The sequence below is a fragment of the Talpa europaea genome (assembly GCF_964194135.1).
Source record: "Talpa europaea genome assembly, chromosome: 4".
Classification (NCBI taxonomy): domain Eukaryota; kingdom Metazoa; phylum Chordata; class Mammalia; order Eulipotyphla; family Talpidae; genus Talpa; species Talpa europaea.
This window is the reverse complement of record NC_140070.1, coordinates 119,261,469-119,333,557: the sequence shown is the minus strand read 5'-3', so window position 1 is coordinate 119,333,557 and position 72,089 is coordinate 119,261,469. Positions and strand designations below refer to the sequence as shown.

The following is a 72,089-nucleotide window of genomic DNA, read 5'->3' as shown; positions in this document are numbered from 1 at the left end:
ATTTAGCTTCAACATTATCAGTCCAGCTTGTTTGATTACCCCATTATCTGTAATGTTGTTGTGTTTCCAGAAGTATTTTGGGTCTATAATTTTGTTCTAATGGGACTTTAAGATAAGCATGTGGTTCTAATATGAGTCGTTCACATGTTTATTGTTAAAACCATTACATGAAATTCACTCCTGGAGTGAGATGCAGAGGTTATGAGGTAGAGGCTAATAGGGATGCTTTATTACATCTTAGTTCTAATTCCACTGGAAAACGGTCAAAAGATATGAGTCAATGTATATTTCTTAGGAACTTTTGGTTCAGGGGTCATTAAAAAATAGAAATTCTCAATTCTTTTCCACCACAAGGCTAGACTTTTAATACATTCTGCTCAGTCCCACTTCAGTTCCACTGGGAGTGATGCAACTTGTACTAGTTGCTTCTAAAACAAAATGTGAGAAGGACGGAGTCCTCCCAACTCGACATAATGCTTCCAAGTCATTTGCCCTCTGTGTGTTTTGTTTTGACAAACATGAGAGCACAAAATGATGCTCTATGGATGGTGGTGCACACCTACATGTCTTAAAATCCAGGACAATGTAAGACAAGAGAGAGGCTTCCCTGGAAAATACTAGGAACACTGATCTGTACTCAACAGCATCAGATACAGTTTTGGTCTAATTAACCTCAGTATTTCTATCACTTATTTAAGAAAAATCCGATTCCACTGACTCTTATTTTAAACTATTTCACTAAGGGCAGCATTAAGGTAATTTAGGTAAAAACAAAATTTAAACAAAACAAGGAAGAGAAATGTTAATTACTTTAGGGAAATGTGTAAACTCCCTCTTCATTGAATGCTCAATGGTTATTTGGTCTAATTGCTCTTTAGTGAGTATTTATTGTGCACATTTGCAAGCTGCTAGTTAGAATTGCTGATTCCAATATAAGAGGAAATCTACAAAACTATCAATAAGTTCACCAGATAGAGAGAATCTGAAATTCTTTATGTTTGTAACTCCTTTGGCAACTTCTACACAAAATTATCAATGAATCTAATGACCCAATTCTGCCAAACTCCAACCTGATACTCTGATATGACACACAATTTAACCTGCAAGTTTCACACAGATTGACCCAATTTGCAAAGTTGAAAGAGGTAGCTAAATTGTTCCTAACACTATAACAAGTCCTGGAAAACAGATAATCTTGTCAAGCTGTTATGTCTAGTTATCTCAAAAAAAAACTTAAGGAAAAAAGCTTTTTTTATGTTATAAGTGTTGAAGTGTTTGTAAAGGAGAAAGGTGCTTGGATTTAAACTGTCAATTTTTTTTTCTTGAGAAAGAACATTCTAGTACTGGCAGAAAAAAGAAATGTCTACCCAAGTTTTGCCTTCCTTCCATCTTTGAGTTTACTTACAAAAGTTAACAGTTCTCAGAGAGCCCCTCTTTATCCTTTCTTCCTATCCAGATCCTATTTGTTCTTCCAAGTATAGTTGAAGTCCTCTCCCTTCCACATCTGCCTGAGTCAGCTTCCAAATTCATCAGCCCATACTGATTCTCTTTCTCCAAGGCATCATTGCTTTTGCCACTCATTATATCTCTTATTTCTCTGTTGTTCTGCTTTTATTGAACAAGTCCTTTTCTCCATAACCATCTCCAGGATGGTGAGATGAGGGTTTTATATGTTCTCTAACTAAAAAATGTATTATGAGGAGTTACTCCATAGGGTACTTGGAGACCCCCAAAACAGACTGAGGGAGTCAGGATAAGGCTGCCCAGTGACACCGCAAAGCAATATTTTTTTCATCCCTAGGCCTCTGTTTAACCCCATGATACAGTAAAGGCCCTCCTTCTCTTTCTTCCTTCTGTCTATATTTACCTTTCCTTTTGAAAGAATATCTACCTTATCATTCAGTCCTTTTGGTGCTTCATCTCTGATAAGACTTCCTTTCTATCTTATAAGAGAAGAAAGAACCAAGCTATTAACATGTCTGCAGCAGACCTAATGGGTACACTGATATATTTTTATTTTTCTCATATACTTCTGTATTATGCATGCTGTAGTGCTACTGCATATGGATTGGTTCCAGGTCACTGGCTGGCAAACCTGTGCTACAATTCTGGTGTGGTATTTCACTTGCAGACTTCACTGTCTGTTGAGCAAGTAAGTTATCTGTGTCAGAAGATAAATAAATAATAATACAGCAGACCCAGGGATTTTTGTGTTCTGCAAGCAAGAGGTAGCATTATACTCACTTTATGAGAATATGACTGAAGATAGAGAAAACTTCCATTTCTAAAAAGTACAGGAATAAACTTCTAGGGTTTTTTTTTTTCCTAAATTAGAAAAGGGACTTTCTCATTCAACGGAATTTTACACCCCCATGGTAACAGCAGTATTATTTACAAGAGCCAAAAGGTAGATGCAAACAAATGTCACTGATGGATGAACAAATAAACAAAACATGGGACATATATACACTGAAGTGCTTCAGCCTTAAAAAGAAATAAATTGTGACACATGCTACAACCTACCAATCTTGAAGATGGTTTGCTGAGTGAAATAAATTACTCACAAAAAGACAGCGTATGGTTCCACTTATATGAGGTACTAAGCAAAGTCACAGAAATAGAAAGTAGAATGATGACTGCCAGGAACTACAGAAAGGGAAGAAAGGTGTGTTAGTATTGTATTTGTGGGCACATGTTGGGGAAGATGACAAAGTTCTGGAGAGGATGTAGTGATGTTTGTACAATAATGTGAATATATCTAATGCCACAGAACTTTTCGGTTAGAAATGGTTAAGATGGTAAATTTTACTCCTTAGTTTTACCATAATAAAAAGAAGGTAGATTTTCTCAATCAGAATAATATTTCTCTCTCCCTCAAGAGTAACAAAAAGATGGAAGAGACACTAAAAATGGGATCCTTCCCATCTCTTCACTTGCCTAGCTCCAGCCTAGTTGTTCCACTCATGAGTTATTCCAATAAGACTAATCTCTGATAGTTTTCTAAAATTTTGAAAAGAATACAACACTAGCTGTCTAACATATTTTAAAACCATTTTAAAACTTTTCTTTAAATACTATAATCTTCGCTTGCCAGGTAGATTAAAGGTAAATATTTCTCACACCTTTTGACACCTAAAATTTCATGCAAAGGGACATTAAAAACTTTTACTTTACAGTAGAAAAAAGGAATTAGAAAAAGAATACATCTTCTTAAATTCACTAAGTCAGAGTTGATTCACTATATGATCTTACAATATTCTACAAGAAATTTATTAACATTCTTCTCTTATGTTTTTGTGGACTTGGGAAACAAAAGCAAAAAATAACAAATATTATATCAAATTAAAAAGTGATGCATAATGAAAGAAACTATCTTCGAAACAAAAAGATAGCCTACTTAATGGGAGAAAATATTTGCACATCTGACAAGAGGCTAATATACAAAATATACAAAGAACTCATCCAACTCAACAAGAAGTAATCAAAACTGGCGAAAACTCTAAATAGACACTTCTCTTAAGAAGACATACAGATAGTCAACAGACACATGAAAAAATGCTCACCATCAGTAATTATCACAGAAATGCACATCAAAACTACAATAAGATATCATCTCACACTTGTGAGAATGGCAATACCAGAAACAACAAGTGCTGGCAAGAATGTGGAGAAAAATGAACCCTCATATAAACTGTTGATGGGAATGTAAACTGGTCCAATTGCTGTTTTCCAGTTGGAAAACAATATGGAGGTTTTTCAAAACACTGAAAATAGATCTACCATATGATCCAGTAATTTCACTTCTGGGTATCTACCCAAAGAATGCAAAAACACTTGTTCAAAGGGATATATGCACTTCTATTTCACTACAGCACTATTTGCAATCTCCAAGTTATGAAAACCACCTAAAAGCCCAACAGAGATGAATGGATTAGGAATATATGGTATATATACAAATGGAATCATACTACAAAAAGATGATATCTTACTATTTGCTGCTACATGGATGGAACTGAAGAGCATTATGTTAAATGAAAAAAGTCAGAAGGAGAAAGACAAATATTGGTTGGCTTCACTCATATATGGAATATAGAGAAACAAAACAAAGGGTCAGACAAAAACCAAACAAAAAACAAATCCTAGAAACTGTAGAATTGAAGCTACCAGAAGGAAGAAAGGAAGGTGGAGAACAAATCAGGGAGGGATCCCAATGCTTTAGGGTAGAGGAGTATGGGTACTTTGGTGGTGGGTATAGTGTGGTAACATAGATATGAACAGGTGTGAACCTACAACTCTGAATCATATGCAATCCTGTAAGTTAAAGTTACATCAATTTAAAAAAAAAAAATTCTTACCCTAAACCTTCTGGATCATCATCTTTGGGAAAGAGGTACTTAAAACCTACAATTTAAATCAATTCTTTCTTTGTTATATTAATATACTATGAAGCCTGAGAACTAAAAACAGACAACAAACTAAAACAGAAATATCTGTATCAGGAATATCTTTTTACAAAAGTAGGAAAAGATAATCAGATGGGAATCCTACTGGAGATGTGAAACTGGGTACACCAAAATTAAAATTATACCATGTCTTTGCCAAGCCCACCCCTATACTCACTGATCCTTTAAGCGAGAGACAGCATTGAGAGACATTGAAATGATGTCACATATTTAAGAAACAAAACAACAAAGCAGCAAAAGTGTTTGTGGGGAAGTGTACCAAAGGGAACAATCTGTCTTTGTGAACTGTTTTGCAGAACTTGAAGGAAAAGCGCACTGTGTCATGTGGCAGTGGCCAAAACAAAATAGGGCATAACTCCTGGGCATTTTCATCTTGGCCAGCCTGTCCAAATTCAGACACAGCTTAATATTATATAATGTTTATATTTCATTTGAATTGCCTAAGTAACTTCTACCCAAGACAATCCAAAGATCTTTATGCTTTGCTACCTTTCAGTTTTCTCTCTCACATCTTGGAGAACTATGGAGTATCTTCCTATGGTATATTAAATAGAAGGTGTTAAAGAAATTAAAAGAATGCATAAAGTGTTTTTTGTCTCTCTAGGAATGAATTTTCTATTTATGGAAAAGGAAGGAACAAGGGTTTAAAATTCAAAGCAACAAAATATTAAATAGTCACAAATACCGTCAATTACACAAAAGCCTTAGTGTTCGTACAGCCTTTTTCACAGTCCCTATGTAACCTCTACAAAGAATTTCAAAAAACTGTGACTGCTATATACTTCATAGTCAATGTGGCTTGAGTGATAAGGCTCACTTCTTTGCTCCTGAACTCTTCTAAATGTCTTTCTATGCTTCCATTCTGTCTTTTCTGCCCATGTGTCTATATTTAACTCTTCTAAATAAAGAATTCTGGACCTCCCTGGTGGAGCAGCGGTTGAGCACTGGGCTGCGAAGCTGCCCACAGCCTCTGCAGCACCAGTTCAATCCCTGGCTGCCGGGCGAGGGTCCCACATGGTGTGACAGACCTCTCCTGCCGCGCCCGCTGCTCCCCTCAGCAGTGTATTTCATCAGTCTGCCTGTTCTGCTCTCTGCTCTGGCTCTGGTGAATTCTCTCATCCTCCCACACTTCTGACTGTACCCAGTGCTTGTATAAATAAATAAATAAATCTTAAAAAAAATTAAAAAATTAAAAAAATAAAGAATTCTGCTTCTGACTACAATTAATAAGAAAAGTTCCTTTTGAATCCTAGTTTCATTCATGAGATAAAATTACATATATTAGCAGTGAAAAAGTATTGTGAATAAATCACATTGGAGCAATTATTTAGGAAAATGGCCACCATCATGCCTCACTCATCCCTTGATGTTTCAATGATTATGTCATTATAAGAGATGAAACAGATAAAGATAACGGGGGAAGACAAGCAGAGCATGTGTCTGGACATTTACATATGATGACAAAAAGAAGTCAATGAAAGGAAAAGGGAACAGTAGTCAGAGAAACTGGATAAGAAATAGTGGCACAGAATTATAGAGGAAAGAGTAGTTTATCAAGTGGGGGTTTTAGTTGCATGAATCATAAGAAAAAATATGAAAATAGGGCCTCCCCCATGGCACAGTGGGTTGAGCACCACGCTGTGAAGCTGCCCGCAGCCTCTGCAGTGCGGGTTCGATTCCTGGCCAGCCAGGGAGAAACCCACATGGCACAGCAGACCTCTCCTGCCTCCTCACCCGCTGCTTCCCTCAGCAGCGTCTTCAGTCCCTCTGCCTGTTCTGCTCCCCACTCTGTCTCTGGTGAATTCTTTCACCCTCCCACACCTCTGGTCTGTACCCCAGTTCTTGTATAAATAAATAAATCTTTAAAAAATAATAATAATAAAAATATGAAAATAGAGAGCAAAATAGATTTAGAAATTCCGAGATAACTAATATACTTCAATAGTCAGATCTTAGGGTAGTGGGATAGAGTATAAGTTGGCGCTATCAGCATTGGCTAAGAGAAATAGAATGTATACCACATATGTAATTTAAAATCTTCTAGCAATCACATTAAAAAAGTAAAAAAGAAATTAATTTTAATAATATAGCTTGTCAGAGTTTATATTTGAAATTAATATAGAAATTACTGAGAATTTTACATTCCTTTTATGTTCTGTCTTATCTTCAAAATTTAGCATATATCTTCCACTTGCAACATATCTCAGTTTGGTTGCTATATAGCAAGTGCTTAAGTCACACATGAATAGTGCTTTCCTTATTGGAAAACTCATAGTCAAAGAATGTAAACATGTCCCATGCAACATGGTGAAGACAGAAATGGGTCATAGAAGCCAGTAACCAGTGCTGGGTAAGCTAAATGGATTACCTGAACCTAAGCTGAGAAATGGATGACATTGGAAGATAAAGACCTTGGAAATGACAGTAGGGAGTAGGGAGCAGACCTCTGCCAGAAGTTCAATGCACCAAGAGGAGAATAAGAAAGGAGAATGAGGTGATAACGGTTTTCTTGACTGCTAGTGGAGATAGAGCAGTCTGACTTAAGAGTTGCAGGCTTCCTGAGCTGATTATTGTAAATAATAGGCTGGTTTTCTGTACGGGTTGCTACAGATTTTGGGTCAGAGTTCTAGTCAAAAATATGGCCTGGCCATTTTATGTTTGTATTTTTAATATGTCATTCCATTCTCTCTTGGCCTGTAAAGTTTCTCCTGAGTTTTATGATAGTACAATAGGAGTACTTAGAAAACGATGTTGTTTCCCCCAGATGTATTTAATAGTCTTCTGTTATCACTGACAAACTTTTTTCCCTAGCTGCCTTTAATATTTTCTATATTAATGACTTTTGACAGTTTCACTTTTACATATTTTCTTAAATGTATTAGATCTCTCTGAAGCCTGGAACACATTTTTTAAATTATTTTGCTGTTGAAAGACTGAGGAAGTGTGCTACACATGTAAAAGGAATCATATAACAACTTTATGGCTTAGATTCCTTTTTCTTAGGTCATGGACAATTTCAAATATTTTTTTCCATTATTACCTTCAATAGACATTATGGCTCCAAAAATATGACAACCATATCCTTACTATTAGTTTAAACTGCTGTCTTATGTAAAAACTATAAGTGAAAACCCAGGAAATCCAGGAAAGTTGAGATAGGAAAGTTGATTGATTTGGTATTCTCAAATGACAAATAATATTTTTGCTTCATTTGACTATTGAATATACTCCACAGTCTCAGGCTAATACTGAATACCTACCTACTTGTTAATTTATTTCATATGCTTGGTATAGTTAGTATTTTTAATATTATTTCACTAAAAAAATCTCTTCAGTGCATCACTACACAATTGAAGAAAGACTAATATGGTAAAAAGCTTAATGATAAATTATGCTTAGGTAATACTATAATTTCAAATATACAGAGCAATTGCATGATGCCTAGTTCATTTCTTCAGAATTTGCTTGCTTCCCACTCTGTCTCTGGTGAATCCTCTCACCCTCCCATGCCTCTAGCCTGTACACCAGCTATTGTATAAATAAAAAATAAATCTTTAATATATATATAAATTTGAAATCAGCATATTTGGAATTGTGTCAAGCTTAAGTACATTAAGATACATGGAAAGTTTGTTATCTTGCATAGTTTTTAATATAAACCTACAGCTTGTTAATATTGCTAATTTGCTTAGGAAATCCTTTTCACATAAATGATACAAGAGAAAATTTTTAGCAACTAATCACAAGATGTAAAGTCATTGGGTGTAAATGAATGCTTTACTTGCATAAAGACTGTTGCCACTTAATATGGCATATTTCTGAATTATTACTTTATTCATTTATTCACTGAAATTCAAGTATCCCTTTTTCCAACAGCTGAAGAAGTGAAAATGAAAATATGTGGGGGAAACGTTAGGCTTACATAGAGTTCAATGGATAATAAAAAGGTTTCCACAATAGTTGAATTAAAAGGTGGTTTCTGGGAGTGACAAACTGGAAAAGAACCCAAAATCTTAAAATAAGAACCAGATTATACAGATGCCAACAGCTCTCACCTCCCTTCACCAAAGACTTCCTATAATCCCATGCATTGCAAAAAATCTGGTCTTATCTTAATATTTAATGGAGCATTCACTAACAAGCAATAAATTATTCAAATGGGAGATATTATTATGTCTTTTTAAACTACTGCATTTTCCATTTATTTTGAAGACTAAGATGAATGGAGTATATATCACCTATATCCCGGCAGAAAAAAAAAAAAGTGGCTCAATCAAACTGGATAACTGAAGAGAATTTAACAAAGTACAAAAGTATGGAAAGGGTATGGGAAATTGATGAGGCATAATACAATTCGGGCTAGTAATGGTAGGAAGGTATTACTTCCTTATAGCTAATGATAGAAAAGGAGAGAATGGCTACTCAAACCTGGAGAGAAAAGACTACTTGACAGTACCTATCATTTTTGCAAGTGGGATTAGCCAACGAATTAAGATGTGAGAGTCCCTAGGAAACAATTGTCTTGTCTTCACTCTCCAGGTAGATTTTCATTGGCTGAACACAAGTCAGAATGCAAAAGAACTCTTTGATGTAGTCTAATAGATCAGTCCTCTGGGATCCAGAAAAGGTGGAAAATAGAGAATAATCTAGAGGGGAAATGGAAAATATCCTTTTGCTTAGGGTAACAGAAAATATAATTGTTTGCTTATCTAAGCAAACAAGGGAACTTATTGACTTACATATCTAAAAACTACAGGGGAAGCTCTGTCTTTAGATCCAATTTCATCCTAAATCTCAAATGATGTCATTGGGACTCAGTTCCTTTCCACCTACCAGCTCTGTTTTCTTCCATATAAATTTTCTTCAAAGTTTCCACATTGTGGCAAGTTATCAGATAGCAGTTTCAGGATGAAGTCCAGGAAAACATTGTGAAAGAATTAAATAAAATAAAAAATGTAAAAAATATGTAAGATCCACTGAGTTACATATCTATCCTTAAACTCAGTTGTGTAGGACACCCAAAGCCAAAGGACAAAAAGTGGGGGGAAAGTAGGTACTGTTACTGAAATAAATAAAAATGAATGCTAGATGACCAAAAGACAACCAATGACTACTATTCAGTAATCCAATTCACATCTCAGCTCTCAAGTATCATGAGTTCAAGAATATACAAATCTACCAGTTTTAGCTGATCAAGTAGCATAAAAATATGGTTACCAACTTACTCATTTCTTCTAATTTCTACATTTTATGCCAATGAATCCATGTACATATACATTCATTCGTATGTACATACTGAGATACACATAAATATATGCTGATATTTATAAATGTGTATATAAAACTTCCCATCACCCAGTAATTTGATTTGTTGTGTTATTAAATGTCTGTATTAGCCTTCTAGATCTACATGCACTGGGCACAACATAGCATTCTCTTTAGGTTGCTAATTCCTGAAAAAGAGTAGTCATTTACGGTTTAGTTGTTAGTTCAACTTTCTTCCCAAACTATTGTCATAAGGGAATGAATTAATTAGTCAATTTCATGTTAATAATAAAATTGCAGTTTAGAGTATTTGGTATTTTTCTCTGAGAGGGAATTATCACTTTTCCCAACAGAAATAGCTTTGAAGCCCAAAATATCACACACACTGACACAGAAATTTGAAGTTGGTAAGGCCCAGATTACTTTAGGAGCAAAGAATCATAACAGTTCAAGTGACCTCAAACTAGATAGCATTTTAAAATCAAATCTGGAAGAAATGAAAATCTATGTCCCAGAAAAATTACAGTAGGATGAGGTAATATAAGCAGAGTTGCTGTATTTTAACCAGGGATACCAAATTAACTTGCAATCCATAATGAATTGTATCATGTTGAATGGCAAGGGACTCCTAAGGCTGTGCCATGATATCTATTCCTCTTAAATCATCCTGTTTCAGGAAGAAAACCTTCAACTAGATAGACATAGAATTCAGTTCTTTCAGATAACATTGACAGAGTGGATGGAGTTTTTTATTGCAGCTGTGTATTTGCTGATAATATAAAGTGAAGGCTACAAGTACTTAATCACATCTTTCCTAAAATGATACAGAAGATCATCTATTTTTAGCTGTCAACTATGCCTTTTTACCTTTCCTCTCAATGATGTACCTACGCATTAGTTTTAAATTGCTTATTTATACAAAGAACATTAGATTCTCACAGGTTTACAGACTGGCTTCATGTTTATTCCCCTACAGAAATGAGCATCTCTCTAAAATTATCCAGTAATGAATCTAAAGCTAGATGTTTAGAAAAGCAATTGGGGAGCAGGAAATCATTTTTCTTTAGCCTGTTTAGCAAGAAACAATCTGAAATGTACCAAAATGAAAACTCACTACTATTTATGATTGCTTTTCCTTTGTCCTTTTCCTGCTCCTGATGGTTACTGAGCTGGGGGGTAAAGGGGGAAGAGTAAGAGGGGGTTTTAAAAATGCCACTCTGACATCCAGGTAGGAAAGTTGTCCACTTTGGCCTCCCTTTTGAGTGTTGGTATTCTTAAAGATCATGTTTCCCAAGGTGTTGATAATCAGCTGATATTGGGCAGCATTCTTTTCTGATCACTCCATCTCCCCCAGGGGTCTTCTCACCCAGGCTGAGAGACCAATAAACCTCTGCAATTCTGCTCCATCTTTCCTTCTTTCTTTTAAATCCCTTCTTTCTTGTGGATACACGGAAACGTTTACTGTTTTTTCATATATCTTTTGAACCACAGAAGGTCCTTAGGGTTGTGAGCAGACACTTGCTTTACCATACCATCCCTCCGGCATTCTCTGCTTAATTCCATCCAGCTGCTATAGTGTGGTGACCTCAGCAAGCCTACCAGAGTCCCAGAGACCAAGCGTGATTCATAAAATAAACACATCAGAGGAAGAAGGGTAAATTTAACACCACTGTCTTCTTTCCCAATAATGGTCCTATAATTCCACCAGGGGGAAATGTACATTTAAAAATGCCTCTATTGGGCCTCCCCGGTGGCGCAGCGGTTGAGCGCTGGGTTGCGAAGCTGCCCGCAGCCTCTGCGGCGCCGGTTCGATCCCCGGCTGCTCCCCGGCCACCGGAGGAGGGTCCCGCACGGCGCGCAGACCTCTCCTGCCGCCCGCTGCTCCCCTCAGCAGTGTCCTTCGGTCCTTCTGCCTGCTCTGCTCCCCGCTCTGGCTCTGGTGAATTCTCTCACCCTCCCGCGCTTCTGACTGTGCCCGGTGCTTGTGTAAATAAATAAAAAAAAATAAAATAAAAAATAAAAATGCCTCTATCTTCACTCCCACTCTATTTACATGTATTTATTTTTTTTATTTATATATGTATTTTTTATATCATTGTTCATTTTTGTAGAATGTTTGATTTCTCCTCCCAGGTGTAATCCCCATAGAATTCCCACCACCAAATCAGAGGTGAACCCTCACCATAGACTCTTGTGCACTTCCCTCCCCTGTTCTTATCCCTCTTCCTCCCCTGTTGAAAGTCTCTGATTTATCTTCTGCCTGCTAGTTTTGTTTTTGTTTTGATGTTTATATGTATTTATAATAGCTGTTTTAATAGCCCTTGTTGGCTAATTCTCATGCAATCAGTTGAAGGCATGAATAGAAGAATACATTGCCCTCCCTTTTGAAAGGAGGAATTCTGCCAGCAGATGGCCTTCATATTGGATCTCCAGCCTGATGGCCTTCAGACTTGAATTGTAACATCAGCTCTTCCTGGGTTTTCAGTCTGCCAACCCACCCTGCAGATTTTGAACTTGCCATAATCACATAAGCCAATTCCTTAAAATAAATCCCTCTAAATACATACATACAGAAACATCCTATTGGTTCTGTTTCTTTGGAGAAACCTAACACAACAAGTATGTAGACAGTTGTCCTACATGCACAGAATACTGCAGAAAGACAGTATATCCCTCATCACACCTCAGAGACTATCCTTAGTCAGAAATACAATGAAATAAATAACAAATATTGTGGGCTATGCAACAAAAAAATGTAAATCAGGAAGAAAAAAATAAAAGGAGAGAGAAAATTATATATATTTCAACTATCATATCATTTAAACTCCTATTTGAGGTCAAAGGAAAAAAAACTCTTTTAAAGTTGTTTTTTTAAAGATTTATTTATTTATGCATACAAGAGCTGGGGTACAGGCCAGAGCATGGGGGGTGAGAAGATTCACCAGAGACAGAGTGGGGAACAGAACAGGCAGATTGACCGAAGTACACTGCTGAGGGGAGCAGCGGGGGAGCCAAGAGAGGTCTGCTTCACCATGTGGGTTGCTCCCTGGCTGGTCGGGAATCGAACTCGTGCTGCTGTGGCTGGGATAGCTTCAGAGGTCTCGCCTTAACCCTTGTGCCACCAGGGAGGCCCTGTTTTGTGTTTTTTGTTTTTTTGGTTTTTTAAATCAACTTACCTGTTTCTGGAGTATGCAGTTACCAAGCTCCCTGCACCTGCCCAGAAAGTATTTTTACTCCAGGTTGAACCAATAATATTAATTATTTTTAATACCATTAAAAAATCTATTGCTATAATTTAGCAATAGATTCTATCTATTGCTTCTATCTATTGCTATAATTTACAAATGGCACTCTTTGTTTGCCATAATTACTTCCCAAGTTAAAAGCTGGACCCACTGCCCAGATTCTATTTCCAGGTCTCATTTTATGCAACCAGATTAATTAAGCCTTGCAAAGTCACATGTGTGACTCAACCAGCCTTTAGTCTGAGTAAGGGTGATATCTCCATGTAAATATTTGTACACTGCCATTCATTCATCCAAACATACTTATTTAGTATCTAATATGTGCCAATCACTGAGCAAGTTATTGAGTACAGAGTCATGAACACTACACATAAGACCCTGTCTTCCTGGATCTTATATTGTAGTGGAGAACACAAATAATGAATAAGGAAATATATCATGATAACTATTACAATTGGTATAAATGGTGTGCTGTGAGGGTAAAGAGGTAACCTTTAAACCGAAACCTAAATATTAAATGAAAATGAAAAGTGAAAGCTCATTTCAGAAAACAGGGAGTACAAAAGCTATGAACTGCAGAACAGTTGGACTATTTAGAAAATATCTGGAAATCTATGTGGTTTGATGGAGAGGATTTAAAATGAGTTAGGACACATAGAGACCCATTCATGAAGGATTTTAGAGTAAAATTTATTAGAACAAAAAAATGGAACCCTACTGAACTTGGAAATAAGATAGTGTTCTAAGAAAGTGAAACCAGGAAAGAGCAAAGCATAATGAACAAGAATCATTGTGGAAGTGGCTGTAAGAAAGAGGCTGGGGGGTGGGGGGTAAACTAAAAAATTGTGTATTGAGAAAGCGATATAGAGAAAAATGATCAGAATATGATTATAATTTAAGCTGAAATATAATCAATGATATTGAACCCTGACTGAAGAGGTAATATGTTAACAAGTTTGAGATATTCTCCAGTCATCATTTAGTATGTGCATGGGGGTGGGATAAGAATGTGTGAATGCTTATATAAATATAATATTCAGATATATATTCAGGTATATATTTCCATCTAACTCTTATATAAGAAAGAGAGGAGTAGGGAAGGAAGGAAGAAAGAGAAGATGAAATGGTGCCTAAGTGAACAGAGTATCTGACCACTTTTAACAGAATACTCATATAGGGGAAATGAATGTATAAAATTACATAGCTTGAAGGAATTAGGCATTAACATCACTGACCAGACTACTTTTGCTTTGATGTCAGGCTTGCAAACTTCTGACTTAAGTTAGTTTCTCATGGAAAATATACCGATACTCAATGAGTTTGTTGTAGTCACATGGTTTTTGTATTTCATCATTAAGACATCATCAGTATGGTTTCTAAATCAGTGTCTAGTTAGTTTGGTCAATGTGTATCAGTCTGCAAAGCCTGTCCAGAATTTATGTACTTGAAAAAAATGAAGACCTCAAGTGTAATGACTACATTTGAGAACTGATACGCTAAGCCTCCCTGAGAGTAACCAGCTCATCTCTCTTTGTGATCTAAGTTACTGGTTTCCTTTTTAACCACGACCAAATTTGAACTAGAGAATCACACTCACTAAAGATACCATTCACAGTAGGAACTCACATTTAGCAGCAATGCAATAAGATAAGACCATTATATTCATTTCTTAGAAAAAGCAGCACAATGACTTAAAGAGAGACATAGAGTTTTAGCACCTAGACTGTTTTTACTATAGAAGAAAAAAATGTTCAGTGTAAGATCTCAAAGTTCATTGTGTCCAAACGTTGGTTTTAAAGGTGACAAGAACAGCTTGAGAGATTAGATGATTTTCAAAAAAATACACAGCTGGACTCCTGAACTAAACTCTTTCCACTTTTGGCTCCCTACCTCATGGTAATAGTTGTTCACATTCTTAATCTTCTTGTAGCCATTGAAACTTTATATTCTCATTCTATGGAATGATGGGTAAATTTAAAAGTGAAATTATATTTCCGAAGAAATAAGTGCTATTTAGCTTTCTATAAAATGTCTTCCCTCTACTATGAGCAATAGGTATTTAATTAACTTCTGCCTCTGCAGCAGCCAAAGTCATCTTTTCATAATGAAAGTAATAATGTGCCTTTCTGCTTAAAACTCTGAAGTACCTCCCATTCAACTACAAGTAAAAGCCAAGTTCTTCCAATAGTCTATAAATCCTGCACTCTATGCTCACTTTATTCTACCCACATTGTCTAATTTGGTGTTCTCCAATACTCCAAGTATCTTTCTTCCTGAGAACCTCTATGCTAGCTGCCTAGAACTCTTTTGTGCTCAATAAGTAGAATGATTAACTCCTTCACTTCCATTATCTTCGCTCAAATGTGATTTTATTAATAATACCTATCCTGACAATTCTATTTAAAACCACTACACTCATGCCTCTGTACTTCCAGTGTCTTTTACATTAATTTACTACTTTTACTATAGGATTTATCACCTTCTAATGAATATGCTATATCAATTACCTAAGTATTACTTCTTGACTGTCTTCTTCCACCAGAATGTAAGCTCTGTGAAGGCAAGAAGGAATCTAGGTGTACCTTTTCACTATTATCTCCTAACAACTGAAACAGTGCCTGACCACCAGCAAATGTTTGCTGAATGAATAAATTCATTCAATCAATTAATTACATCTGGCAATTTAACCAATTTAACCAATTTAACCTTTGTCTACCAATAATTGCTGTATCTGAAGGATAGCATCTAAGCATCAGTTAAATCTTTACCAAAATATGCTAGATCTTCCAATAGATTCCATTAAGGAGACCAATGTACCAAATCAATAATGCATTTTTAGTCTCTAAAATTCTCCTTTGATGGTAAAGGTAACAAGAAAAGTTACTGCTTAATAATTGAAATATTATCAGTTACTCTGTTTCAAAGAAATGGCCAAACTGCATTAAAAACAATCCAATCCTGAATGTATTTACAAAGAATACTAATTGTTTAGCCTCAATTAAAATGCCAGGTTTCTTGGTTAGAATCCTTAACGTTCCCTGGCATAGTATTCTGAGAAGTTGTGACAAAATGAGAATCTAGAAATGTGTATTTTTATAAACAGTCATGACAAAGTACCTGAAGCATACTGCCTTCTTCCATGTCAGTATCACATGTATCTTACAATTGTTTCCCCCCCTCCAACAATCATGATGAATTTGTTTTGACATATCATCATTCTATTACCAACTCTTTTTTTGTAAACAAAGACACAGGTGGGAAAAGGATGGCTGAGAGTAACACTGCAGAGAGCCACTGAGGATGGTCAAGATTGTACATCTCAGGGCCTCCCCTGGTGGCACAGCGGTTGAGTGTTGGGCTGCGAGGCTGCCTGCAGCCTCTGCAGCGCCGGTTCATTCCCCAGCCGCTGGCGAGGGTACCACAAAAAAAAAAAAAAAAAAAACTGGACATCTCAGGAGTTTCACGCACATAGCATATGGACCACAGTGTAAAAGAACCAACACCATTAGCCCTGCCTCCCATGGAGAGTTGTGTAACGATCACTCCCAGATGTGCTGAAAACTAACTGACTTAAATTGGAAATGAAATTAATGCTCTTTCCTCTTAGAAAAAGCAATTCAAAAATTACTAAGCAATGAGAGGCAAAGTGATTTACACTTAAATATCCTCAAAACATTTACCAGTGACTAAAAAATAAGTTGTTAAAGACACAACTATCTTAAAGTGACTCTACAGAACAGGTCACAATTCCCCAACTCTGAGTCCTTGTCTAGTTGGCAGTGGGTCATCTGGGAAAGTGTAGAAAATTAGATACCCTACAATGATCAAATAGCACCCTCAAGTGGAAGTACATTAGACTGACAGTGTTTTTCTTGAAAAGATCTGCTGGTCTGTGATATGAAAAATAAAGAGGAGATAGAATTCCTTCAAACAAAGATATTGAATGAATTAAGATATACTGTATCTTATCAGAAGGGCTTGTAGTTTGAACTATTTCTTTAACAATGAGGATGTATTTTTGGCTGATGTAGCCATATTTTCTAATTAGTATTTCATAGCCTTACTTAACTGTGCGTAACTGAATAAAACCTTGAATAGAACAAAGCTAACTACCTTATATGCTAATTAGTAGTATTCCGCAGTCTAAGTCTCTTACACCATGTGTTATGAAAAAAACCAGTGGTCCCATTATAGGAAAAAAGTTCAAGGCTACCTTCATATGTTAATATACTAATACCTTTAAAATAAAATAACCTCCATACATATATATGTACAGACTAATTATGAAGTATGTTTTCAGCTGACCCCCTAAACTGCATGGCAGTAAGATAACATGAGTTCTAAAGTAGTTTTTGAATAAATTATTAACCTTGGGCCTCCCCAGTGGTGCAGCGGTTGAGCACTGGGTTGCGCAGCTGCCCGCAGCCTCTAAAGCGCTGGTTCGATCCCCGGCTGCTCCCTGGCCACCGGAGGAGGGTCCCGCATGGCGCGCAGACCTCTCCTGCCGCCCACTGCTCCCCTCAGCAGTGTACTTCGGTCCTTCTGCCTGCTCTGCTCCCTGCTCTGGCTCTGGTGAATTCTCTCACCCTCCCGTGCTTCTGACTGTTCCCAGTGCTTGTATAAATAAATAAATAAATATAATAATAAAAAAAAAAAACTTTAAAAAAAAATTATTAACCTCACCATATGTAAGAGTGTCTTCATTTTTAAAATGGCAGAGTAGAAAATTCAGAGGCCACTGTAAGTGGTTTCTTAGCTTAACAATCAAGAGTCTTTTGGTTCCAAATCATGAATTTACTCAAGCTGACTTACATAACAGAAGGAATTTTTAGAGGGGAAAAAAAAAGAGAATAAGATACTGAAAATTAAAGATGGGAATATTAACTATCCCTCAAATCATATTTGTGGAACCAAGCATAAGTATTCTTAGCCATTGCTTTGTCATTTTGTGTGTAACTGCCATTTTAGAATTTCAGGTCTTGCAGGTCTTGCAGTCCCTGGGAAAGACTGCATTCCAGAGATAGTTTCAGTAATTGGAGCTGCAGGCTGGAGCTGCATCTTGGCCTGGCCAGTCAGCTTAGAATGATAGCCGGGCAAAGTTGGAGAACGCATCCTTGTAGCCAATGAGTAACTGCCAGCATAATTTAACCTTATTAAAAGACCCCTGCTTCCTTTGTTCCAGGCTCTCAGCATCTGCCACTGCCTTGGTAGGTGCCATGAGCCCGGACTCGAGTCTGAAATTAACTCCCTTTTGTATTTGCATCCGCCATCTTTGGATTCTTGGAGGCTATGCTCGCCGAGTCTGCTGATCTTGGGCACAACAATATTCAGTTCTATCTACCATTTCATGATGCATATATCCTATCCGTAATCCCAGATAAGGACCAAGGCTTTGTTGAAATTGTTTAGAGTCAAGAAACAGAAAGAACCTGTCCATAATTATTTCTCATAGCCATAGATTATTTTTGTTAGTCCTTCCCAAATGATAGTTTTCCAAGATCTGCTAGACTTTATCTTTTGCATGCAATACCACACTAGCAGATGTATGTTACTTTGAAATACTTGGGGAATCCAAGAAAAGCTACTTAGAAATATGCTGCTTTTGCTCTTTCTTTATGTGACTATCTTGCTTTAGTTAAGTTTTTGCAAAATAAATCAGGCATTGGGATATGTGTGTGTTCATGTAGAGAAGACAGTGTCTCTTCCCTTAAATGCACAGCCAACCTGAAATGACACACTTCCATAACTAAAATGTCCATAACATAATTACCCTCTCTATTTTGGTTTTTTATCTTCCTTAATTATACTGCTCTCTCCTCCTAGAATGCACATATTCGCCTCTTCCTTCCCTCTCTTCCCATAGAAGCTTCCAAAACCTCATCCCACAGGACAAAAAGGGATCAAGCAGAGACTCAGTAGGTATCCATAATAGTACTTACTGCTCTGCTGTGTCATATATGTTTCTTCTTGTTGTGTGCCAATCAAGAATCAGATGATTTTTAAATATTTATATCTTCAGGTCCAAGTATGTTTTTCTTAAGGATGTCCATATGCGTTTATTTAGAAATAGAATTTCACATCACATAAAAATAGGCTTAAGACACTAAAGAACTATCTGTCCTGAATGTCCTGCCTTCTTTTCCCTCCCACATATTCACTTATTATACTGATTAATCTGGAAATGTTATTTGGAAACAGTTTTTTAAAAATTCTTTAAAGGTCAAACTAGTAAACCAGAAAATGAAAGCAATAATTGAAAAATAAATTTTCTTTTTGTGTCCATTTTGAGAAGCCCCATTTATAGGATGGTTTTGCCAAGGTGAGAAGTAAAACTAGTCTACTTACTTGCTCTTCTGACTCCCTCCAGTCCTACACCAAAGATCCAATGCTCTGTCCCTTCAAAGTCAAAGGGTATTTATCCCAGCAGAAAATTTTTCCAAAAACACCTGTAATTGTAAAAATTGTAAAATTGCCTTCCTTTTCAGGGGAACACTCTCTTTCCTAATATAGCTATCATTCTCTAGCTACATAGCTTAACACAAATCAGTCAATAGCACCAACTAAATTTTTCTGTTGTGAAATTTAATGGCTTTTAAATTCAAATTCTTCTGTTCCATTTTCTCAAGTCTCAGTAAACTGCTTACTTATTTCCCCAGATTTTTCACAAAATAGTGTGTCGGCCTATACTATATTCTGAGCTGGGTGTTCTATCCAGGTGATGAAGAGCAAATTGGTCTCTCCAGAAGATCAACAGTTGGAAAGACGGCAGAACAAATGTTACCTTTCCTCCCCCACCCCATGAGGACTACACTAAACTACACATATTTTAGCAGTACAGATTTTGATATATTGAAATAAAACAAAAACACATTATTTCAAACTTAGAGTTAAGTTAGGCCTTTTATATAACACTATTCTCTCAGCAATTCTGCCCATGAACCTAGGTCACGATCCTATCTCTAACCCTTTATCAACTGGATGACATTAAGCAATTTGCTGAGATTCTTTGGCCTCTTTCTCAAACTCTAAAATGAGAGTAAGAGGTACCGGAGTTAGGTTTTCAACACAATACCGTGGAAAAGAGGCCCAAGTCACAATTACCTTTAAATATCACTTTTACCCAAAAGTATAGTGTATTGTCTTTAGAGTACACAACACTATCCAGTAAATCTTATGGGCACTAACTTTTGATGAAACACTAAGACAAATTAAAAAAAAAAAAAAAAACTATGTATATGTGTTTCTAGGCACTAAAGTTATTCTGGTATTGCTAATTCTACAATCACTAACAGTGAATGGGGTATGGTTGGAGAACACAAGATGAATAATTGTTAATGTCCTTCTGCTCTTCAGCTTTCCAGGGAATCTCCCGGAACTTGTATAATGTGGTTCTGCCTGAGACTTAGGTTGATAATATTTCTCCAGCAAGGCCTTTGAGGGAAGAGACTCTAACATTTCGGGGTGCTCACGCTGGCAGTGGCAATTAAAAGTGTTTGACTAAACATGAGGACCAATTATTATTTACCTTAGAAAAGGGCTCGGGCTATTTCAATGCAATAAATGACATCACGAAAGTTTAACTAGCAAACGCCTCGCACGCTCTACCACCTCGGCGCCCCGTTATCTTTTAGTTCCGGAAGCACTTGGCCCACTCCTCTCGGCTCCCGTAGTCTCTCTCCTTATCGCGAGATCCGGCCGCGGGGGGGCGGCGCCGGAACACTTCCGGGAGGCGAGTATGTAAGAGCGAGCGTCTGGGGCTGTGCTTCCGGCTGCTCCCTCGGCCCCACAGATCTGGGGCTGGAGTCTGAGCTGGGGAAGAGGCGCTAGCACCCCGCTGGCCTTTGGGCCCAGAAATCGCTGACCATGGATCGGGATCTTCTCCGGCAGTCATTGAATTACCACGGGCCGTCCTTGCTCTCCCTGCTCCGGAGCGAACAGCAGGACAATCCGCACTTCCGGAGCCTCTTGGGGTCGGCCGGGTCGGCTGAGCCAGCCCGGGGCCCGCCGCTCCAGCAGCAGTTTCAGGGCAGGTAATGGCATGGGGGACCCGGCTGCCAGACGTGGGGGTTCCGGTGGGGGGACTCAGCTCAGGGCTCCGCTACCGCGGCGGGGCCTCGGCAGGGAGCGCGTGAGGTCTGCGGCGCTGCTGCACAGGGCAGGGTGCGGGAGGATTCGGCGTCGGGGTGTGGGGCGATGCAGGCGAAACTTATTCTGTCTTACTGCCTTGCAGAGGTACGGGTTGCTTAGCTCAAATCCATAGGCTTTAGTGTTGGGGACCGCGGGTGTCACTTTTTTAAGTCCTCCCGACCTCCTCCTAAGGGCTACCTAAGGATGGAATCTCTAGTTAAAACTTGCTCAAGGTGATGCCCGGGGGCTTGGAATGGACTCGAGTGAGCCAGTAACGCTGTGAGCTGAAGGCTTTGCAGATAAACCAGTTGTCATACATTTTGTTTCTTTTTAAGGAAAGAGAAGAGAGTTGACAACACTGAAATACAAAAATTCATTTCCAAAAAAGCTGATCTGCTTTTTGCACTTTCCTGGAAATCAGATGCACCTGCAACTTACGAAGTGAGTGAAGACAGTGAAGGTTAGTCTCGATATGTTTCTATTGTGGTTTGGCTTAACAACACTTAAGTTGAAGCAAAACTATTGTTTAGTAATTTTGGTAATTTTTTTTTTTTTCAGATCATTATGCTATCATGCCACCTTTAGAGCAGTTCATGGAGATACCGAGTATGGATAGGAGGGAGCTGTTTTTCCGAGATATTGAGCGTGGTGATATAGTGATTGGAAGAATTAGTTCCATTCGAGAATTTGGATTTTTCATGGTGTTGATTTGTTTAGGTAGTGGCATCATGAGAGATATATCACACTTAGAAATCACAGTAAGTTACTCACTTTTCAGTTATTTGCTTCCATTTCTAAGGGTCATCCCAATACGAAAAATTGTGTCCTTGTATCATTTGTGCTTATTGTGCACTATGCTGAGATAGTTTTGAAATAAATTTTAATTGGAATAAAATTAAGTATTTTTCCTTCTTTAACAAAGTAGTGGTGGAAGAGTTACTTGCACAATGTGCTCCTATTGATGCATTACTTACTGGGTTTGGTTAGCAGGGATGGGGTCCTTTTTCAAATGCTCAGATAGCTGAATATGGTGAGATTAATTGGTACTCTGGGGTTACTTCATATAACTGAGCATGTTCTTAATTACAGTATTTGGCATTAATACTTGAATGTGGCTAATTTAGAAATAAATTTCTGTTCTTTTTTTATATATACACACACACACATATATACACACACACAATAACTAAACTTACCTGATCTGTACAGTATAAGAAACTTTACTCAGGGTGAATAATCCTAAATTTGAAATAATGTCACTTTAAAAAGGTTAGATATTTGTTGTCTCTCATGGCAGATGAAAAGGGAATAAAAGCCAGAGGTATTGTGGACTGGATAACACAAATTTTGGAAAATTCATATTTCATTTTAATTGGACTTCTCATTTTCTGAACGGATTTTACTTTCATTTTTCAAAGTATAAACTATAATCCACACTTATATTAGGTTACTAAAACTTAATTGCAAGTTTCATGAGATTTTAGTTTTTCAACTGAACCAGAATACTTGTTTTATTGTTTCAGGGCACAGAAATTAATTGAAGTCCTTAATTAATCTTAGACTTTAGTATGCTAGTTGTTTTTTTAATGTTCCTGTCACCTATTAGCTGTTGATACTAAACTATAATAAAAGACGGTTCTCACAAAAGACTGGAGTATGTAGTGTTGTAAATGCTTCTCGTTGCAGGCTCTCTGTCCAATAAGAGATGTGCCTTCTCACAGTAACCATGGGGATCCTTTATCATATTACCAAACTGGTGACATCATTCGAGGTGATCGGTTTCATCATACTTACAAAAAAATAACAGTTGCCAGATTTTTGTTTTTTATAAATTTTGAAAATGTAGTCTAATGAGAAAGGTTTATGTTTTTGTTAGTTTGCATTTTCTTGTTAATCAGTCTAGTTTTCTTATTTTTTTAAGCTGGAATCAAGGATATTGACAGATACCATGAAAAGCTTGCAGTATCTCTATATAGTTCCTCTCTTCCACCACACCTGTCTGCTATTAAATTAGGTGTAATTAGTTCTGAAGAACTTCCACTGTACTACAGGTAATTTATCCACATTATTTCAGCAATAATTAATTGTAAGTTTCTTAACTAAAATTAACAATTTTTATCCAACTTCTGGCACCAAAGTAGAATTTGAGTTTCTCTTCAAAATATTTTAATTACCCCAACTGTCTTCAATTTGGTAAAATGAACCAAATCATATATTGCCATAACTTCATGTACAAAAACAGTATGAGTATTTAAACCCCATGTGATAATATTAGTTCTTTAATAGAAGTGGAATATTCTGATTGATTGTCATTTTTATATTTTTGTTGTGTTTTTGTTTTTTAAGGAGGAGTGTTGAACTAAGTAGCAATTCTTTGGAATCCTATGAAAATATCATGCAGAGTTCTTTGGGATTTGTTAATCCAGGAGTAGTTGAATTCCTTCTGGGAAAACTAGGAATAGATGACTCTAACCCTCCATCTTTAATGAGAGGCCTACAAAGGTATAGTAAATCACTATTACTCTTATTAGGTGATGAGGTGAATGGTGCTGAGCAAAAGCTGCATAACTGAGGTACATATTTCACCATGCTACCCTGGCGACAGCAATATGCCAAAGACTGAATGAAGCAGAGGAGCCCATGTCCTTCTGAAATAGACTCTCTTGTTAGTGTTAGATGTACACCATGTGACCAATTAGAGAAAGATGCAGAAAATTTAAGAATTTTGTGTATGTGTAAAAGACAAAATGATGCTTAACAATAGTCAGTTTTGCTATGCAAGTGTCATACAAGTTTCTTGCTTGAGATTCACTTTTTCAACGTTGAGTTTTAACTGTGAAGCAAAGTGAAGTATAGTTACAAAAACCGTAGGTATAGTTATAAAACCTGTATTTATAGTTACGGTTTGACTTTTTTTTCTTTAACAGCAAAAACTTCTCTGAGGATGATTTTGCTTCTGCATTAAGAAAGAAACAGAGTGCATCTTGGGCTTTAAAATGGTATGAAGACTTTGTTGCTCAACAATTGCATTACCTAGTTTAAAAGATTAAAGTAAGGCATGTATTATTAAGAACAAATATTTTAAAGTAAATTAAAATGATCCCTCTCTGACATTAGTTTTTTTTATAGTTATAAATGGTCTTAAGCTGTAAACTTGACAAACTTAAATTTTAGCCAACATTTTCAGTGTTTTTCAAAAGAAATTATATTGATATCTGGATTTCATAAATACTTGTTATGAAACTATCCAAAGGCATTGTGTTTCTTAGATATATTGACGGTACTGGAGACTACACATTGACCATATTTGATTTGCTTTTACAATTTATCCATGTTAATATTTTATTTAGATTTTTGATGAAATGTTTGTAATTCTTTATTAATGTCTTCAGTGTGAAGATTGGAGTCGATTATTTTAAAGTTGGACGCCATGTCGATGCTATGAATGAATACAATAAGGCACTGGAAATAGACAAAGAAAATGTGGAAGCTTTGGTAGCTCGTGGAGCATTGTAAGTGGATCATGGGTTTTAAAGAATATTTGCAAGGTAAATATATACAAGATTTACAAGTAATTCATATTTTAAATTCCTTTAACTTTGTCATTATCTTTAGATATGCAACAAAAGGAAGTCTGAACAAAGCAATAGAAGATTTTGAGCTTGCACTGGAAAACTGTCCAACTCACAGGAATGCAAGAAAATACCTCTGCCAAACACTTGTAGAACGAGGAGGCCAGTAAGTATCAGATTTTATTTAATGGTGGATATATCTTACCTTCAATCATCCTCCATAAAATCTTAAACTTAATGTCTTTAGTTAATTATTTTAAAAATTCTTGTTACAATGAAATAGAAATATAAAGATATAAGAAATTAGTAGATAAGTATTTTTTTCCTTGAATAGCTAGAAGATTTTGTTTTAATAGAAGGGAATTGAATGTTTGATTCATTTAATCATTTCAGTAGCTTACTGCCAGAAATATGAAAATGAGAGTTTTATCATTCATTATAATATTTTGCTATTTGGCTTGTTGGTCTATCCTACTGAGTAAAAAAGCACATATTCAGATTAAAAGGAAGAGCAAATCATTAAGAATAAAACCTGTAATTTATGTTACTATCCTGTAATGCTGGCATATTACCTGGTACAGTAGTTATTTAACGCATAAGCTAATTTATAAGATATGTTGAAGAAACAGTACTTCAAATATAATTTGGTAACCACCTGCTTTAGTAATTAAAAACCAGTTTATACTTAATAGCATCTTTTGTGCTCTTTTTTAATGTGGATTAATATGGATTCATCTCTTTTGTAGTTTTTTTTTTTTTTTTAAAGATTTATTTATTTTTATTATTTATACAAGCACTGGGCACAGTCAGAAGCACGGGAGGGTGAGAGAGTTCACCAGACCCAGAGCGGGGAGCAGAGCAGGCAGAAGGACCAAAGTACACTGCTGAGGGGAGCAGCGGACGGCAGGAGAGGTCTGCGTGCCATGTGGGACCCTCCTCTGGTGGCCGGGGAGCAGCCGGGGATTGAACCGGCGCTGCAGAGGCTGCGGGCAGCTTCGCAACCCAGCGCTCAACCGCTGCGCCACCGGGGAGGCCCTCTTTGGTAGTTTTCATTAGTTTGCCTGATTACTCAAGAAATCCAAATGAGTAGATTGTGCAGTATTTGTTTTTTAACTCATATGGACCCATGTGAATAGGAAAGCTTGTTACTCTCTCACTTAGGTAGATACCTGGTACCTCTTAGATGTAGTTATATTACTCCCTCCATATTTGAGTTTGCACTGGAAAACTGTCCAACTTACAGGAATGCAAGAAAATACCTCTGCCAGACACTTGTAGAAAGAGGAGGCCAGTAAGTATCAGATTTTATTTAATGGTGGATATATCTAATTTTCAACCATCCTCTATAAAATCTTGAAGCTCGTGTCTTTAGTTAATTGTCTTTGGCAGAGGTATTTTCTTGCATGCCTGTGAGTTGGACAGTTTTCCAGTGCAAGCTCAAATATGGAGGGAGTAATATAACTACATCTAAGAGGTCCAGCTATCTACCTAAGTGAAAGTCCTTTAACTAATGGAATGGTAACACCATCCATCCAGTTATCCAGACCAGAAATGATAATAGTCTTTGGCTTACTCCCATATCCAGTCTGACACAAAAATGATTCAATTTTCTTTTTTAATTTTATTTTTTATATAGTAATTACCTATTTACTAAAAGTTGACAATATTCTGCAAAATCCTTTCAGTGCTCTATATGCAAACTTTTGTTTTTTTTTTCCACACAGATTCATATTTAATCTAATAGTTAACTTACCTAGAGGCTGGCTGTGATAATTCATATGTTTTGGTATTTCCAGCTTTAACAATTTTCTGGGAAAATTTTTCTATAAAATGGAAAATTCTTCATAAACTACTAGGAAAACCCTGTCCCTGTAGTTTAATACTAAAGTTGAAATTTGTAGAGCATTTCCAGAGGACATCAGTTCATGATGTGTTTTTATATATTTTGATAAAATCCCAGTGCTGGATGTACAGATGGCTTTAGCTGTTAGTGATGAGTTCTTAGTTTTTTAAATCAAGGCATGTTTGGGCCTCCCCTGGTGGCGCAGCGGTTGAGCGCAGGGCTGCAAAGCTGCCCGCAGCCTCTGTAGCGCCAGTTCGATCCCGGGCCGCCGGCGAGGGTCCCACATGGCGCGCAGACCTCTCCTGCTGCACCCACTGCTCCCCTCAGCAGTGTACTTCGTCACTCTGCCTGTTCTGTTCACTGCTCTGACTCTGGTGAATTCTCTCACCCTTCTGCGCTTCTGACTGTACCCAGTGCTTGTATAAATAATAAATAAATCTTAAAAAATAAATACATAATTAATCAAGGCATGTTTGACGTGGCATTATATTAGTTTCAGGTGTACAACATAATGACTTTGTGATATGTATGTATTACAAAATGATTGCCACAAACAACACATTTAAGTCTGTTTACCATCCATCATCACACATAATTATAATTTGTTATAATATTTAAGATCAACTTTCTTAGATAGTTTCAAATATTAAATACAGTATTGGTAACTAGTCAACCATGGGGTACACTATACCCCTAAGACTTATTTGATCATCTTCACATACTTTGTCTACTCCCCTCTAGCCCCACCTCTGACAACCACCAATCTGTCTCTGTATCTGTGAATTCAAGTTTTTTTTGTTCTGTTTTATTTCATTTAACCCAGAAAAATAGCAGTAAAAAGCACCACTTAGGTATTGTTCAATTTTGAAAATAATATGCTAAACATGGTTTTTCCCTATTAAGTTTTTTCATATAGGCCTCTGAGCTATATGCTTATGTGAGGGCTTTTCATTTTTTGTAAAAGACTAAGTCTTCCTTTCAAATTTAGGCTAGAAGAAGAAGAAAAATTTTTAAATGCTGAAAGTTACTATAAGAAAGCTTTGGCTTTGGATGAGACATTTAAAGATGCAGAGGATGCTTTGCAGAAGCTTCATAAATATATGCAGGTGATTCTTTATTTCCTCTTAGAAATTTACTGATTTTGAAATTAATACCAATACTTAACTCTCTTGTAGGGAAGACTATTATTAAATAGCTTAGTTAAGACAGTATGACTTATTTATTTTCACAAACAGCTTTTCCTAATTGTTTTGACATTGTCATAGTGCATATTTGCTAATCCTAAAAAAGTAAAATAGCCTGATGAGAAAACTTCTGTTGACTAAATTTGGTATGTGGTTTTGAAAAACTGTCCTTGCAGTGAGCTTTCTTGGTATTTAGAAAACTTAATGTGGTATTATATTTGAGCTAATTATGAAAACCTTTTTGAGAAATATATTACACTGTCTTTTCCTGTAATACTGATGATGATGTTTTCTCATGCATTTTCTTCTGAATTGGACCATTGCTGCTGTGTCTGTGACATCTGGTGCTGCTCATCCCCATCCTCAAACTGGAAAATGGTTTCTTATGTAATCATGCATCCAACTGGGCTGTGCTATTTTTTAAATGGTTTGTATTTGAACATGGCAATTCCCCTCCCAATTCACCTTACTGGAATTTCTTTACTTGAATTTTATTTATAAAATTTGTGTCCTACTTAAACTTTGAATTTTTTTTTTTAAATAATTTTTCATGTATTTTTTTTTTTTTTTTCCTTTCCTGGACTCTGGGCCATGGGTACCAATGCGATGGTTTCCCCTTTTTTCATGGAATATCAACTGCAATATGGTCCTCAATATTGTTCTGGCCATGCCAATGATTAATGCCAAACACCTGTATGGTTAACTTTTATATGTTAAAAATACTTGTATAATGCTGGATATATGGTGATTTGGGTATACCACATTTGATTCCTGGTTCCGGGGGGTGGACTTCTGAAAATGGTGTTGTATATATTCTGCTATTTTTAACGTGTGATTTTTTCTGATATCTGGGTTCTAAAAGAAATCTTTGGAATTAAGAGAAAAACAAGCTGAAAAGGAAGAAAAGCAGAAAACAAAGAAAATAGAAACAAGTGCAGAAAAGTTGCGTAAGCTCTTAAAAGAGGAGAAAAGGTAAACTATAATATTCAATTTTTTTTTTTTAACTTAAAGCAACTACTGAGTTGAACCAAAGTGCTATGTCAAGGTAAAGTAAGTAAAAATATATAAGTATTTCGATTCATAATCTGACTGTTAAGGGTACTTACCAAGTACATATATCACAAATTTTTCTTAAAAGAAATTAAGGCTACAATTCGGGGGGGGGAGGGGAAGGAGAGAAAATTAAGTTTAGAATTAAAATGTTATTTTAGTTACCTAGTATTTTTGAGAACTAGAGCCAGAGCAGCAGTTCTCTATTATGGGTGATTTTTGTCCCCGGGAACATTTTTGGTTGTCATAACTGGAAGTTAGCTACTGGAATCTCGTGGGTAAAGGTCAGAAATGCTGTCAAACATTATACAATGCACAGGATACCCAAACATTCTACCCTCATCGCAACAAGAATTATTTGAACTAAACTTCAGTAATGTTAAGATGAGGAAACTGTGCAGTAGAGGTAAACGGAAAACCAGTTCTTCCAGTGTTCAGATGGTCTTCAGTTTTTAAGGTAGTGATGGAAACTCATTCAGAAGTGGTTTTGCTTATACTGACACCTGTCTACACAAGTATTTTTACCCAAGTAAAACTGGATCCTATAGTCACTAATATTATTAAAATAGTGCTTATCTAAAGCCACAGGGTTTTTGTTTTTTTAATGAAATATTTAAAGAGGACAAAATAGGACTAAAATCTTTTTGGATAATTAAGGCACATTTCTTTACATAACATACCTGATGAGTTAACTACATTTTTTTAGGCTAAAGAAGAAAAGAAGAAAATCAACTTCCTCTTCAAGTGTTTCTTCTGGTGATGAATCAGTTTCTTCATCATCCTCCTCTTCTTCTGATCACAAAAGGCATAAGAAACATAAGAGGAACCGCTCGGAGTCTTCTCGCAGTTCCAAAAGGCATTCAGCTAAAGCATTCTCGAATCAGATAGATCAGAATAGGAAAGATGACTCCTACCCAGTTCCAGCCAATGCTTCAGCGTCTTTTCTTAACCAAAAACAAGAAGTGGAAAAACTACTGGAAAAGCAGGATAGGTTACCATATCAAAAGAAACAGGTAAAAGAGAAAGATAGATGCTCTCTGTCTTCATCTGCAGTTGAAATTCCGGATGATTTTGGAGGTAGGTCTGAAGAGCCAAGAGATTTTTATAATAACTATAAAACTCAGGCAGGTAGTAGCAAAACAGACAAGCCATATAAATCAGAAAGACATTTTTCTAGTAGAAGAGATTCCTCAGATTCCTGCTATAGGAATTCAGATGACAAGATAAAATTTCATGGTTACAAAAGATTTGAAAAAGATACAGAGGGAAGAAAAGAGCACTATAGGAGGTGGGATTCATCCTCCATGAGGTATTCTTCTTCTCCAGCAAGCTCAGACTACTCTTGGAAGTCAGTTGAAAAATATAAAAAATATCCTTATTCTGGATCACGTGATTTCAGTAGACATGAGCAAAGGTATCAATTAAATAAAAATCAAGGAGAATATGAAAGAGAGGATAATTATGGGGAAGATATTAAAACAGAGGTTCCAGAAAAAGATGAACTAAATAGCAAAGAACAATCAGAAAGTGGAATTAAAAAAAATTTACCTCAAAATTTACTAAATATATTTAATCAGATAGCTGCATTTGAGAAGGAAAAAGGAAATAAGCCAAAAAATTAGTATGCCAAGGAAAATTGTACCATTTTATTAAAAGCTGCTGATAAAAGTTTTGGGTTTTAGTCATAATAACTCAGTGCAGGAATCTGCTCTTAAAGTTACTTTATTTGAAGAGATTGCAAAAAAGCAAATAATTGCTTTTTAGCTTTTCTCAAATACATTTGTTTTAGTTGTAGCTTCCCTTTCCACAGCTTGATTTTTAGGCTTTTTATGTGTATGTTTGTGTACAGTATTTCTTTTGATGATTTAAACTTCACTGATAGATAATTCTCAAAATACTGTTTTTTCATTGTACTATGGTGTATGAGAATTCCTGAGTCCACCCTCATCCTACTGTTTGAGAGAAAATTAAATTTGTGCATTGAAACACTTGGATCGTTTTCATCAAAAATTATTTCTTTTTCCTGTTAAAAGCCCTTGGCTTTTGTAAGAATATATATTTGAATAGTCCTTAAACACCATTTTATATTCATCATTTATTTAAATATTAAGGTTTTTTTTTGCATAACTTTTGTTTTAATGGTATGTCTAATATCATTGGCTTCTACCCAGATTAAGAAATACCTTAGGAATAAAGCCATGAAAGTTAAATAGGGGCCCTTTTTGCATATTTGTCTTTTTTTAAAACTGACTGCTAGCAGTAGAGCTCCAAAAATTTTTTGACTTTTAAGTATTGGCAAGACCCTTAACAGACAATATTCTGGCCAAGAACAATCAGAATAGAAAGAATCCTTTTAGCAAAAATGAGTGTCAAGAGAAACACACTTATATGTCTAATTTTTCCACTAAGGAAAAAAATTAAGTAACCGTCCAAGTATTGCAAGTTGGGAACGCACTGGGCATACTCTCAAAATAGCCAGTAGCTGGCCTGCATTCCTACTTTCTGGGAGGTGGGGGCGGGAGGAGTATGCATGTGTGCGTTTTAGAACATTATACTTTTTTTTTTTTTCAATTTTATTTATAGATTGACATACTGTACTATATAAGGTTAAGGTATAATTTAATATACAGAAATTGTGAAATGATCACTGCACTGTTCAGTTTATATTCATCTCTTATAGATTAAAAAAGAAAAAATAATTTATTCCTATAATGACACTCCTAGGATTTTCTCTGTTAACTTTCAAATATACCAGAGAGCACTGCTCACTGTACTTACCATGTTGTACATTACATTCCTACTACATATAATTAGTAGTTTTCACTTTTTGAATACCTTCTTCCAATTTCCCCTTCCTCTATCTTCTTTCTCTAAAACCACAGTCTGTTCTTTTGCTCTAAATTAGTTATTGGCTTTTTTTTTCTTTCTTTTTTGTTTTAAATTCCACTGTAAGTGAGATCATGGTTTATTAGTCTTTCTAAAGTTATTTTGCTTAGTGTAATACTCTGAAAGTCATTTGTGTTGTTGGAATATTGGGATTTCCTTTTTTATGGCCGAATAATATTATATTATAGTTACGTAAACATACATAAGTGTAAACACACATACATATATATCCCACAGCTTCTTTATATAGTCATTCATAAATGGACACTTACGTTTTCATATCTTGACTATTGTAAATAATGCTGCTCTGAACATGGGGGTGCAGATACCTTTTTGACAGTGTTTTTATTTCTTTCTCTGAAGTGGAAATGCTCGGTCATATGTTCTGTGTTTCACTTTTGAGGCTCCTCCATACTGTTTTCCATAGTGACTATTCTAATTTACAGTTCCATCAACCGTATACAAGGGTTCCCTTTCTCCTCATCCTCACTAGTATTTGTTATTGTTCTTCTTTTTGAAGGTAGCTATTTTTCTAAAAGCCATGAGATGATAATCTAATTGTGGAATTTTTTAGAGTGGAGACTATTGTACGAAGAACTTTCTGGTCATGTCACCTCTTAGGCAGTGAACACCATTAACAGGCAGTGCCACTGAACAACGTTGTACAATTTGGATAAATATTTTGGATGTCCAAAAATTAATTCAAGATTCCAGAAGTAGCTCTAAATTAAGTTTTTCCTCACTTTGATGACTGAGTTAAAGGCATTCAGTGACCCATGATTAATTTTTTTGTTTTTTTATTGAGGCAACATTGCTTAATAACATGATTCAGGGGAATAAATTAACATCTTCTCAAATGTACATCACTATATCATACCTACCACCAGATCACCCATATTCTTACCTTCCCCTTATAGTAGCCTCAATTCTGCAGTCAGATTTCTAGGTTCATTTGTTTGAAAAATAGCTTTGTAACAATCCTACTGCACACTATTGTAAGAGCTCCAAGTGTTGGGCACTTGTTACAAAGAACTAAAACTGGCAGTCTACCAATAAATTAGGGGACTCCTATTGAAAATCAGATCACACCAGTTTTCTTTAAATTGTTTATTAGGTCAAGAAAAATTTTTAATGCATTCTTTATGCTTGGTTGTCTTATTTTCAGAACAAAATCATTATTGCTTAACTTTTTTTCAAGATTAAAGTAATTCGTAGAAATTTCAGCTGCAGTTCTGATACATAGTATTTCTTTTGGTTGAAAATTTTTAAATTATACCAAAGAACTATACTACCAGGTTTTTTCCCCCAGAAGTCTGGGAAATTTGTTTCTTTCAATAAAGAAAACCTAATTTCAAGAACTTCACTGTTTCAAAATCTTGATAATGTAATGGGTCTTCAGAAATTTTTTTTCCAGAAAGACTCAATTACATTATAAGTGAGTACTTTCATAGCTAGCATAAAATAATGAGCAGACTATTTTCTAATACAACAAATACCAGTAGAGCAGTAAAAAGGTATTTTCCCTCTGCTTGTATAACATGCAGCCTTGTAAAAATCTACTTTTCTATGTGAAGAAAATAGGAAAAAAACTAAGAAAATTAAACATTTCTTTGGCTTTATTCAAATTGTTGAGTTGGGTTTTTTTAAACTCTCATTTTTCATATTTTCCACTAGATAAAACTTTTTATCTGGTCATTCCCTATTTTGAACACTATTTCAATAATCCTTTCTTATATATCATTGTAAACAGCACACTAAAGCACAGAGTGGGATTTGCTAATTTAATGTGAGATTTTGGCTTTGTTTTTGCAACTTGTTCAAAAGAAAGATTAAAATGTTTATTTGCTGCCCTTTTTGTTTTTACCATTACTGGGGATACTGCTAGAACTAGCTGGCCTAGAATGGCTGCCAACTTCTGAAAAGGAGTCTGGGAAATTCAGGTCTAATACTTTAATGGAAGTCTGAGAACCAGAAGTACTTGTGGAACTCCTAGATGACCTAGAAGAGAAACCAGAATTATTTGTAATTTTAATTCAAAACTTGTGTCTTAGTAGAGAAAACACCCCCATGACTGAATAAATCAAAAAATACATATTAATAGTTGGTAATAAAACTTAAAGCTTATCAAGAAATTCCTATTTCAAAAGGGAAAGGTAATAGAGTTTCAAATCAGTAGCAAAATAGTTCAAGTAGTATGTTCCTATATGAGAAAAATTGAGATGAAATTATTAAGTATTAAATACTTGTAAAAATCAGTAAGTATTCATAGTAACCCAAAAATGGGGCATGGAAGTAGGGGTCTTGGAAAAGTGATTGAAATAAACCTGGAGAGAAGTGGGCAGCCTCGTGACAATATAAAATGTTGAGGTCATTTAGCCATACAATTCTAAAATGATGTTTTAAAACATATCTTAGGAAAATGAGATTTCAAATAGCTGTTTGCCATATTCACAGATAAGCTTTTTTCTACTTAGACATTAAGTTTTTAGGATGTTACTCTGAGGGCTATCTCTACATGGACTACTTAATAAGTAAGAAAAAAAAGAAAAAGAAGTGGCTACTGAATGTAAGAGACTGGAATTTTAAGTCATCATTTTTGTCACTGAAGCACAGATTGCTGATTAAATATGCCAGATGATAAGAATTCTAGGTAACACTAAACTGTACAAGTAATGAATGAATAAAATTACCTTTTTAGCAAAGTAAAGCAGCATAAAATTGAATGCTGGCTGTTTAAATTTTTACAGTGTTTTGACCATAACAATCATATTCCATATGCCTGTACATCTAATTTGTCCTTTGTTTTTAAAAAAAAATTTTTCTCAGGATAGACCATGCTGATTACAGCCTCCAAAAATACCACCATGGTTTTATCCTGAAATAGCTATTAGTCACAAAGTACTCTGCCATAATGAAAATGGTGACACCAGACAGAAGTCAGAGGGAAGTCTTGCTCTGCTTTTCTCTGTGTCTGTCACACTGAAACAGGTAAGGGGTGGGTATATCAGCAAATCCAACAGCCATGGCAATGTGGAAGTAACGATTCACTTAGGGTCACAGCTGTGAGGGTTAATGAAATGGCTTTTTGACGTTCCACTTACCTTGCTGATATCAGTGAAGTCTGTGAAGGAGATCTAGAACTCTGAAGACTACGTTTAGTCCTAGGTACAGGTAGTTCCAAACCATTCTGGAAGAATATTCAGTAGCAATAATTAGTACCACTCCATTTTAGAAGGAGATATTTTTAAATTTCACTTTATGACACATACCATCAACTTTTTTATTCTCATGAATTGTTTTAGAAATATATTTAGAAGATATGGTTAATACCTGCTGAAAGTGGGTTTGAAGGATAATACTGATTTCAGCATTTTCTTGTATGACATCAATTAGCATTTCATCAATGTTCTTGTGAAACTGTTTCACTTCACGAAGTTTGATGTCTTTTTCTTCTAGTGTTTCATCTTTTGTGTCTTTCAAAAGACGGATTTCACTGGTGAGTTTTGCACACTGTTGGTCAGTAATAGTCAATTATTAATTATCTAAACCTATTTTCCAGAATTTATTATTTTTAATAGATGGAGAAATTGAGTTTACTATTTAGAAGTCAAAAAAATACAAATATGACAGGTCAATTTTTAAGAGAAATCAGTACCTGTTTCATTACTCTCTCTAATTTTGGTTTCTGCTCCTCAGTTTCTTTACTTAGTTGAAATGAATAAGCCTGCTTCTCTGATAACTTTGCCTTGACCTTATTTGTTAAATGTTCTATAACTTCTAAAGTATTTTCCATGCTCTGTAGAAAATAAAGTATTAACATACTTATGGTTAAAATAAAAAAGAATTTCTATAGCTTGCCATTTTTCAAATATTTAATTTTAACTTATTTTAGTATATACAGTTGACCCTTGAACAACATAGGGTTAGGAACACCAGCCTTGCTCAGTAAAAAAATCTGCATATAATTGATAGTCTGCCCTTTGTATCAGAAGGTTCCCCTGCATCTTTCAACCCACCAACAACAAAAGTTGGTTGAATTCCGTCAATGGGAAATCCATGGATTAAAAATCTGCAATCCATGAGTGAGTGGACCCTTCAGACCCACACTCAAGAGTCTATTAGTAGATAATAAGTGTAATGGTTTTATGGATTATGCTTCGTATATAATTTCACTGGAAGGTGTTTTTATGGCATCTCCTAAGTTTGAAAAATAATTCAAACAGTGACTGTTGAAAGCTTGCAATTTTGAAAGATTCACAATTCATATATTAGTAAAAAATAAATTCTTACAGTCCTCCTTACCAAGCACATTTTTTTTTTCCATGATGTGCTCTGTAACTACTTTCTAAATTATTTTTCTCTTTCAAATTTGTCTTGTTTCAAGGAGCAATCCTTAAGCAATCTTCAAGGAATTAAATGAAATAAAAGTTCATTAAATAAAAGTTAGCATAGTTAGCTATGCTTCATCAACTAATTAATAAGTAGTTGTCAGGTGTCCATCCTGTGCCTATTAATACTGGACTTTAACTAAATACTGTATTTTCTTCTCATTTAAATGAGATTGCTTCTCTAAAGAAGTACAAGATAACAAGATAGAAATAATGATGATTAACTTTTCACCAAAGGCTTGTTTACTACTTACCTGGGTATCTTCCTGTAGTTCTCTGATTTGTCTTTGTTTGTATCTGTATTTTTCATCAGCGGCTCTTTTTTGTTCTTCCAGTTGGATTTTTAGCTCATACTCATCACCTGGAATTTAGAGAACTTTTGGTTTAAATTTTTAACATACTGTGTAGAAAGCAGTCTTAAAAACTTAACCTGTATTAAATTTCTTATCACTTACATCTACCTATTGAAAAATAGTGTGAGCATGTAATGGCCATTCTTGTTTTATCAACAGAGTAGCCAATGTGCTTCTGCTGTTGCTTCCAGACTTGGAATTAATTCCCTAGAGAAATTAATTCTCTATGTTATGATACTAGAATTAATAATATAAATAGCACCTTAGAATTTATTTTAAAAGCGGTTGGGGTAATTAATTTTTCTGATGCAATCAAACATGGCACATTGTTGTTTTCAGTGTCTCACAATTTTAAACTGTATGGTTTTCATTGTATAACTTCATAAAAATTACATTTATAACTCATACATACTAGATGGGGTCACTTTTTTTAAAGATTGTTTGTAATTTTTGTTGCAGCTATTCAGCACTTGCAAGGTGTTTTCCAGCGCATGAATTTCTTTTTCAGCTTTATTGATTTTAGCATCCAAACTGTCACCTTCCCTTTGAAGCGCTTCTTTTTCTTGAGCAGCCTATGAAATGGAGAATAGAATGAACTGAATAAAAGTGTAAAGCAGATAGAATGTCTGTTTTTAGGGCAGGAAATAGTTAACTCACCACAATACCAGTTTGTCATGAGACCTACAAGCAACACCAAGCATTTATTTCTCACTCTTGACTACAAATATAAGACCAATCCTCATGGCCTCCAAATACACGTAGGATACAAAACCATAATGGAAGTAGTAACTATACAAAATTTACATTAAATTCTCTGACAAAAATTACCAAAAAGTTAAAAAGGTATAAACTGCTGAGAAGAGTAATAAGGTTCATCAGAAGGAGGTTTCAAACTAGATAATAAAAACCAAGTATGTTTCTGGTCTGAGAGAGACTGAGGGACACTTTCTCAAATACCAGGGAAATTTATATGTGGTGTTTGTTGGAATTTCAACAACTTTGGAGAGTACTTCAATAGCACATACTAAAACTGGAGTAATAGAAGATAAACATGGTAACAGTGTGGGAATGACATGTAAATTTGAAGCATTCCATGTTTTAAAAGGAAAAATACTGTATGGTTCTACTATAGGAGGTACTTATAGTCAGAATTCACAGTCACAAGAAATGGGATGATGGGGGCCTCCCCGGTGGTGCAGCGGTTGAGCGCTGGGTTGCGAAGCTTCCCGCAGCCTCTGCAGCGCCGGTTCAATCCCCGGCTGCTCCCCGGCCACCGGAGGAGGGTCCCACATGGCGCACAGACCTCTCCTGCCGCCCGCTGCTCCCCTCAGCAGTGTACTTCGGTCCTTCTACCTGCTCTGCTCCCCGCTCTGGCTCTGGTGAATTCTCTCACCCTCCCGTGCTTCTGACTGTACCCAGTGCTTGTATAAATAAATAAATAAATAAATCTTTAAGAAAAAAAAAAGGAAAGAAATGGGATGATGGTTCCCAGGGATTGAGTGAGGGGTAGATGGGGAGTTATTTAATGGGTACAGTTGCAGTTTTGAAAATGTAAAAAGTTCTGAAGAGGGAAGTTAGTGCTGGTTGTGAATGTGCTTAATGCCACTTAACTATACAGTTAAAAATTGTTAAAATGAGAATTTTTGTATTTTAGCACATTTTAAAATATAAAACTAGAGAAAGATTAACAATTTTCACTAGAAAAAAAAATACATTGTGTAAATTGCTGAAAACCAAAAATTGCTCAGTGAGCACACATGCTTATTTTTTCTAGCTTAACTCTCATTAGGCAAGACTAGAGTTGTTCCCAAAGAATTTCAATTAAGGATTGCCAGGGATAGCATGCATCTATATTAAAAAGAGCCAAAAATCCAGTTTTAGTCAAAATCAACTGATTTCATTTGTTAATTTACTCACCCCTAGTTATGTGTATTTAACCAGTATGTGGTCACTGGTAATGTTTTGTTACTAATGTTGAGTTCATTACATTTCTTACTGGTATTTGAAGTATTATGTGTCAAGACATGTTACACTTTTATAGCATATACTACATAATAAAGCTTAGCAAAAAAAAAAAAAGTTATTGAGTAAATTATACCTAATTAGTTTGAGTCTAGAATTAGTATCCATTTGATTTGAAATACAATATAGTAAGATCTAGAGTGAATCAAAAACAGATTTTAGTTGTGGATTTCCTGTTTGTGAATTGAGTAACCTTACATTCACTTATCTGAGTTCAGTTTGTCAAATGAAGAGATTGAATATGTTTGTCAATACAAATTCCTGATCTAATTCCACATATACCTTAAAATTTTAAAACTATGATCCCATTTGCCTCTAATCGGAACTTATATAATGTCTACCTTCTATTCTGGATTAGAAAAGGTACTATTTGGAAGAAATCTTTTTACTTTTTATTTAGACTTTTCTGTCCAACATTTTATAACATTTCCTAATGATTTCATGATATAGTTTAAATTTTGATCGGGATTGGATTGTTTCCTTATAAAGAATAAGAGAAACTTAGAAATAAGACATAAAAGTGTCAATTCTGCATTGGTAACTGATGTGTTTTAGTCTAGCCATTAAGAATCAGATATTAGAAGATAGTAGGGTGAATTAAGGGAAAAATAAGGCTATGTATGTCCCATACCCATGTATGCCCATATTACATGGGCAAAATGAGGAATATGGATTAAATTGTTTCTTAAAAATTTGTTGAAGTTCTAAACCCCACTACTTCATAATGTGATCTTGTTTGGAAATAGGGTCTTTGCAGATGTAGTCAAGTTACAACGAAGTGGTTAAGAAAAGCCCTAATCCAGCATAACTGGGGCTTTATAAAAATGGGAAATTTGAAGATGTTCACAGAGGGATGACTAAAGAGAGACAGGGAGAATGTCATGTGAAGATGGAGGCAAATACCAATGGCAATGCTTCCCTAAGCCATGGGACTCCAAAAATTGCCAGTAATACACCAGAAAATAGGAGAGAGGGATAAAACAGATTCATCCTCACAGGCCCCAGAAGTAATTAGCCCTGCCAGTATCTTTATCTCCATCCTCCAGAACTGTGGGAACCCTTCACTCGGGATACTTCAAAAACCTAAGAGGAGGAAAGTCCCGTTAATATTGGTTAACAGGGGCCTCCCCAGTGGCGCAGTGGTTGAGCACTGGGCTGCGAAGCTGCCCGCAGCCTCTGCAGCACTGGTTCGATCCCTGGCGGCCAGCAAGGGTCCCTCATGGCACGCAGACCTCTCCAGCCGCCCACTGCTCCCCTCAGCAGCGTATTTCGTCTGTCTGTTTTGTTCCCTGCTCTGGCTCTGGTGAATTCTCTCACCCTCCCGTGCTTCTGACTGTACCCAGTGCTTGTATAAATAAAAAATAAATTACTTTTTGAAAGAAAATAAACAATCCCTTTAAAAAAAAACATTGTTCAGCAGCCTGAGCTACAGTAGGCTGATGGGTTATAAGAAGGATTTGAGAGCTGGTATTTCTTACATAGGTGGAATTTCCTGAGATAAAGTGGCAGGCATATTAAACCATATATATGTTAAAGGCTGACTTGAAGAGTAGCTACAGAAGAAAACTTGGAAGATTAAATAGAAGAGAAAGGGACCATCTACTATCCTCTAAAGATGTGCATTTAGAAGGTTCAGTCCTATTCATGCAGGATGCTGGAAAAGTAATAACTTCCATTCCTTCATCGTTACAGGGTTTAAATTTCTTAGGCCTGTCTATACAGGAGATCCCATCTGTTCAGAGTGTTACCTATAAGAAAGATGCATATAGGGCCTCCCCTGGTGGCACAGGCAATTGAGCACAGCACTGTGACACTGTCAGCAGCCTCCGCTGGTTCAAGTCTGGCTGGCCAGTGAGGGTCCCACATGGCGCAGCAGACCTCTCCTGTCTCGCCTGCTGCTCCCCTCAACAGTGTATTTCATCAGTCTGCCTGTTCTGTTCCCTGCTCTGTCTCTGATGAATCCTCTCACCCTACTGCGCATCTGGCCTGTACCCCAGTTCTTGTGTCAATAAATAAATCTTGAAAAAAAAGGAAAGATGAATATAGCAGTACTTAGAAAGAGAATTGCATCTATTCCTGATCACTTCTGCATTTCTCTTTATGGATTACTAGGTAAAGAGCCATGAGATGGCAGGCAGCTCTCACACATCAGAAACAACAGCTGATTTGCTTTTATCTGTCTCCCACCTAATATGAAAGCAAAGAAACAGTCTTTTCTCCACATCTGTCACACCAGGGCTGCAACTGGAACAGCTTTCAGGTGTAGCTCAAGGTGATAAATTGTCTTAAGGTGTGGCCATACGAGTAGGTGATTATAATGAAGTAAAGCTTTGTGTCTGAGGGGAACAGGACACCCACAGTGATAGTAGGTCTCAGGGTAAAAGGTTGTGAGCCACAAATAAATGAGGGAAAACAAAATGTACAAATGATAGTGAAGGGAAAAAACATCACTGGTCCAGCAGAATGACATGAACCTTAAAAGGAAGGGGTTTGGAGCAAAGTAACTGGATTTTGGGAACCTCGTGGATTAGAGGTATATAAAACTTAACAGTGCTTCAGTAACTCCATCTAGCAAAAAAAAAGTTTTGTGGCCCTGATTAAGTGTAGTGCTATGAAACTTGAAATTTTACTACTTTCTATTAGAATCATAACTTAATTGTGATTACCTTTATTACATAATAGGCCTGTGTTTTCTCCTCTTCTCCTTCAGGAGGCAGCATAACAACAGTAAGAATTTCATATCGATTCTTCAGCTTATCAATTTTACTTAGTCGCTCATGAAACTCAGCACTAATACAAAAAGAAAAAGAAACATTGAAACAAACTTATAGAACCATAAAAAGTGTTCTTATAATCCAAATATCTTTCAAAACATAATTAAATGTAAATAATAGTGAGATGACCCCGCATACTCACTGGAATGGCAGCTATCAAAACAAAAACAAAAACAAAACACCAAAGCTTGGTAAGAATGGAGAAACTGGAACCCTTCTGACTGTTTTTGGAATGTAAAGTAACCGTTATGGAAAACAGTATGGCAGTTTCTTAAAAATCTAACAATAGAACTATCATATGCTCTAGCAGTACCACCTCTGGGTATATAGCCAAGACATAGAAGCATTGACAGATGAATGGATAAACAAATGTATATAATTCAGTGGATTATTGTTTAGTCTTAAAAATAAGGAAATTCTTTCACAACATGGAGAAACCTTGACATTATGCTAAGTGAGGTAAGTCAGTCACAAAAAGACGGTATGATTGCACATATAAAGTATCTAAAGTAGTCAAATTAATAGAAACAAGGTCAAATGGTGAGGGGGGGTATGGCAAGTTTCAGTTTTAAGAGTTTTAGTTTTATAAAATGAAAAAGTTCTGAAGATATGTAGCACAATGTGAATATACTTAACACTAATAAACACTATACATAAACATGGTTAAGATGAAAATTTTTATTGTTACACGTTCTTTATCAAAAAAAGAAAAACATTTTTTAGAGTGCAGAAAAGAACAGTGTCTCCCCTTTGTAAAGCATCGTAAATACAATTGCTTCCCAAGGTTTAGGTTTTTAAATCTGCTGGTTACTTTTTTTCTTTTATTTCATCCAGTAAATTTGTATTTTAGAAGCTATTTTGAACTTTTAATCATGCTAATAAAATAATGGCAAGTAGGAAGGAAGCTCAATTGTTAGCTACAATCTCATGAAAATAACCATCCAACCATGTGAAAAAAATCTTCAGCCTGCCAGTTTTTCTTCTACTCTTGAAAGTTGGTAAAATATATTAAGTATCAGAAGTTACAGCTTTGCTTATTTCTAAATATTATTGTACATTTTTCAGAAAATAATTACTCATTCTTTATGTGAAGTCCTGGTAGGATTTTTAGTTTAAGATGGACTGAACACAAGTGGGTATCTCTACTTCCTAAAATGGAAAATATTAAAAGAAAAAAAAAAGCTCTGGGAATAAGACTTTTCAGGAATACATGGAAAACAAAGGATAAAATTGATGTGGGGTAGGGTGATGGAAATACAGACTGCTGTAGAAACAAGAGCCATTATCACCAAAGAAATAGCAAGAAAACCCAAACTCAGGAAAAAGAAAAAGAACAAGAGCAGTCTCTAAGGTTATTATCGCGGTATTTAATAAAACAATTGCCTATAAAATATCTAGGCCTCATTCGTCAACCCCTCACAGTATACAGAGATGTTGGCAGGATTTATGTGTGTATAAACTTGGGGAACTACAAATAGCTGCCCAAATCACCAGCGTTCCTAGCATTGTATGTTGGAACTGCAGAAAAATAGAAACTATGAGCCACAACAGTGGAGCCCAATGGAAAAGAAAGGCAGTTCCACCTAGGAAGAAAATCTTCAATGCCTAAAATAAACTCCTAAAGGACAAACACCTTATGTTCCTTAAGGGACAGACTGACCCAGAGTCTACAATCAGCCTTTCGCTGTTGAGAAAGAGAAAGAACTAATTGCAGATAGTTCTACTAATTTCATTCTATCTCTAGTATTTGTTAGTAAATAGCATGAATGAACGAAAACAGTAGCAAAGAAAAAGATTGAATCAGTAGGGCAGGGATGAGGAAAGAGGCAGAGAACAAAGAAGATGCATAAGGAAGGGGGATGAGGAAAGAAAGACTATGAGACTATCCGGAATAAAAAGAATAGAAAATTTAAAGTGAGAGAAAAGAAACCTGGAAGACATATCTAAGAGGGTCAACTTCCACCAAAAATTAGCAACAAATGAGAAGAATGGAAAGAATGGTGTGAGAAAAAAGGAGTAATAGAAAAATATTTCCCTGGACGACAGTGAAATCATTGAAAAAAGCACACCATGAGTCAAATATGAAAACAGACAAACTATCTAGACACATGTAAATTCTAAACACCAAGGATAAAGAAACTGTCCCAAGGTTCCAGAAAGGAACAAAACCAAATACCCTTCAAAATAAAATGAATTAGCCTTGAATCAGACATGTTATGAACAAAGCTATAATTTAGAAAGATATAAAACAGTGCTTTCAAACTTAAAAGTATAATTTAAATACGGGGTAGAACATACAAGGAGTCCTTTCAGAAAACATGAGTTCTTGAAAAACATATTCAAGTGTGTGTTCCCAGAGTGTAATGGGAATCCAAAAAATTAGGGTTCAAAATAATATTAAAGCAAGAAAATAAAATGAGAAATGGGTATTCTCCAAAAGGAAAGAAAGTAAAAACAAAATTATTGAAACCAATGAAAGAGAAAATGAATAGCTACTGGGCCTCCCCTGGTGGCGAAGCAGTTAAGCGCTGGGCTGCAAAGCTACCCACAGCCTCTGCAGTGCTGGTTCGATCCCTGGCTGCTGGTGAGGGTCCCACATGGCATGACAGACCTCTCCTGCTGCTCCCGCTGCTCCCCTCAGCAGTGTATTTCATTGGTCTGCCTGTTCTGTTCCCCGCTCTGTCTCTGGTGAATTCTCTCACCCTCCCACGCTTCTGACTATACCCAGTGCTTGTATAAATAAATAAATAAATGTTTAAAAAAAAAAAAAATGAATAGCTACTGTATGATCCAGCTATTCTATTTCTAGGTATTGATCCAAGAGAAAAGAAAACATATCCTTACCACAAACACATGTTCATAGCAGCTTTATATGTAACAACCAAAAACTGGAAACAATTCAAATGTTCATCAATAGGTAAATATAAACTAATTGGGGTATGTGTATACCTTGAAACACACTACTCAGCAATAAAAAGTCAAGGTCACCAGCCATTCTGCCTGAGGCTTATCTTTGGACAGCCCATGGGGGAAAATGTAGCTTATACATGTTTCAATGTAAAATGGTTGGAAAAGATTGAAACAAGAATTATATTTCATGAAAATGAAAATGTCTATGAAATTCAAATTTCAAGGTCCATAAAGTTTTATTGGAACACAGCCACAGTCATTTATTTGCATAGTATTTGCACTGCTATTCACTCTACAATTGCAGAGTTTGAGTTGTTGCAACGGAGACCATATGGCCTGCAAATCCTATAATATTTACTATCTGGTCCTTATAGAAAATTCTGTGTGTGATGCAGCTACAGTAATATTTAGAAGAATTGTTTATCCTGCAGAAATGAATGTTAATTAGCTAAGCACTGCTGTCAAGTTAGAAAAACAGCACCAAAATATTGTCACAAAAATGAAGAATAAAATAGTAAAATGACAGCAGCAATAATAAAATAGGAAATAAATTCATACAGGAAAAAATCAGAAATCATTTATTATTTTGAAAAACAATAAAATTGATTAAATACTGGTAAGTCTTATCCCACCCAAAAAAGAGAAGTCACAAATAATGAGCATCAGGAAATGAAAAACTACAATGAAATTATTAAGTAAATAATAAAATGATGTTGTGAACAATTTTATGGCAATAACTTTGTAGATGAAATGGAAAATCTTTGCTAGAGAAACATCTCAAAAAGACATACAAAATTTGCATTTTTTTACAACCTATAAATAAGCTGAACCAACCCATGAAAACTCTTTCTGAATACCAGATCTCCAATGGTTTCACCAGGGAGGTCTTTGAACATTCAAAAAAGATATAATTCTATTTATTTACAAACTTTCCAGATTATAGAAAAAAAAAAGAAACATACTTCTGAGGAGATCTGAACCTACTCCTCTAAATCATGTACAGTGTTATAAACCAATGTTACCTTAATAAAGAGAAATAAAAAGCAAAAAGATAAAATACAAAAATTATTTTAGGAAAAGAGGCACAACCATAATATGATAAATTGGTAAGGGCAACAGAAAAATGAGAATTATAAGCATAGATTAAAAAAAATTGTATAAAAATACTGCTAAAATCTAGATATATGCAAAACATAATGTAATAAACAAGTTGTATTTATTCTAGGGAAATAAGGTTGTTTTAACTTTGAAACAGCAATGTATTTTTTTATATTAATAGGTTGAAAGAGCTGTAACATATCAATGAATGCAGAAAGAGCAATATAATTAAATTCCTGATTAAACAAACTAAAAAATCTCTTACCAAAGACAAAGGGATGAGTACTCCCTTAAATATCAAGAATATCACAAAAAAAAAGCCAAGTAAACCTCATACTTGATGATAAAACAATGAAAACCTTCCCTCTGATGTCAGACATAAATGCAGGCACCTGCAATCACTATTGCTAGTCAACATTGAACTAGTGACTAAATAACACCGGCAACAAAGCAAGACAAAAGACTGTGTGTGTGTGAACAATATATGTAATATCATATATATATTCATTGCAGCACTATTTACTATAGCCACATTATGGAAACAACCTAAGTATTCTAGAAGATTAAGGATTATGATGAGTGGTATGGACCAGATCAAAATGTCATCAAAGGACATTACCTAATTTGCTCCTGAGAGGATAATCTAAAAGTTATCAAGAAGGGCACTAAACCCAGAGGGCCCCATGACTTGGGGTGAACCTGGAACATCTCTTGGACATTGGAGACCAGCACTTCTTCTTAAGATCCAATATAAGACAAGGATGTCCATTTTAACTACCATTACTGAATATAGTAGTCAGGAATAAATATTACACAAGCTATTCAAAACCTCTAAGAAAACTTGTTTCCATATATGCAGTTATTGGGTATCCTTTCCCTAATGGACCTTTACCACAATTATACCCAAAAATCAACTCTAAGGAGACTGATGATTTTAATGTTAATGTGAGAATAGAGTTGAGGAGTTAGCCAAAAAGAGAAAGGAAAAAGCATATACTTATGGGGCCTCCACAGTGGTGCAGCGGGTTGAGCACAGCACTGTGAAGCTGTCCTGCAGCCTTTGCAGTGCGGGTTCGATTCCCAGCTGGCCAGGGAGATTGCCAAATGGTGCAGCAGACCTCTCCTGTCTCACCTGCTGCTCCCCTCAGCAGTGTATTTCAGTAGATCTGCCTGTTCTGCTCCCCGCTCTGTCTCTGGTGAATCCTCTCCCCATCCTGTGCCTCTGGCCTGTACCCCAGCTCTTGTGTAAAAATAAATAAATCTTTAAAAAAAAAAAAAGCATAGAAATGGCCAAAATATGTCCTACACATTATATTAAATGCTTTTTCAGACAAATTAAAAGATGGACATTCAAGATGGTGGCGGGAACGGTCAGTTCTGACACCACACTAATGTTTTCAAAATTCTTTAGCAGTATTTTAAAATTCTAATTATTACCTTATGTTTTGCCGTTCTTGATCAACGTATCTTATTTGTGATGTAAGCATTGCTTTGTGAACCTTAATTTCTTCAGTTCGTTCTTCCATAGCTGTTTGTAATTGCTGCTTTCTTTTTTCCAGAGAAAGAACTTCTTCTGCCTTACTGTGAAGCATTTCTCGAGTACGTTTAACTTCAAGTTTCAAAAGATTGTCTTCTATCATCAAATCCTATCAACATACAAAATTGTCAAATATTGAAATACTTATTTTTATACCCAAACTATTGTTACAGAAAAAAAATCAGGGCCTCCCTGGTGGAGCAAAGAGTTAAGCACAGCACTATGAAGCTATCTACAGCCACCCACCGCAGCTCAAGTTTTATGCCCTGCAGCCAGGGAGCTACCCACATGGCGCAGTAGACCTCTCCTGTCTCATCTGCTGCTCCCCCCAGCAGTGTATTTCAGTATATCTGCCTGTTCTGCTCCCCACTCTCTCTGGTGAAGCCTCTTACCCCACACACCCCAGTTCTTGTATACATATATAAATCTTTTTAAAAAAATCAAACTTGAAAATAAATTATTTTCTTACTTGACCACTCACCAAATAACATCACATAGTAGAAAAAACTTTAAAACATTTTTATTTAAAATAAATATTAAAAATTTGCTGCTTAAAAATGTTTTAAAATGTCAACATTTTAAATGCAGACTAAAACAATGAGATACTATATTTGCTTATCAAATTCACAACAATTTTATAAATAATATCCACCATTAATGGTGGTAAAATATGTTTACAAACTACTGGTGGACATATTAACTGAACCCTCTAGAGGACATTTAAGCTTAAAAAGTTTCAAGACAACAAAAATATTCATTTTGTTGAACCAATGACATGTAAATTCAATTTTCTTTGAAAGACTGGAAGGAAATAATATACATTATTAACACATCTTGTAAAGTATTATATATATATAATAAATATTTATTTTCTTTAAGATTTAAATTTCCCTACAATTAGCATGAAAACATGTAATTTTTGATATTATACACATATATGATTTCATTGCACCTGTTTAACAGCTTTGGCTTTCTTAAGTTCCTTCTCTGATCTGTCATTGAAAAGGTTTAGTTCATTTATTTTGCTCAAGAGGGACTGTTTTTCATCACAATTTTTGCCATTTAACTTCTTGATAAAGTAAAGATCATTCTGTAAAGAGAAAAAAGATACATAAATACATATTTTAAAAAACATTATTGCAAATGACATACACTTTTAAACATATTTTACACTGTAGTCCATTAGCTATTTGTAACAGACTTTTAATATCACTTTCATATTATAATATCTCCATATATATGGCTATTCACATAAAAACATTTTCATTGTTATCATCTATTGATATTTTGAGTTCAATCATTGTAGAAAATATGTATGGTTACAGTTCAACCTGAATCATTAGGTGACTACCACCTGTGGGGAGAAACAGGAGGAGGAAACCCAAGCTTCTATTCAATACTTAGTTCACCTTCTGCAGTTCATTGGTTCAACTCAAGTCCCAGAAAGGTAAAAACATTAACAGTCTGAGAAAGTATAGGGGCTTGATTAACAGTACAAACTCTGAAATCAGATGTCATTAATTATTGCCATCTGACCCTACTCAGCAAACTATTCTTCCTCAGTTTCCTCATTTCTAAAATAACAATTCCTACTTCCCTCGGTTGTTGGGAGGATTAGGGAAGCAACCATCAAAGATTATGTACAACAGTGTTTGACATATAGACGTTTCATGTATAATAATTATTATTAATATATTAATTCTATATTGATATTAGTAATCAATAATATATTGATTGTATATTAATATTAATATATTAAGACTATTACTATATAATCACATATGAGAAAAATGTTAGATAATTCTAATTCCAGTGGATGCATCAATGGGTCTTACATACTAGATACCAGGTTTCTATTTTATACTAGTTTATATCCCTCTTCCCACTCAGAAATTAGAAAAAAATTATGCTCTTTGTCCCCTTAGCAAAAACCTAATTCTAATTCCAAGATCTCTTTGTTATTCTTTTTCTCATTCTCTCTCTCACTCCTTCCTCTCTGCTTTTTTCATTCCCTGTATTTCTCTGAAGTATCAGGACTAAGAATTGCAGCTGGATGGTAAGAAGAATGATGTGATTTCTTAAAATTAATTTTGGGAAGAAAAAATTTAAATGTAAGATGATTTTTCAACCAGAAGAAACTATTTTATGTTGCGCAGAATAAGAGATGGAGTGGCATAAAGAGGGAATGTATAATCACTTTATACTCTGATGCTACTGTTGAGAAGATTCATTATAAGGGTAACTAGCTTTAATATCTTTAAATATTCACTTACATTTCTATTATCTATTTCTTTGTTAAAACCAGATTTAGGACACACATAAGTAGCAGCCAGTAGCATAATGGACAGAGCCCCAGGATAATAACTCAAAGAGGGACACCATCACCGCACAGCAAAAGAGACACAATTCATGTGGCTGGTTCAAGAAACATATTCAGATATAAAAGTCACTCTTCTATTTTTCTACAGCATTAATATTCTCATATTGTATATAATCAAAGCAAACCATTTAATCAGTAAAAACTAAGAGCAATGTGCTAAGCCTGTTCTGTTCCCCACTCTGTCTCTGGTGAATCCTCTCACCCCTCCACACCTCTGGCCTGTACCCCAGCTCTTGTATGCATAAATAAATAAATCTTAAAAAAATAATAATTCCCTCAAATGCTTTAAGATAATATTAAATATCTTTTCCATTTAACTGAAAAGTAAACCAGGGTTTAAGAAAATTAAAATGTTAGTGGCGGTATAACCCTGACATTCAAAAGCCAGTTCGTTCTGATTCTAAAACATGTTTTTTTTTCACTCAATCAAGGAAGTAGTTAAAAATATTTAATCAGGTTGAAATCCACTCCAAGCCAAAATTACGTCATCTTAATTTTTTTAAAATACTTAAATTTTTAAAACAGCTCCCTAAAGCAATTCAGGGCAATTCTTCTTATAACCACTAGAGGACACTCATCATTAGACTTTCTAGCTCTTTAAACTACATTCAACCCTTTGGAGTTAACATTCAAATCTCTGAGTTCCCATTCTTCCTGGAATTTTTATTCAGGTCCCTGCTCTACCTCTTTCACTCTTACTCTCCACTTAAACTTTCACATGGGCTTTATATTACATAGGTTCCTCTGACATAGGTTTTATATTACCATAAACATCATAATATGCCCATGTATGAAGAACATTTCACCTTAACAAAATTGAGTGATTTGAACTCTTGAAACTAATAACAATAGATAAACTATAAAAGAACAGCTTCCTTTAAATGTCATTTCAGAGATAAAGACAATCGTATTATTCTAGATACATAACAGAAACGTGGAATTTATTGATTTTTAAAACCATGTACTACTTAAAAGTATTTGGAAGTCAGATGGAACAGGGGTTAAATCCTAGCTATCTATATGCTAACTATGTAATCATGGCCAACTTACTTAATCTGCAAAGGAAGTAATAATATCTTCTCTCAAGAGATTTATAAGGATTTATTGAAATAAAATACTAACAGCAATGTAATATATTTAGCTTATAGTAAGCACAAAATCAATGGTAAAGCTATATTCTTGCAGTTAGTACAGAAATATGTACATCTGTTCATACAATTGTTTTGTATGTGAGTAGGTTGGCAATCATCCTACCCAATGTAAAGTCTTAGGAACACGTTAATTTGAAGCAGAACAACTAATGATTAGGGTATTTGAAACATAAATTATTTTGGCAAGTTACCTGAAGTTTTTTGATCTGTACTTCCAAAAGTTCAAATGTGGATTTTTTCTGCTCCATTGTCTTCTTAAGTTCAACAATTTTTGCTTCAAGGGCTTGTTTTTCTTCTGAATTAATATCTCCCTTTAACCGTGACATTCGACGTTCCACTTGTTGAATATAAAAATCCTGTTACAGTTTTTCAAAAATAAATTAGCAAGGAGAAATGAACAAAATCATTTCTGTAAGTTACATATAAAAATTCAGTAATAATGGCCTGGGTGCCATCATTTATGAAGGTCATTTTAATCCTTCAGTAATTTAGAGGATAAAATCCTTCCTATTTGGGCCTCCCCGGTGGCACAGCGGTTGAGCGCTGGGTTGCGAAGCTGCCCGCAGCCTCTGCAGCGCTGGTTCGATCCCCAGCTGCTCCCCAGCCACCAGAGGAGGGTCCCACATGGGGCGCACCCTCTCCTGCCGCCCGCTGCTCCCCTCAGCAGTGTACTTCTTCAGTCTGCCTGCTCTGCTCCCCGCTCTGGCTCTGGTGAATTCTCTCACCCTCCCGCGCTTCTGACTATACCCAGTGCTTGTAAAAATAAATAAATAAATAAATCTTTAAAAAAAAAATCCTTCCTATTTTAAGAAGAGAAACAGAAAACTATTCAACAATGAGAATACATGATAGTCACATAGAAGTCAGCCCCTGAAAATATAACAAAGTCAGCTAAGGAGAGATTTATCATACTACAATGATGGAACTTCAGTAAATCCACTAGATTTATTAGGACATGAATCTTTAAGGATCTATTTTCTGAGGGATGCAAAAAAAGAGCTATGAGACTCAACTATGATTTAATTCCACTGAATTATTTTAAAAATTATATTTTAGCACCTGTAATTTTGAGAAACTAAGAATATATATTAATAGGAAAATTAAGATGGCTAGGGAAGACATTAAAATAGTAACATAAGCCCAACAACAGGTGACTAGATAAAGAAGACGAGGCAGTATTTAAGCTACTACTCAGCTTTTAAAATAAAATGAAATCTTGCATTTTTGACAACATGGCTGGAACTGGAGTAGATTATGGGGATGGGGAAGACTGCACAGCTAACAACATACAGGTTTCCTAGGTTTTAGATATATCACTCCTTTTATTTGTTTTGTTCCATGTCCAACTGCCACTGTTTCCTTAAAAGCAGGGTTCCCCTTCACTAGAGTGGTTTATCCTCTTATATGCTTATTTTAGATCAAGAACAAAAATAGTTTTTAAGTCTCCTTTTCCCTACTACTGATTCAACAAGGTATTTATTCTTCAGCATCTGTCCATCCCTCTAGAAATCTTTGTTTTCTTAGAATGCTAAGAACACAAAACACAGCATCTTGATCATCCCAACTATAATGACTTAATATAGAAGAAATTCATAAAAGAAACTTCTACCTGATTGTACATAATTTCTTGCTGCTTCAAGGTTTCAAAATCCAGTTTATGTAACTGATTGTTGAGGTGCTTCAGAGAGGAACGGGTTCCTTCAATTTCAGATACAACAGCTTTTTCTTTCATTGTCTCAGTCTGTAATTCCTGAACTTTCTTAAACAGCACACCTTTCAATATGTTCAATTGAACTTCCACTTCCTGATGATTAGAATAATAATGATTAATAAAGTTACAATACCTTGAAATATTTTATTACTTAAACATAATTTAGGAGGTTGTTAATTAACACCTAACATTTTAGCCCTTGAGAATATGAAGAATTTTCCACAATTTCAACAAATCCCCAACATTTAGTATAGTCTATCCTAGTAGATGACAATAGTAGTTATCTATTCCTGTAGATTTGATTTGTCATCTTAATCCTATCCCTTGTTACCATAGCCTCCAACATGACCACTCCATGAGTTCCCTTGAAAAATAAAATAAATCAGAGTCACATAACTCATGAAGTTCACAAAGTTTATTTAAGTCTTCAGGGTGTTATAGGAAAGAAATCACAACATCCAATCTCCTCCCTTTTTCTGGGGACTAATCAGTGGTGAGCAGGTCAATGTCCAGTGAGCAGGTCAATGCCCAGCATTCCAGTAGATGGGAGGTTAGGGGGAAGAGTCTGAATTCCATGGTGTGAATACTTTCTCTATGGTCAATTTTAAGCTACTAATACGATTCCACTAAATGCATAATTAAAAGGGGCTATGTAGTAGCAGATCATTATGAGTATCTTCACTATACATGTAACTATCTCTTAAGAGCATATAATAATAAAGTGTAATAAAATATTTTGGAAATGATGAGGGCTGTGTACTTACTGTTTTTGTTTTTGATGTTATTTATTCTTAATTATAATGCTAGATTCAATTAGATCTACCCCACCAGGATATATTGAAAGTTGCCAATAATTAACATTCAAATAATTTCCCTGTGTGTTCTGAATCCAAATAAGCATATTTCCCTTTGCAACTAATGAATTTCAACAGGAAACAAAAGAAAGCCTGTGACTGGTATAAAATGCATTATTTTTCATATAATATACAATTTTGAGTGGGGTTAAGACCTTTCTCAAAAATTGCCTGACAAGAATACTAGTATTGGCTTGTTTGTGGAAAAAGAAACACACAGGAAGGAAAAACAGAGATTAACCTTTGACTGCCATCAAGGGGTAGGTGTGAAAAAGGTAGAAAGAAGAGAATGATGGGGAATCTTGGATAATGACAGTTTTCTGAAAACATTTTTTTGTACAATTCTGACTTTGATATTAATGTTTCACATGTTCAAACTAAATAGAGACAGAGAGAAAAATAAAATTAACAAGAGTAGAGAAACCCCTTAAAATGCAACACAAACAAAAATAAAATAGCCAAAACTATATTTCCAGTGAATAATATAACCACACTATGGAGTAAGACTAAGAAGAAATGAGCCCATCAATTACACTATATGCCACTGGATTAAAAATGAGAAGAACACACAAAAAAAAATTACCGAACCCTAAAAACAACAGCAACAAAAAAAAAAAAAACAAAACAAACAAAAAAAAAAACACCACAAATGGGATGAGACAAGAAAGCAGAATCTTAAAAGATCTTCCACTCCTCTGCTCTCAGGAGTTTAATTCACTATTGGTAAATATGCTGTGATTCTGTAAAAATTAAAACCAAACTTTACCTTTGTACTTCTTTCCTCCTCTTTTAACATATCTTCCAAGTTGGTTGCTTTCTCTTCAACAGACATAGTTTGCTCAGTTATCTGCTTTAATTTTTTGTTAATAATCTGATTATGATTTTTAATTTTGTGTAACCTAGAGAAGGCACATGAGGAAAACAACAGAAAACAGGTTTTAAAAGTATTTAATGCAACAATAAGGAATAGTTGGCAATCCTAAGATTTCCTCATGTAACTTGAAAATTTCTTTGCCATAAACCTGTTTATTACCAATATATATTTAATGAGAACTTGCTTTGTGATGAAAAACTCAGGAATTTTTTCAGTTTAATAATTTAGTAACTGTAATTTTAGAGTTATTTAACAAAAAACCCAATATGTAATTTTTTTTCTTGAAGCAATAAAAGACTATAAACTTATTTAAATATCTTTTTTTTCTTACCTTGCTGTTTCTTCCTGAATATCCTTCTTTACTTTGCAAGTATTTTTCCTTAGAGCTTCTAAATCACTGGAACTTCTATTCACAGTGATTTTTAAGGTATCCAGCTATTTATTAGTCAAAAAACAGAAAGTCATATATTTATATCATATAAAATACTTTCATTTATGAGAAGTCTTTTGTGAACACTTTAATTTCCAATGTATATCACACACATAAACACAGTAACTATGTTTCTATAGTACAGTTTTTCTTTTGGTATAATATTAAATTTTAAATGACATAAAATACTGAGTGTTAAAAGCACACTAAAGAAAAAGCACAATATTGGATTTGGAAAATTTCATTAATATGATACCAAAGACACAAGCAACAAGAGAAAAAATAGGCAAATTGGATTTCATTGACATTTAAAACTTTTTACATAAAAAAGTAATTTCAACAGAGTAAAAATCTATTTAATAGGATGAAAGAAGATATTTGTAAATCATGTGTCTGATAATGGTTAAATATCCATAACACATGGGTAACTCCTAAAATTCAATAATAACAACAACAAAAAAAAATGTTTCAGAACTGGGGCCTCCCTGGTGGTGCAGGCAGTTGAGCGCAGCACTGTGAAGCTGTCCACAGTCTCTGCAGTGCTGGATCGATCCCCGCCGGCCTCGGAGCAACCCACATGGGGAGCAGACCTCTCCTGTCTTGCCCACTGCTCCCCTCAGCAGTGTATTTCATCAGTCTGCCTGTTCTGTTCCCCACTCTGTCTCTGGTGAATCCTCTCACCCTCCCGCGCATCTGGCCTGTACCCGAGTTCTTGTATAAATAAAAATAAACCTTTATTTCAAAATCATTGAAATAAAGTTCAATGGTAGTTGCCAGGGGCTGGGAGGAAGGAGGAATGGAGAATTATTGTTTAACGAGTACAGATTTCAGTTTTACAAGAAGAAAAGAGTTATGGAGCTAGATGGTGATGGTGGTTGCACAACATTAGTAATTCATTTAATATCATTCAATTGTACACTTAAAAATGGCTAAGATAGTAAATTACATGTTAATGTGTATTTTACCATATTAAAAATATTTGGAGAAAAGTATGAAATACTGATACAGGCTACAATATGGATGAAACTTGAAAACATATAAATAAAAGAATCCAGACACAAAAGGTCCCATATTACATGATTTCATTCACATGAAATTTCCAAAATAGGCAAAATCATAGGTACAGAGATTAGCAGTTTCCAGAGGTTGGTAGGCATGGGGGAAGAAGAGTGATTAATAATAGGTGTGAGGCTTCCTTCTGGAGTGACAAAAATATTCGAAAATTAGATAGTGGTGATGGTTGCACAATTCTGTGAATATAATGAAAAAAACTGACTTGTATAACTAAAAAGTATACAAGGGTGAATTATGGTATATGAATTACATCTCAATAAACAAACTGTGGATGGTTGAATTAATTCCTGTATTCTTTTTCTGCAATTGGTTTAAACTTTAAATTTTTCTAAACTTTGAAATATTTTAAAACTATCATAAAATGTATAATATATATAAATGAATAAAAGGTTCTACAATATTCCAGTTTCCCTCTTAAACAGGGATAATTTCAGATAATATGGCTAAAGGCACATATCATAAAAATCCCTTCACTGTTAACAAAGGGCTCACTAAGTCTCCGCTTTGAAATAATCTGGTTGGCATGTATGCCTGCAAAAAAAGGGGGAAAAAGCAGTTTTGTTCTCAGTATCCCTCAAGGAATTTTATCACTATATCGGTATTTTACCACAGAAATATTAATCCTTAATAAGGATTTGAAATATAAAATGACCACGCACATATAGCACTGGAAAGACATTTCAGGTTAACACTAATGTCAATATTCATCTTTGCATTTGCCCATTTGCTTTAAGTAATTATGCTTTAATTGTAGTAAACATAAACAAGTCTTTTTTGTTGACATACCTCATCCTTCAGCTGACTTCTAGTAGTTTCATGGAGCTGATATTCCACTTTACATTTTAAAACTTTACGATCAGCAAGAGAAATTTTTTTCTCAAACTCTGCGTTATTCCCGATCTCACTTTCCAAAAACTTGATCTTTTCCTTAACCAAAGTCTCTTTTTCTCTTGTTTCCTGCTTTATCCTTGCTAATTCCTGGGATTAAAAGAATACATTAAATATATTTAATATGACAAAACCAAAACTAAAAGGAATTTAGTTATTTTTCTATCATATTCAGTACATCTTTTACCAAAATTTCTTATCAGAATATTATTTAAGGACAGCCTATTTTTATATGAATAAAAACAAAATACTGGTATTGCACACACAAATATCTATAAGCTCATATTTTTAAAGGTCTCTGTTTTCTTTCATTTATCTGTACTTTGTTAAAAAAATGAAAAAATTCAATGTTTTATAAACAACAGACACAATTTAAACAGCTTTCAATACAAAGTTAAATATTTTTCAATACAAAGTTGGATTTCAATGTAGTTTTACAACTATTTCACCAGGTTTTTTCATCTTTTGAGAATAACACTCCAGTTATTGATTTCAATAGGAATGCCTTCTTCACTCAAGACTTTTGCTAGTCTTAGCAATACAAAACAAACTGAACACACAAATTAACTGAGATGTACACAAAGTACAGTGGGAACAAAGAAATGATGATGTCTACCCAAAGGGGTCCTAAGAGGTATTACCTGAGATACTTTGAGTCAGGCCTAAAAAATAAAGGCAGAGGCAGAAGCACACTAATGTGGTTAAAGTATAGGGTAGAAAAGGAATGGGGTTATATTAAGAAGTGGGTACCAATGAAAAGGGAGAAAATGGAAAGGTAGAGCTTAAGAGTCAAATTCAAATGCCAGGTTAAAGAGGACCAACTCTGAACCAATGTGGAGCAAAAAAGATTTTTAAAAGATCATATGTGATTTTTACAAATAACTCTGATGACAATATGTTGACTGGATTGGAGGGGAAAAGGAAAAATTACCCTAAAATGTATTTTTTTCAAGTTTTCCAATATGCAGACCCACCAAACAACTAACCCCCAGGAGTTTGCATGAGGGGACATTATGTATTGAATATCATTAAGTTTTAGAAATACTGTGTTTAATGTTATGCATATTAGCATTTTAAATGAATATAAATCTGAGATGCAGTGTATTTTTAAAATATATAAAATATGTTTATTTAGTATTCCCAGATTCTTTCTATAACAACTTTTTATAATTACAGCTTTCTATCTACTTAATGTTTTCATTTAACCAAAGGACATTCAATCTCAGAACATTCTAAGTTTACATATTTCAAATGGTCACCCTAGAATCTCCTGCTTAAGCTAACTTATCTGCCACTTACTCAGATGCTTTAATACCTACTTCAACATTTATATTTTTGGACAGTGCTACCTATTCACATTTAAGTTTCCATATAGGTGATACTTATAAACAATATCCAAAAATTCCAACACTTGAATAAATATATAACAGAAAAATATTTTTCTAAGTATTATAATTTTTTTTAATCTTATGAAAGTTTCGTTTTAAGAGTCAATTTCAGATTATACAGCTAGATTCCCACCAAGACAGAATCAGAGAAGGCAGGGCACTACTTTGGAGGAAGAGAGACAAAAGGATCCAATCTCAGATTAAATCCTTGTGAACCAGCTCTCACTGGCTCATCAGAACTGACTTACACATCTCTTAAGTCTGTGTTCAGTTGAGTCATTTTCATATGGAAATAGTTTCACAAAGAAATCAGAAATGCCACAAATTGTGGGGAAGAGTGGCAGATAATGGTGTTTCTTCCATTTTGTTTTGATCTCAGAGAGCCAATTGTTAAATACATAGAAGCATACCATATCTACTCTATGAAAACACTTCTTACCACCCTCCCTAGTCTTTTACAATGTAAATGCCAGGGAAGTCAATCCGCAAATGGGAAACCACTAGTTGTGTATTCTGCCAAATCAGAAAACTGAGTCAATTTAGCTCTGGGGTTATATTAGAATGCAGTGTGGATCTGCAATGTTGGATCTGGAACAAGTGAATTACACAGAGGAGGCAGTTAGGACTTGAGTGTGAAAACAGTAAAAAGTCAAGAAAAAGAAGCCGGGCCTCCCGGGTGGCACAGAGGTTGAGCGCTGGGCTGCGAAGCTGCCCACAGCCTCTGCAGCGCTGGGTCCATCCCTGGCCACTGGGTGAGGGTCCCACATGGCGCAACAGACCTCGCCTGCCACAGCCGCTGCTCCCCTCAGCAGTGTATTTCGTCAGTCTACCTGTTCTGTTTCCCGCTCTGGCTCTGGTGAATTCTCTTACCCTCCCGTGCTTCTGACTGTACCCAGTGCTTGTATAAATAAATAAATAAATCTTAAAAAAAAAAAAGAAGCCAACATCAGAATTAAGAATTAAAAGGAATTCATAGGTATGATGGTTCTCCCTTGTCCCTCCTAACCCATTTTGTTCATAAAACATTGAACGCTTGCAGAAATTTAAATTAAAAGTATCAAAAGTGAACCAAATCCAACTATCAGAATCCCAAATTCCCAGTGATTGCTTGCAAAATGCCTTTCCATGGAGTAGAATCAGAATGGAATTTAATACAGCTTCTTCATCTGTCCTTCTACTTCCAATTCTCCTTATCTTTGCAGTTTGACTGCCATTATTTCTCTGCTTAAGGATTCCCCCCAAAAGTTCTTCTACATTGCTTCTGGAAAAAGCCAAAAATAGCACTAAATCTGTGTTGAACACTGCAGTTTTCTTCCCCTTCCCCATTTCTACCCCACTATTGCTGTCTCAGCTTCAAAAGTGAAACTTTATTACACTCTATGTTTCTTTCCTTTTCCTTCACTGTATGAGATTTACTACCAAATAGCACACATGTCAAAACCAAGACACCTATAAAAATAATATATAAGTCAGGGCATTGAATTTCCTTCAACAACATTATCTGTTGACTTTGTCTTGTTGCACATTTCAGCAAAGGCAGGATCCAGCTTTGGCATTATAATAATACCATAAATAATCTTCCTGAAATCATACTTTTAAATGGATATAGAGTTAGCATTGAAAAACATTTACCAAAACTATGGAATGCAACAAAAGTGACTTTCATATAACAATGTGATTTACATTTCAAATGAATGTGTTAAGAATAGAACAGGTAAATACAGCTGAACATTGTGAAAAACAGACAACTTTACCAAGGCACAGTTATCTATGTCTTTATCTCTCTTCTGCATCTGTTCTATTGTGTTCTCCCACTGTTTAATGAGTTCTTGTCTTTCATTATGAATCTTACGGAAATCTTGTGCTGCTTTATCCAATTCTAGCTGTCAAATAGAAAGCAAATAACATTTCTGTGAATTTAAGTGCATTTGCAAACAGAATCTAGACAGTTAAGAAAGAAAGAAAATTCTTCACTAAACCAACCTGCGCACTTAAAGTCTCTGTAAGTTCATTATCAAGCACCTTTCTTCTCTGATTACATTCCAACGTCAGTTTTTCTAATTGCAAATTTAGTGCCTATAATATAATTACAAACAAAAATATTTACAATTATTGTTTTATTAATTTAAAAGCTGTTAGCATATCTCAAATTAAGTATTATTATAGGTATATATTTACTTGATATGTAAATCAACTATAAAATAATTTGTACAAAATATATCTTTTAACCCCAAAAGGTTAATCTAATATATAGTGGCAATGAAAAATCAATTGTTTTTGAAAAGACTTTCTGTAATTTTCAAAGTTGGAAAAAAAAGACAGAGCAATAACTTGCCATTTAAAATTATTTAAAATGATGCATTTGGTATTAAATCTACAAGAATTTTATAATACTAAAATATTACTAGATTTGATTACAAGTAGATTTTAAGTAATGGTTATAATATATTAAATAATTGCTAACAGTATAGTCTCAATTCAGCAAACTACTTGTAATATTCAAACTATCATTTACACCAAAAAAAATTATATCTAGTTCTAGCATAAATCTTTCCTTTCTGGTGTCACTTCAGTTTAAAGAAACAGACAGATGCTTGCTTTTTATATTAAACAACTCTTCTCAATCAGAATTCTTAACCTGGAGTCCACTGATTTCTACATGACCAAAAGGCTTCAGATTTTCAACAAAATTTTGTTAGCCTGAGTACAGTGCAGGTTTCTAATCACTTTCTAGAGAGAGGATGCTTGGCTTTAATAGACTCTCAAAGGAGACCCTGACGTAAAACAAATCTTAATAACTACTGCTTTAAAATTACTAAGTCCAATTTAGGTAAAAAGCTTGACATACTATACAAATTCAGAGAAAAACTAACATTACAGTTTATAATTTCTCACCCTAATTTTATTATCATCTTGTTGTGCATACTTCTGAAGAGTGAGGGCATCACTGTCTTTATGAACTGATTCTTCTAACCAGGCCTCCAGAGCTTGCTGGTCCCAATTCATTTGACATTTCAAACCATCCAATTTTTGAGTATTTTTAAATATGTTGTTCTAATTTCCAAAGAGAGAAGGTAAAGGGAAGATTACAAAACATCATTTACGATATAAACAAAAATAAAACATAATACACTACATGCTGTACTAAAAAAATAAGACAATCTTGTCCCTGCCAACCACACATATATAACAAACCACATTGTTGCTGGGTTCTGGGGTTCCTGAATTTGAGGGTTCCTCATTTCTTGACTGTGGTGTGAAAAGAATTCATAGCCACATCTTTAGCAGAAACAAAAGCAAAATTTACTTAGAGACAGAATAAAAGGACACTTAGGAGAGGTCCCTGGGCAGCAGAGTCATTGGTAAGAACACTGTGAGGGGATTGTGGGGGCTCTGGCCTTAAATGGGGTGCAAGAACTGTTTTCTCTGTCCCCTCTTACAGTGCTCTGTGCGAGCTCTCCCAGGGTGTAGTTTTATCAGCCCAGGAAGCAGTTTGGGGCCAGGGAGAATATTAGGACTGAGTTACCATGGCGTCAAGCTGCTCTGCCCTCCCCTTGGGCAATCTCATTAGTTACTCCACCAAATTACCATGAGTATATGAGCAATCTTAGTAAGACTATTGTGCTTTATATGCTAACTCAAGACCAAGACAACTCTCCTTCAGCTCCATTTCCAATCAGATTGCTGCATTTAAGAAACTTCTTATTTAGAAATTTTAGAAGCACTTCTAATTGAAATAGTCACTGAGATAAAAAAAATTTCTGTAAATGTATTCATTTAACAAAATTGAATTCATAAAAAGAAAACAGACCAATGCAAATACAAATTAATGTAATAAATTATATATGTATATGTCCAGGTACATAAATACACATATACATGCATTGCCATAGGTATAATATATGGAATATATTATATACTATATATGAAATATATACTATATAATATAATGATTATATATTTATTTATTCCAATATATTTATTATTAATAATAAAATAATATGCTATATAATTACATATAGTGTATAGTGTATAATATAAAATATTGCATATATTACATATTCATTATGAATATGTAATATATGTAATATGTAATATATGAATATTCATAATATATGAATAACAGCATATATGAATATGTAAAGAAAAGAATCAGAATTTGGAAAGAGCTCCCAAATCAGGTAACAAAAAGCAAAGTAAAGGAGAAAAATAGGTTACAGTAGTCTAATGTTAGAATCAAGAGCTTATAAATTAATGAAAGGTTATTTTAAAAATTTGAACTATTTATTTTATTAAGTTAACAAACATCACTTCTACTGTATGTTACCATACCATGTCTGTCACTAAAGCACCAATAAAGGGTAAAAATTCTTAATAAAAGTCAAAATTACAGTGATTTTTAAGATTTTTAAAATATAGCATTTTAGAATAAATTTCCCTAGTATTTAATAACAGCTCAGAAAATATTTGGTAAATGAATACTAGCAAACTAAAGTAACATTCAATCATTGTCTCATTCAAATCACAACTCCTATGTGCCTTTTATTGCCCAGAAAACAATGTATGTAAATGTCAGGAAACCAATGAATGCTTTCTTATACAGGAAAAAAATATATCAATGCATGTTTGGTGAGGAAAGAGGATGAACCACACAAAACTTTAGGTAATATTTCAACACAAACTTGTAAAATGAAATCAACAACGAAAAGGGTGTCCCTCTCTCCCTAATCTCAACTAGGGGCACAAGTCAAAACACCAAGGCACAGCTGTAACCGCCTTGTTAAAAGCTGTGTCAACAACCAAAGAGTTGTCTCCAAGCAAATCAGTAACTTCAAATAAAGACTGATTTCTCAAAGTTTAAGGCATTGCTAAAACTCCCATTTCCTAGAAGATAGGTTCTAAATAGTATAAATCATAATAATCCTCCATATTTTCCTCAACGCACAGAGTATATCAAATTAAACAGGCACCTGCCCAGATTGCCTGTAAAAAATCCTTAAAAAAATGTTTTTTTTCGGGTCTCCCTGGTGGCGCAGGGGTTAAAGACATAGTGCTATCAAGCCTTGCCAACCACTGAAACATGAGACACAAGTTCCATCCCCTGGCCAGGTTGCTGACCCACATGCCTAGCAGACTGCACCTGTCTTACCCGCCACTCCCCTCAGCAGTGTATTTCAGTCTATCTGCTTGCTCTGCTCCCCACTCTGTCTCTGGTGAATCCTCTCACCTCCCAACACCTCTGGCCTGTACCCCAGTTCTTGCATGCATAAATAAATAAATCTTTTTTAAAAAATGTTTTTCTTGCTGACTATATAGTTTCATTGTGAGATTCAGAACTTGGATAGCTTTCCCTAGCTATCTGCAGACTGTGCCTTGGAGTCCTCTGCTTGGTTCTTTAATCAACCACTAGCTTTTGCTTGCCTTAATTTATTTAAGCCAACATACTTCCTTATCACTTTTCTTTTCCTGTATTGAAGCCATCTCATTTTCCAATCGTTGGATTTCCTCTTTCACTCGTCCCAGTTCTCTTTCAGCAATAATCGTAAAATGTTCTTCACTTTCAATCTCATTGTCCCTGGCTTTGCAAAGAGACTGGAGTAACAAACAAGAAAGAAAACGTTTTAAAATTTTAATATTATGAAACATTTACAATAATTCATTAGGTTAAAAAAAGGAAGTTTCCACAAAATACTTAAATGCTATTCATTCCACTACTTTAATACTCTGCATTAGACTCCAATTCTATGTAGTTGGTGTTGGTTTCTAGTTATAAGAAAGTTAGCTCATGATTATGCTAGGAGTAAATATTATTATTATCAGCAGTATTCAAATATTATGTTAGTCTAGTGAAATTATTTAAAACCTAAGTTTATATGGTGAGACTTACATACTATAATTCATTACTTAATCTAAAATTAAGAATGAAAATGACTAAAATATAGTTGGGAGAAACAGAATGCTATATATGAACTGATGTAAATGTTGATAGCTATAAATATTTCCTACAATATATAAACAGTCATTACTTTTTGTTAACTTTTGCTTAATAGCTTTCTTGATTACTGATCTTGAAATATTTCAAAATTCCACCATCATTATATTTTTAGTCCTAAAGACATTAGTGCTATAGAAAGCTGTTGTCTTTTGTCTCCATTATCCTATTTAACTGAGGGTTGACTATAATGAAATACACCTACAGAGTGTCTCTCAAATATTCAACTCAGTGGTTTCATAACTTGAGGAAAAGATGTTATTCCAACAGTTTATTAGTCATTCAGTTATAAAAGGATCAAGAACCCTGAGTATTGTTTTTAAATTCATTAAATTTGTAACTTTCCCATAAAATGTGCAAACCATGAAATACTAAATCTATGTTAATCTAAAGTTGGGATATTAAAAACATCGCTTTGTTCATTTTTTAAAATTACATATTTATTCTCTGAAAGGTAAATGCATTTTTTGGAAAAATAGTTTGAGATGGAAGTTAGTAAACTCTTCAATGCTAATATTGCTGAGCTTTGTCATTTGCTGGGCATCAGCAAGAAGTGAGGCTCTGTTATAGGGTAGGAAGAGGGCACCCCAGAATCCCCAAACCTGCCCGCTCTAAATAGGTTTTGCCATTTGCCACATTAAGACAAAACATACTCTAGTGCATCCGACCCTCAATGGAAATGGACTTTAATACAACCAGTGTGCAATACAGAAATAGAGAAGAATATAGTTTCCAAATCATGTACCCAAAGTTACCCATCCCCTCATGGGTAAATACCCAGCCAATCAGGGTTGGCCCAAAGCAGGGCCACTGAGGCCCAAAAGCCTGCTACAAGTCCAAGTTACTTTCTGGTGGGGACCCACAGAAAAGGGTCAGAAACAGCCAGACAAGTCCGGAAGGAAAAGAGCAAAATCAAAATCAAGAAGAAAGTTGCCATTGTTATCCTCCCGCAGATCTCTCACCCACATCTGCTTATCTGCTTTAACCAAGCCAGGACCAAAAAGCAAGAGGTTTCTTCATGTGTCTCTCTGCTCCATGTGCCTCCTTCAGGTCTCCTTCTGGCTCTCCTTCCTCCTTTCTTCCTTTCTCCAGGCTCACCTCCATCTTCTTCTCTCAGATCAGGAAGCACACTGTTTGAAGGGTGACCTTGGGCTGTACGATATTGGATGAGTTACCCAACCCAACTTCTCTGCACCTCAGTTTCCCTATCTGCATGGGTTTTGTAACAGGGTGGTCCCCAGAAAAAGGGGAGGCTCCAGGTTCCCTGCCCCATCCAAGAAAGGGTAGAGCTGAGCAGGGAGGGAGAAGAAGCTGGAGAGAAGACTGGAGAAAGAGATGTGAAGAAACTGTGCTTGCTTCTTGGACTAGATGAGACAGACGTGGGTGAGAGACCCGGGGAGAGGTTAATGATGGCAGCTTCTATCTTGATTTTGATTTTGCTCTTTTCCTTCCAGAATATTCTGGCCCCTTCTGCCCCTTTCCTATGGGTCCCACCAGAGAACAAAACATCCAATGGACCACAAAAATAATCTATAATATAGTAATCTCATAGACTTGTGGCAGGCTTTTGGGCCTTGCTTTGGGCCAAACTTGTTTGGCTGGACATTTATCCATAAGGGGGTGGGTAACTTTGGGTGCTTGATTTGGAAACTATATTCTTACCCCTTTCTTTATTGCACACTAATTGTATTAAAGTTCCTTTCCACTGAAGGTCTTTTTTTTTTTTTAATTTTTTTTTAATTTTTTTTTTAATTTTTTTTAATAGAGGCATGTTATTTATTTATTTGTTTGTTTGTTTGTTTGTTTATACATGCACTGGGTACAGTCAGAAGCGCGGGAGGGTGAGAGAATTCACCAGAGCCAGAGCGGGGTGCAGAGCAGGCAGAAGGACCGAAGTACACTGCTGAGGGGAGCAGCAGGCGGCAGGAGAGGTCTGCGCGCCATGTGGGACCCTCCTCCGGTGGCTGGGGAGCAGCCGGGGATCGAACCGGCAACGCAGAGATCGCGGGCAGCTTCGCAACCCAGTGCTCAACCGCTGCGCCACCGGGGAGGCCCTCCACTGAAGGTCTTATATGCTTTGTCTCCACGCTGTGGATGGCAGAACCCATTTAGAGCAGACTGGGGTGCCCCTCTCCCTGTTGTACAACAGCTCTACACATAAACAGATTGTCCATAAAATAGATGCTTATTTAATCACTCTAAGTATTACTTTTATTATGTGTTAATATTTGTAAAATGCATTATAGTTTCCCCAATTATCTCAAATAGTCTCCTAAATACAATTAGCTTTTCTATCATTATTTTTTTTAATTTTTAAACTATGCTAAAATGCTCTGATGCCCTAAGTGCTACTGGAGCATATGAACAGTTTGCCTCTACTCAAAATGGCCAAGTGGGTTGTGGTGAAAAATTAAATAAATATGTGTTACATTAGATCAGTTTCTGCTTCAAGTCATCTTTTCTCACTGCCATCATTGCAGCTCTTGCATATAATCTGTTGCCTGTTACATTAGCCTGTTTCAATGATGATTCCTCTTTTCTTTTTTTTTTTTTTTTTTAGTTTTTTTTTTTTAATAGAGGCATGTTTTTATTTATTTATTTATTTATTTTATTTGTTTGTTTGTTTTGTTTATACATGCACTGGGTACAGTCAGAAGCGTGGGAGGGTGAGAGAATTCACCAGAGCCAGAGCAGGGAGCAGAGCAGGCAGAAGGACAGAAGTACACTGCTGAGGGGAGCAGCGGGCGGCAGGAGAGGTCTGCGCACCATGTGGGATCCTCCTCCGGTGGAGGGGGAGCAGCCGGGGATCAAACCGGCACCGCAGAGGCCGCGGGCAGCTTCGCAACCCAGCGCTCAACCGCTGCGCCACGGGGGAGGCCCGATTCCTCTTTTCAATAAATTAATTACTGCGTAAACTAGTAAGCAGTGAGTTCTTCAAAGTTCCTTTTTTTCTACCTAATTTCAAGTTCAAGATTATATTCACAACAGTTTATTTAAAGTTTACTTTTATAGCTCTAAAATAAAATCAGAGATGCAATGTGAAATGCTCCATGATTTTAACATTACTGTACCTGTGTAAATGAGAACTCTTGTTTAACATTTTTGAAGTGAGCAGTCATAGAACTGATTCGATCTTCATAGTCACGAAGCTGCTCTTGTAAGTTTGATCTTTCCTCCTGCAGCTTTGACAACTATAAATAAATGTTATGATTAATTCACATCCTGCAAAGTTTTTTTTAACCATAATGGAAGCTCTAGAATCAAATAATAATTAAATCTTCATTTACTTTGCCTCTTCACATATTCATTTGAACTTCTAAAATCTACCAGCTAACTGGAGTTATTGTTTCTTTTTTTTTTTTTAAAGATTTATTTATTTATTTATACAAGCCCTGGGTACAGTCAGAAGTGCGGGAGGGTGAGAGAATTCACCAGAGCCAGAAACAGAACAGGCCGAATGACGAAATACACTGCTGAAGGGAGCAGTGGGCACGGCAGGAGAGGTCTGTCTTGCCATGTGGGACCCTCGCTGGCGACCAGGGACTGAACTGGTGTTGCAGAGGCTGCGGGAAGCTTCACAGCCCAGTGCTCAATTGCTGCACCACCAGGGGAGGCCCTGGAATTATTGTTTCTTAAGATAACATTGGTTTACAGCACTGTATATGATTTAGGGATACATATTCACAACCAAATTACCACAAAACAAAGCTGACAGGATCTGAAAGATACACTAACAACTATCATACACAACAGGAGCAATGGTCTTGCAGATAGCAGTAGAAAACTATGTTTAGTAATACATGAAGAAAAGAGTAAAAAATATGACCCATCAGAAGAATTTTGAGAACAAACCATCCAGTGGACCACAAAAATAATCTATAATATAGTAATCTCATCAGAACTTTCTAACAAAATTTAATGGAAGTACTGTACTAGATAATGGAAATGGAGCCTAAACAAAATGTAAATAGATGTCAAAAATTAAAAGACAAAGGCAAACTAAAAAAAAAAATTCAGTTACAATATGTCAATAAGTACTTCTGTCTCAGTAATTACCATAAATGTAAATGGGTTGGAGTCACCAATTGAAAGGTATAAAGTAGTCGGATAAATTTTAAAAAAAAAATCCTACCTTCTCCTCTTTACAAGAAACTCATCTTACCAACAAAGAAAAGCACAGAGTTAGAGGTAAAGGCTGGAAATATATATATATATATATATATATATATATATGTATGTATGTTTTCAAGTGCATGTGAAATCTTTTAAAGATAGACCACATGCTCTGACACAAGTCATTGTCAATAAAAATACAAAGATTACAATCATACCAAGTACTCTTACTAACAATATTGTCATAAAGCTAGAAATCAACTATTTCAAAAAGTGAAAAACCATTAATACATGAAAATAAACATCATTCTGCTTAATAGCTATTGAATTAAAGAGGAAATTAAAGAGAAAAAACACCTCAAGACAAATGAAAACATAAGCTGTCAGAATTTATGGGATGCAGCAAAAGTGGTCTTAAGAAGGTAACTAATTGCAATACAACTCAACATTAAGAAGCAAGAAAAATATGAAATAACACCTTAATATTATGCCTAAAAGCAACTTAAAAAAGAGAAACAAATGACCAAATATTAAGAGAAGGTAAGAAAAAATAAAAATAAGCATAAAAAAATGAAATGGAAATCAAAAATATATACCAAGCTTATTCAATTTCACAATAAAAAAAATCAAACAACTCAATTGGCTACCTGAATATTTTTTCCTAAATTTAGAAGGGAAATAGAGTGAAACAACATGCACATAAGATGTCCTTTTGCATGTTATTTATACAAATTATGAATATAGGACATGGGAGATCTAAAAGAAAATGATGCAAAAATTAATAAAATAATAATTTCAATATTTCTAATTTTAAAAAATATGAAAATAATAAAACCACTGATTTTAATGGACTATAAGAAAATAGAATGAAATCTAAGAGAGCTATTTACTTTAAAGAGGAAAGCTTTAAAGAGCAGGAAGTCAATCAACACTATCTACAAGCAGGGCCTCCCTCATGGCCTAAGTGGTTAAGAGCAGCACTACAAAGCTATCCGCAGTCACTGGAGGGCACGAGTTCTATCTCTGACCAGGGAGCTACCCACATGGTGCAGCAGACCTCTCCTGTCTCATCCGCTGCTCCCCTCAGCAGTGTATCTCAGTACATCTGCCTGTTCTGTTCCCCACTCTGTCTCTGGTGAATCCTCTCACCCCCGTATCTCAGGCCTGCACCCCAGCTCTTGTATGCATAAATACATTAATCTTAAAAAAAAATACTACCTACAAGCAAAACCATTTTTTCAACAATAATATAACCATTTCCTTTTCATCTTTTGTAGTTTTGTTTCTTAAAGAAAAATTTTTAGCAGTCTCTTGTGATCAAGTAACACCTTAAGTTTAACATTCCCTTTCTTTTTTCTTCTTTTAAATAACAAGTGAATTAAATATTTTTATGTTTAAACAGCACATATAGTAGATTCCACTCTTCTAATACTCCTATTTGTCTTCTTTCTTTGTAATCTACAGATTGCAATGTCTAAAATATTTGCTTAAAGACATCATAATCAACTTCTACAGTCCACAGTGTGTACTTTTGGGAAGGAACATCTTACATTATTTATACCTTTCTGTTTGCTAATGGTAAACAGGACCTGAAACCAGGGTTGCATACTTGTTATTATTCCTCAGTACTCACTGCCAAATCTCTTGTATTTCCTAATGTCGCCCTTCATTGAAAAAACTAAAACTACAACCTCGAGTAAACAGAGCATTAGTAAAGTGACATGAATTAATTGTCAGAATATTCTGAATTTTTTTTTTCAAAAATAGAATGAAGGAAACCTCGTTTTCATTTGTACAGAGAAAAGCTTCTCTTCCATTCAATAAAACAGTGTAAACACCATTTGTATCTTCTTGGACTCATCCACACAACACTCTGCCATGTGATGGAACTTTAGGGTGCTGACGTTTTTATTTGATTTCTGAGCAGATTGCAACTTTATTTTTATTAACTCCGATACATTCATTGCAAACTAGTGTGTAGGTCCTTCCAGTGCTTTACAACGTGGTAGATACTCTGCAAACTGCACATTTTACGTTCATCCAGAAGGTGCCTCTTGGAAACTTATCTTCAACTTACTTTAAATTTTAAACATAATAGGCAGAAACTCACAAAGAAATTTCAACTAGAACGTGTTTTGTGTGTGGACATTCGCAAACAGTAGTTGTTAAGAAAACCTCTGCAGTCCCTTTGCAAGCTATGCTTAATTCATAAGAAGGGAAACGTGTGCGCAGGAACCAGCCTGTTCTCTCTTGTTGAACAGACTGGGGATGTGTAAGAGGAGAGCAGGAGAGAATAAAGATTCTGAGTCGGAAAGGAGAGAAATGGAAGGGTTGGGGTATTCCTGTGAAGGAGAAAATGCCCCCCCACTTCCCTGCCAACAGACCTTCACGCGATCCTAACCTGATCCTCCAGTCTCCTGTTCTCCTCGTTCGCCACCGGAATGGCGAACCCATCCTCCCAGTGCAGTTCCGCCAGGAACTCGCTACTCATGATGGCACAGAACAGCAGAAAGATCCACCTTCGGGCACTCTGAAACAGCACCCAAGTCACCCCCGCTAGGCGCTGGAAAGGCTGAGCTGCAGCAGCCACGGGAGCCCTAGCAACCGTCCGCGCCCTTAGTTACCAAACAGGAAGCGCTCCGCCTGGAAACCAATTTCCGGTTAAGCAGTATCTGCCAGGCGTTCTTTTTCTTCTTGAGCCGGGCGAGAGGTGCAAAGCGCAGTGGCGAGCGCTGAGTTAATAAGGCAACCCACTTGGGCTGCAGACCTCTCGTGACTCGCCCGCTGCTGCTCCCCTCGGAGTGTATTTCAGTCACTCTGCCTCTGCTGTCCCCCACTCTGTCTCTGGAGGATCCTCTCACCCCCTCCCCCCGCATCTCCTGGCCTGTACCCCAGGCCATGCATAAATAAATAAATAACTGGTATGCATAAATAAATAACTCTTTAAAAAAAAAAAAAGCACCTGCATACTTTCCCCTCAAAGCACGTCTCAAAGACTCATGCACGTGGTGTTTGTTGAGGTTGTGTAGCTGCAGTCTCATAGGCCGAAGTGGACTGAAGCAGAAATCACTCCTGGCTGTTATGCTCTTCATCTGTTTTATCTTTTCGCCTTCCTCGAAAGGCTCCTCTGCCCCTTTGCAGGCTGCGCTGAGATGGCAGTTGGGTGGGCCTCCCCGCGCCACGCCTACATTTATTTTAATGTAAGTTTCCTTTGTTAAATTAACATTTACAGATCCTGGATTTAGCATGAAAAATGTCTTTCTAATCTCGTAAACAGGCTAGGAAATACTGAGATGGCATTATCAAAAAGCATTATTTTGCTTGAAGACGCTCCTCTCCACTTCAGACTGGCAAACTCTTCACCAATCACGAATTTGAATTACCTCCTTGGCACTGGTAGACCTTTGAGATTATAACCTCTGTTGAATAGCATCTTAGAACTTTGAAGGGTGAAAAAATAAACTAATTTAATTCTTTAATTTTCTCAGTAAATGAACTGAGGCTCACTGAGGTGAAATGATTTTAAAAGACAGGATCTAAACTAAAATAAAGTCTCCTAATTCAAACTCTGTCCTTTCAATGAGGGGTGTTGACTAGAATACCCTCTACTACTTGGTGAAAATCAATTAATTAACTGAGCTTATCCAATAAGCAACTATCTGTAACTTTATATATATATTTTTGCCCTTTTGAATTTTATTATGCCTGTACTGGACCTCCATATCCTCTTTTTTTTTTTTTAAGATTTATTTTTATTTATTTATACAAGCACTGGGTACAGTCAGAAGCACAGGAGGGCGAGAGAATTCACCAGAGCCAGAGGGGGGAGCAGAGCAGGCAGAAGGGCCGAAGTACAATGCTGAGGGGAGCAGCGGGCGGCAGGAGAGGTCTGCGCGCCACGTGGGACCCTCCTCCGGTGGCCAGGGAGCAGCTGGGGATCAAACCGGCGCTGCAGAGGCTGCAGGCAGCTTCGCAACCCAGCGCTCAACCACTACGCCACCAGGGAGGCCCATATCCTCTTTTTTGTATTATTTTTTATCAAGGTTACATTGGTCTACAGCGCTGCATATGATTCAGAATTACAGGTTCACACTTCTTCAGATGTATGTATGTTACCACAAGACACCACCCATAGTCCTTATATATTACTCTTCACCTTGATTTAACCATCATTTTTTGCCATATTAGCTTCATTTATATTTTTTGCTGAAGTACTTTAAAATGTAAACATATTTCACCCTTAAAAATTGAGCATGCATCACAAATGTTTAATATAAACACAGTATCATTACTATACCTAACAAAAATAGCAGTTCTTAACTATCATCTAATAACCATTTCATAATCATAACACCTAGCTGTTCTGACAATGTCTTTTTACAGTTGATTAGTTACTATACTTTGAAATCTTATCATAGTTTTGTCTTTTTTGTGCTTACATGGTCTTGCATATATTTTATCTTAAGGACTTAAAGTGTCTTTAAACCTATAATTAGTAAGGCATTTTACTCCTCATT

At 35.6% G+C, this 72,089-nt stretch overlaps 2 protein-coding genes across 4 annotated transcripts; one reads left to right on the top strand and one right to left on the bottom strand.

Moving 5' to 3' along the window:
- Positions 1–20,836: 20,836 nt before the first annotated feature.
- On the top strand, positions 20,837–30,371 carry TTC14 (tetratricopeptide repeat domain 14; the record flags this gene model as incomplete). Of its 2 annotated transcripts, none has more annotated exons than XM_084231077.1 (12): positions 20,837–20,991; positions 21,436–21,560; positions 21,659–21,858; positions 22,787–22,871; positions 23,022–23,151; positions 23,447–23,602; positions 24,028–24,099; positions 24,493–24,612; positions 24,716–24,838; positions 27,504–27,621; positions 28,562–28,671; positions 29,456–30,371. In XM_084231077.1, 12 exons carry the CDS (start codon positions 20,837–20,839, stop codon positions 30,369–30,371), a joined length of 2,310 nt encoding a protein of 769 aa, XP_084087203.1. The 2 variants fall into 2 exon arrangements, with proteins under 2 accessions (XP_084087203.1, XP_084087202.1); XM_084231076.1 differs by having other exon boundaries at positions 20,837–21,003.
- A 3,102-nt stretch (positions 30,372–33,473) lies between these two features.
- Positions 33,474–70,063, bottom strand: CCDC39 (coiled-coil domain 39 molecular ruler complex subunit; the record flags this gene model as incomplete). Of its 2 annotated transcripts, none has more annotated exons than XM_084232288.1 (20): positions 33,474–33,633; positions 34,737–34,822; positions 34,966–35,145; positions 35,291–35,431; positions 36,278–36,384; positions 36,789–36,948; positions 41,065–41,188; positions 46,618–46,826; positions 47,670–47,807; positions 50,440–50,604; positions 51,858–52,052; positions 53,580–53,712; positions 54,019–54,122; positions 55,978–56,169; positions 59,222–59,350; positions 59,451–59,543; positions 60,363–60,521; positions 62,913–63,059; positions 66,531–66,650; positions 69,974–70,063. In XM_084232288.1, the coding sequence occupies 20 exons, from the start codon at positions 70,061–70,063 to the stop codon at positions 33,474–33,476; spliced, it is 2,832 nt and encodes a 943-aa protein (XP_084088414.1). The 2 variants fall into 2 exon arrangements, with proteins under 2 accessions (XP_084088414.1, XP_084088415.1); XM_084232289.1 differs by having other exon boundaries at positions 33,474–33,624.
- Between the last annotated feature and the right edge of the window lie 2,026 nt (positions 70,064–72,089).